The following is a 72,089-nucleotide window of genomic DNA, read 5'->3' on the forward strand; positions in this document are numbered from 1 at the left end:
CACTGTTCAAAGTACTTTACCTGTATGAACTCATTCATCTCCATAATAACTCAATGAGATAAATACCTTATTATCTCTAGTTTACAGCTGAGGGGACTGAGGCACAGAGATCTTAGATAATTCACCCAAAGTGACACAGAAAGAAAGAGGAAAAGCCAGGATGTGAGACCAGGTAGGCTGGCTTAAAGCCTGGGCTCTCCATCCTGGCCCAGAGGGAAGTTGAGGAAAAGTGGGTCTGTCTGGCAGACTAGATTGACATGACCTTTTTTATTATGTCCACTGTCACTTCGTCTCTTGAACTTTAATCTGTGTCTAGTGGATTCAGGTTATTAGTCAGATTAACATGCTCCCAGGGCATAAGGGCAGATGGGATGTGTTGGGTAGTGTGGAGGAGGAGGGAATCAAAGTCATACTGAAATGTAGTCTGAAATCCTGGGCAGCACTGGTGTTGATGGAGTCAGGTAAATCAAGAGTAGGTGAATTTGAGTGCAGTGGGGGAAATGCTGTTCCAATTTGGTATGGTGAAGGGACATGGAAGTGGGTGGGTTCAATGATGGTAATAACATCAACTATTATTTTGGAGCAGTGCTTCTGGATGTTTAGGGTACATCAGAATCCCCAGAGGGCATGGTAAACCCCAGACCTCTAGGCTTCCTCCTCAGAGTTCCTGATTCAGTGGGTCTGGGGTGGGGCCTGAGAATCTGCATTTCTAACAAGTTCCCAGGTGATGCTGATGCTATTGTTCGACAAACCACACTGTTTTAATGCTGTTTTAGAGCATCACCCTCTCTGCAAGGCACTTCCACATGCACAGTAGCATGAATTCTTCTTAAACACTCCCTCTACTATATTTTGTGACTTTAGTGTTCTGAAAAATACACATAACTCATTTCCTATTGTTTCTATCTGATATCCTTTACCTTAATCATCAAAACTCCTGGATATCTGTTGTATATCTGTGTCTTTGCATAAATTGTTCTTATTGTCTGTTACGCTTTCCACAACCCTGGTTCCAAATTTATCTAATTTCTTTTCTTCCTTAAAAATTTACCTCCCCTAGGGACTTCCCTGGTGGCATAGTAGTTAAGAATCTGCCTGCCAATGCAGGGGACATGGGTTCGAGCCCTGGTCCAGGAAGATCCCACATGCCATGGAGCAACTAAGCCCGTGTGCCACAACTACTGAGCCTGTGCTCTAGAGCCCACGAGCCACAACTACTGAGCTCACGTGCCTCAACTACTGAAGCCTGCATGCCTAGAGCCCATGCTCTGCACCAAGAGAAGCCACTGCAATGAGAAGCCTGTGCACCGCAATGAAGAGTAGCCCCCACGCACAGCAATGAAGACCCAACACAGCCAATAATAAATAATAACAAATAAATTAATTTAAAAAAATTTACCTCCCCTAGGAAGTTTCCTCTGGCCCCCCAACCCCAGTTTGATTTGATTGTCCCTCTTCTGTACTTCTATGACACTTTCTACCTTCCTCTTCTGAGCACAGTGCCTGGCATAAAGTAAATGCTCGATAAATATCTGATGAATTAAGTAAATGAATAAATCTCTCCCTCATCAGAACCACCATAACCTGCATCTCTTTCATGGTACATTCTAATGGAACACTGTAATCTTTAGAACAGGGATGGAAAATGTGCTTTATCTTAGACTCTAGCTCCTATCAATTTCTGTGCAGAGGATTTTTGAGGCCATATCTGGGCTCAGCAGAAAAGAACAATGGTTGATTAATATTGTCTGTCACAGATAAAGATGTGGGAAATGGGGGTAATGGTGCCATATATATGTCACTCCTACTCTACAGTGAATTGATTCTCCTCCCCTCCTGTCCATACTAAGGATGAAAAGTTCAAGCCTTAAGACACAACTGGGCCTAGCAAATTTTGCAGGGCTTTTGAGAAGGGAACACTGTAGTGCTGGGATAATCAGGGAGGGCTCTTTGTGGGGGAGGGGTGCCCTCAGTAAAGGGAGTTCTCAGTATTTGGGCTAGCTGCTCAGACACCGAAAACTGATTCTCTTCAGAAATCAGATTGGCTGAGGGAATTTAGAATGCATGGTTCCAATACAAGTGCCCAGCATATAACCCAAGCTTCTTTCCTGTTATTCAGATTTCCCAAGGTAGACAGCTCAGACTGGGAATCCTGGCCCTATGGATAGCTAACAGATCTTGACACCTTTGTGGACCAGGGCAGTTTCCAAATAAAAACCTGAATATCCTGACTGGTTGTCAAATTGAATTAGAGACTTTGGGTTCAGCTTGTTCCCCACTAGAGTTACTGCATATAGGAAATGTTCTGGTACCAAGGGGCCAGGGCGGGGCCAAAGGGGCAGAGTGGTGGACAGTTATAGCAAGACTGCTGGGGGTGACAGATGAGGGCTCAATTTCCTCTGAGGGTGTTTCTAATCCAACAAGTTTGCTTTTTATTCCTTTTAGGCCTCAATAAAACTTTTAAGTGGATCAGTACCCTTGTTAAACAAATATTTTCCACCTCTTGCCTAACTGAAGTCCCAATTATACTGTCTTCAAAATTTAATGGCAGGGCATTCAAGGCCCAAGACAAATTTAAGAAAGGGACTCTCCTTCCAGCCTCTAGATCATGGGATATGGGAATTGTTCTCCTGGACTCAGCCTTGAAATCTCTCTAACTTAGATCTTCCTCAACAGATGCTCCAGCAACCCCTGAAAGACACTACCTGCATGGGTCCTTTGGAAAGGCTTCTCTCATCCTTTATGATCCAGTTTCTGCTCCAGCCTAGATTAGTTCTAGCTGGGATATAAGGCACATGTCTAAACATCTGGGACATCTTTGGTATACTTTTGTTGTATGTCTTCAAATAAATATTATGTTAAGAGACACAGGCCTGTAGGACAATACTATCAAAATCCATACCATTTAAGGGTCATCGTGGGCCTCTGGGGTAACACCAAATGGAGGTAATATTGTGAATTCTTCCAAGAGGAAGTATTAATAAAGACTATTTCATGATTATAAACAATTGTTCAGCCTATGGAATTTACCAAAGAGGTTGGCTATTTGTCACTCAGGGATGTTGAGCTTCCTGAAAGAGAATGATACAAATAATAACATTCTAATAGATCAGTTTCATGGTCAAATAAGTTTGGGAAATTGTACATACCATGTTCCTTCTTGGGAGCCACAAGGCAGATATATCTATTAAAGACTCTGAGATTTTCTGCAGAAAGGAAAATGTATCCTTTTAACAGTTTGGATTGTTTTGTTTTTCTCTTAATTATTTAAGTAGACTGAAAGGTCCATTAGGGTAAGAATTATGAGTTTGAACCAATGCACATTATCACCCATCCCACACTCAAAATTCTAAGAGGTTAACCCCTGCAGTTCATGGCCTCCTTAGAGTGTCCAAGATACCTTTCTCTCCCAAACAGGTCCCTTTGTGGGAAAAGTCTTAAGACATAACTCCTTATTCTGTCCTGTGTTGGCCTCCTCCAGTGAACATCAGAGAGCAGCCAGGCTCTGTTTTTCAGGACTGAGAACTTTGTAAGAATAGCTATCTCAAGAAAAAGGTCAGTCAGGATGCCTGAAGAAGATGGGGTACCATAGTGACAAATAAGACTTTCTTCCTTTGAAAACTAATGGCATTTTCCCCCTGTAGGAAACCATTCAGTGTGTAGAGAAGGCGGCTCTGACTGAGGCTTTTTTTTTTTTAACATCTTTATTGGAGTATAATTGCTTTACAATGGTGTGTTAGTTTCTGTTTTATAACAAAGTGAATCAGTTATACATATACATATGTTTCCATATCTCTTCCCTCTTGCAGCTCCCTCCCACCCTCCCTATCCCACCCTTCTACCTGGTCACAAAGCACCGACCTAATCTCCCTGTGCTATGCGGTTGCTTCCCACTAGCTATCTATTTTATATTTGGTAGTGTATATATGTCCATGCCACTCTCTCACTTTGTCACAGCTTACCCTTCCCCCTCCCCATAACCTCAAGTCCATTCTCTAGTAGGTCTGTGTCTTTATTCCCGTCTTGCCACTAGGTTCTTCATGACCTTTTTTTTTTTCCCCTTAGATTCCATATATATGTGTTAGCATACTGTATTTGTTTTTCTCTATCTGAATTACTTCACTCTGTATGACAGACTCTTAACTCCATCCACCTCACTACAAATAACTCCATTTCATTTCTTTTTATGGCTAATATTCCATTGTATATATGTGCCACATCTTCTTTATCCATTCATCTGATGATGGACACTTAGGTTGCTTCCATGTCCTGGCTATTGTAAATAGAGCTGCAATGAACATTTTGGTACATGACTCTTTTTGAATTATGGTTTTCTCATGGTATATGCCCAGTATTGGGATTGCTGGGTCGTATGGTAGTTCTATTTGTAGTTTTTTAAGGAACCTCCATACTGTTCTCCATAGTGGCTATATCAATTTACATTCCCACCAACAGTGCAAGAGGGTTCCCTTTTCTCCACACCCTCTCCAGCATTTATTGTTTCTAGATTTTTTGATGATGGCCATTCTGACCGGTGTGAGATGATATCTCATTGTAGTTTTGATTTGCATTTCTCTAATGATTAATGATGTTGAGCATTCTTTCATGTGTTTCTTGGCCATCTGTATGTCTTCTTTGGAGAAATGTCTATTTAGGTCTTCTGCCCATTTTTGGATTGGGTTGTTTGTTTTTTTTGTTATTGAACTGCATGAGCTGCTTGTAAATTTTGGAGATTAATCCTTTGTCAGTTGCTTCATTAGCAAATATTTTCTCCCATTCTGAGGGTTGTCTTTTCCTCTTGTTTATGGTTTCCTTTGCTGTGCAAAAGCTTTTAAGTTTCATTAGGTCCCATTTGTTTTTGTTTTTTTTAATTTCCATTTCTCTAGGAGCTGGGTCAAAAAGGAACTTGCTGTGATTTATGTCATAGAGTGTTCTGCCTATGTTTTCCTCTAAGAGTTTGATAGTGTCTGGCCTTACATTTAGGTCTTTAATCCATTTTGAGTTTATTTTTGTGTATGGTGTTAGGGAGTGTTCTAATTTCATACTTTTACATGTACCTGTCCAGTTTTCCCAGCATCACTTATTGAAGAGGCTGTCTTTTCTCCACTGTATATGCTTGCCTCCTTTATCAAAGATAAGGTGACCATATGTGCGTGGGTTTATCTCCTGGCTTTCTATCCTGTTCCATTGATCTATTTTTCTGTTTTTGTGCCAGTACCATACTGTCTTGATTACTGTAGCTTTGTAGTATATTCTGAAGTCAGGGAGCCTGATTTCTCCAGCTCCATTTTTCGTTCTCAAGATTGCTTTGGCAATTCGGAGTCTTTTGTGTTTCCATAGAAGTTGTGAAATTTTTTGTTCTAGTTCTGTGAAAAATGCCAGTGGTAGTTTGATAGGGATTGCATTGAATCTGTAGATTGCTTTAGGTAGTAGAGTCATTTTCACAATGTTGATTCTTCCAATGCAAGAACATGGTATATCTCTCCATCTATTCTGACTGAGGCTTTTGTCAGCTATAGTCCTTTGGTCTTTGACTCTTGGTCAAAGTGTTAGACAATCCTGAGTGGTTTTTGGACAAAATACTATGAGAAATCAAGTAAACAGGTTGGGGGTTGGTGGACTTGGAACCACTGCTGCCCCAATGTAACTTGTGGCATCAGTTTCACTAAATGCACAGCTGAAAATTTGGAGCAGGAGTTTTGACACATTCACAGAAATCCTGTATCATTCATTTCTAATCCCAGTAGGGTCTTTTTTTTTTCTTCCAGAAACTGATAAATTGATAAGTTGTATGTGGAGATGCAAAGACCCTAGAATATTAAAGCAATCTTGGAAGAGAAGAACAAATTGGAGAACTTATACTACATGACTTCGAGACTAACTATGAAGCTACAGTAATCAAGAGTGTGTCATGCTGGCATAAGGATCAACAAAGAGATATATGGAACAGAAGAAAGAACTCAGAAATAGACCTCACTTATATAGTCATTTAATTTTCAACAAAGGCATGAAAACAATCTAATGGAGAATGGGAAAGTCTATTTCAAAAATAGTCCTGGAACAACATATGTATATGGAAAAAAAACCTCATTAACTCCTACCTCACACCATGCATAAAAATTGATTTGTTGTGAACCATAGACCAAAAATGGGAAAGCTAAAACTATGAAACTGGTTTTATCAGCTTCTTGGTAATTGTGTGACATTTTTTTGTATCAGGGATGAAACTTTGAATGTTGCCTCTGTAGGTTTAATCATTTCTCTACATTTAGAAAGAACCTTATTAGTTTCATCTTGAGAAGCATTATTTTACACTCTTTCTGGTTGGGGATGTGGGACTCATTTAATTTACTAAGGAGGTAACTGTACTGTATTTGAACATCCTTTCAAGGTTTAAATGTCTTTATGCTATTGTTCAGCTGAATGGCTTTGAGGAACTCAAACTGATAGACTGGAGTCAGAGAATAAATATAGAGAGTTGGAAATATTAAGGGCTCAAGGATGACCCTCAAGTTTCTAATTTGTTGACTGGGTGTATCGTGAAGCCACTGAGATAGAGAATTTAGAACAAGAAGCAATTTTGAGGTGGGGAAGACTGAGAGCCATTTAAAATCTGTACCCATGGGGCATACAAGTAGAAATGTTTAGGACTGTGAATCTGCTGTGAATTGATGAAGGTCAGGACTGGAGGGATGGATCTGGAAGTTATCAGCATATGGGTGGCAGTTAAAACTAGAAAAGTATAAGGTCATTGCAGGAGACAGAGAGCAGTGGGTCTGGATTGATCTTCAAGGGGAAAGCAGAGGAAAAGGGGGCCCCAACATAGAGAAGGAAGGGCCAGAAAGATACCAGAAGGGTGCAATGATATGGAAGGGAAGAGAATGGAGGTTTAAAGGAGGAAGGGGTGCTAAAGATGTAAAGAAATCTAGCAACATTAGGGTTGATCATAGTATAGAGGTAATGTGTGACTTTTGTGGAAGGATAGTAGGAGCAGGTTTGGTTCTGATTTCATAGATAAAGCAGTAACAAGTATTCTGGGAGGTGTAGATGAGTGGGAAAGGAGGGGAATTACAGAGCAGATAAAGGGCAATACGAAATAAACATTATTTTTAAAATGTCAGCTTGTTTAGAGTCTGAAAGGAAGTTGCCAGTAGAGAAAGACAAATGGAAAGTGTAAGGGAAAGAGCAATGAGTATATTGAGGGCCTGGCCTTGTACAGGGGGAAGGTAGATGACTGTGGAGGTAGAAAAGTGTGATGACATTTTTTCTCCATAAGGTAGAAGACAGGGTCATTTGCTGAGAGTGGGAAGTGGGGAAAGAGTTGAGTAGGGGTTTTGTGAGGAAAAAAATGTTAGAATACTTGGGGACAGTGGGAGATGAACTCTACTACCAAGGATTAATAACAGAATTGCTTAATTCAGGGCACCTGGGGACCAGCTAAGTTTGGAGAACCTGGATTTGTAATGACTGGTTTTCTCCAGAAACCCTTGGCATCATAGAAAAGTAGATAACGTAGATTGGAATCTGGATCTTGGATGAGTATTTTGTAGGAAAGGTGAAGCAGAGGATGAGTGTGCAAGGAAATTGAGGGTTCTGGTTAGAGAACAATCCAACAAAGTGTTCATTCTGGGGAAAGAAAAGAAAAAAGAAAAACGGCCAGGATGCAGAGATGTACTAGGTACATAGGGGAGGGTGTGTCAAGGGATGGGACCTTTATGAGGTGGAAAGAGAGGAGTGGTAAGATCCAGGAGTGGAGGACAGCCCACTAGTACCAGTTGAATGGGTTGTTGGACTAGAGCAAAGATTCAGGTCTTGGCTCTGGAAGTGAAAGGCTGAGATAGAGTAGAAGTGAGAGAGTGCAAGAACTGAGAGGTAAACACAAAGTATGAGGATGGGCCACTTTCCTACACATTAGTATCTTCCAAAACAATCTTAGGAAACTGCATGGAGAGGAAAAACCACAGACTGGAGGCCAAGTGGTCAGAGAATGAGGGCAGGGCCAGGAGGTGGGTAGATGAAATTAACCAGAGGAGCAACAGATAGTGATAGACTTGGGGGATGAAGGCATCAGAGGAGGTGTTTCCACTCAGTGATAGAGGAGTAAAGGAGGTCAGGAGAGTGACCCAGTGCTGTGTGGGTGTGGGAGAAAGAGAATCTCCCACTGAAGAGGACTGGGAAGGGACTGGTTTCCTCAGAGAGCATTCCTGCAGGTGGTTTAGAACATGGCGGGGGGGGGGGAGGATGTTGCTTACAATGGAAGGAAGGTTCCAGAGAGGCAATAGGGATGGGTGGTATGGTGAATCTATTGAGGGGATTTAGGGACAGAAAAAAGTAAGAGAGAATGAAGGAGCCTAGTCTAGGGCAGGGAGAGAGTTGCTCCTTTATGGATTCCAAATTTTACAGGGATGGGAGACATGATTGCAAATCCTCAAATGCCTTGACTCAGGCACAAGCTGGTTTAGTTCTAGATGTCCCTGAAGGCCCTAGAAATGGGTAGTTTAGGCTCAGAAGGGACTAGGGCCTCTCCAGTTGCTCAGAGCAGTGATCGGGAGAGAGATGTGCAGAGAAATAATGGAGGCTCTAACTTCTCTCATCTGTCATGGGTTTGAAATGCTCTCCCACATGTTCAGGACCAATGAACATTACGCTGTGAGATCTCAACTCCTAGAGAATGTCTCAGATAAAGAAAAGGGAGGTTTGGAGCCCTGGGGACAAAGATGGGCATACCAATAGCTTTGCTGAGGCTTCACCATGAGTTCATTCACCATAAGGCACAACACTTGGAACAAGTACCTGGGTTGGGTCTGATCTGTCTTTAAACCTGGATCCACCACCTGACCCCACAGGGAAATTTTTGACTCTTTGAGACTTATTTTGCCATGTGTATAAAATGGGGCTGTTTTCAGAGATAAGTAATGCATTTGTAGTTCCTAGCACGTGACAGGTGTAAAATTAAAGAATTCTGTTCCCTCATGCCGTTTCCTTGCTACCCAGATACAACTTGTCTCTGAAGCCCTAACCAATTACCTGGATCTACCCTGGATTATTTCCAAAAGGTCTCAGTTCACATCTCCGCCCACCCAGAAGGAAGCTTAGGAGGAAGAGTCTGCAGCTGATGCCTTCCAACCAAACTATTTCTTCCCTTTGTATTTCCTGCTCACTGGCCTCACTCAGGCCTGGGGAGATCCACATAGGTTTATGAACATTTGCACTTTACAGTATTGAGCTCACAGTAAAAATAGGACCTGAATTTCAGTGGTGGGATGTATAGTCTGTGGGTGGTAGGCTGCAAAAGAATTGTCCTGCCCATAGGATTTGTCTAAAACCCCAAGTGAGTTAATGGGTAAAAACTGTCGCTGAGGAAACTGTTTGGCCCAAGAAACATTAATCAGTTCACAGGAGCCTTGCTCCAGCATTGCCATGAGGACTGGGCAGGGGCTGATTCTAGTGGAGACTTTTAGGATTGGAAAGTAACCTGGTGCCAGGGGTGGGAATGATGTTTCCCAACAATTGGCTTTCTTGTCCCTGGGCAGGCAAAGGAGAAGTGAGGGGACTTTTTTCCCATGGAAACTACAGCCCAACGCAACGCCTAAAACTGAAAGCTCACCAAGATCAAATGAGGTTAAATATAGAGTGAAGTTCCAAGCTTATAATATAAAATTTTAGAAAATCTTACAAGAAGAAAATCAAACTCATTCATCAAGTCCCAGCAATTAAGACCAGGGCCCCTGGAGCTGGGAGGGGGCTCTGGAAGGCCAGAATCTAGATCTCATTGTCTTTGCAATATGGAGAGGTTGTGGGGAGTTGTCATTCCCCCAGGGAGGTCTGTCTGGACATGGAAAAAAGAGGTTTGGAGAAAGACAATATGAGGTCCATCCTTACCCTGTGAGGTGCTCACAGCCTCCCAAACCACACTTTGGGCTGCTCTTAGAGTCAGGATTGGGAGCAAGAGAGATAATGGTTCAGACTCTTGAGAGCCCAATTGCTGTCTTGTCCATAGTAGACACTATCAGATCATGGAAGATATGAACTTAGATAAGCTCCCCCAGAGAGATGGGTTGAAACAGGCCACCCTGCTCTTCCTATGTAGGACTTATAGACAGTTACAGGAAGACTGCTGTCCCAGATATCTCTGCTACCCAGTCTACCTAGGGCTGTATCACCTTGAGAAATTCATTCCTTTGGAGTCAGGCATGGTAGGTTGCATGTTAGGAGGAAACTCCACTCAGGAAAACTTTGCATGCATAAGTGGACCAGTAGTCTCCTTGCAGAGGAAGTGGTACTCAAGATGACATGAGTTTGAATAGCAGAGTGGGGCGGGGGTTATTAGTGGACATGAAAATATCTGGAGCATAGTGCCTGATTTATCATTGGCACTCCATGAATGTTGGTTGAATATGCATTGCAATTTGTCTAATAAAGGGTTTCCTTTCTTCTTTTCTTTTTTCTCATTTCCTATTCTTGGACTGTTCACATGAAATATTTAACTTGGATCTGCTCTTTACTCTGCTCAGGTCAGAATAAATTTACAGAAATGAATCACATGTACTCAAGTAGTTCTTGCTTAGTACAGTTGACCACTGGAAGAACTCATGAGCATAATTCAAGGTCACAATTAATTGCTTTCCTTTGTTTCCATCCAAGTCATAATGGCCTTTTTTCCTTGTTCCTAGAGAAAAAACTATCCTGGTGTCTCTCACTGATTCTGGCTTTTTATTCCTCTCTGGTCATTCATATTTTTGAATCTCAAATTCTAGGTGGCACCAAAGGGCCATCTTTACCATTTCATACTGCACATGACTTAAGACCCTCATGACTTTTTCCTGAAATCAAGTGTTTCCAAGAAGGCTTGGATAGAGAGAAGTGGGTTATGGGCAGGAGAGAGTTATGAGGCAGTGGCTGGGGAGCCATGTCACACTCAATAGATCATCTGTACTTTCACTGGTTGTAGGAGTGGAGTCACTGGGAGGGTCTGTCACACACCACATTGCACAGCTGGGATGGTTTATTTTTAGTGGTGAGAGAGAGGGATAAATTCCAAAGATAGAATTTGAGCCCACTCTTTGCAAGTTCAGACTTGGGGGTGGCTGGCAAAATGGGCTGGGGGTTCTGACCCAGAAAAAACAAGTCTAACTCAGGTTGAGGTCTGGGGGTGGCAACTGTTCACACCCTAATGCACATGGAATGAGCTCCATGGAATTCTGAATTTGGTTCTCACATATCTTCCAATAGGACTTACAGCAGGAAAGATCCATTTCCTTTCTTATTTGCTTTTTTCTTCCTTAACACCTAACCCCTTCTTCTCTCCAGGGACTTTGATAACTTTTCCCATCCCTCTCATCCCTAATGGCAACCTCTGTCTTCTCAGTGTGGGTGGAGTGAGTGGGGGGAACTTGGAACCAGCTACACATGATCAGAGTAGACAGCCCTTATGGAGTGTGGCTTTAAAATTACAAAAAGGCTATGTATTCCCCAAACTTGGCCTTGTACCGGCTGGCATGCTGCCCATAATCCCCACATAAGAATAAAGCATTTCCACAGAAAGCCAGTGTAAATGTGCAGATCTGAGACATGGAGATCAGTGCCTTACTGGGCAATTGTGGTGGGCCAAAACCTAGAGAATAAATCTTGGTTAGTCAAAGGTTTACTGTGCTGTGTGCCCTGTGTCCTGGGTCTGAAGCCTCTGTTAAGGGGTCTTGTGTCTCTGTCCCTGTTTCCTGCTCTCAAAAGAGGCTCTAACTCATTCACAGAGTGGGATAATGAATATGAGCCTCTCTCCCTGGGGACTTTGCATTTCAGCAGATGTTCTGTGACATATGAGATGCTCACATGCAGGGTGTTTGTGACCATCAAAGAAGCCAGGAAAGACTTTTTGGTGCTGTTGTTTGTGGGGGGATCCAGCCAGAGGGAGCCTGACTTCTTTACTTAGGTTTAAAGGTTGCCTCTTTTGGGACAGGCAGGATGGGCCTCTGGGAGACAGACCTTAACAGGACTCTGTCCAGTGTTTTTGTTTGTTTGTTTGTTTTTTTAATAGACTTTAATTTTTATAACAGCTTTAGGTTCCCAGTACAACTGAGTGGAAATTATGGAGCTCTCCCACTTACCTCCTGCTCCTATGTACAGCCTCCCCCAGTATCAAGTTCCCATATCAGAAAGGTACCTGCATATTACCTACATTGATGATGAACCTACATCGACACATTATTATCACCCAGAGTCCTTAGTTTCCATAGGGCTCATTCTTGTTTTACATTCTGTGAGTTTTGACAAATGTGTAAAGACATATATCCACCATAAATTATGGCATTATAGAGTAATTTCACAAGTCTTTGTGCTCCACCTATTCACCCCTCTCTCCCCTATAATCCTTGGCAACCACTGATTCTTTCACTGTCTCCATAGTTCTACTTTTCCTGGAAAATCATGTAGTTGGAATCATACTGTATGTAGCCTTTTCAGATATGCTCTGTCACTTAGTAATATACATTTAAGTTTCCTCCATGTCTTTTCATGTCTTGATATCTCATTCTTTTTAGCACTGAATAATATTCCATTGTTGGGATGTGCCACCGTTTAATTATTCATTCACCTACTGAAAGACATCTTGGTTTCTTCCAAGTTCTGGCAACTATGAATAAAGCTGCTATAAACATCTGTGTGCAGGTTTTTGTGTAGACTTAAGTTTTCACCTTTATTGGGTAAATACCAAGAAACCTGACTGCTGGAACATATGGGAAGAATATTACTTTTGTAAGAAACTGTCACACTGTCTTCCAAAATGGCTATACCATTCTGCATTCAACTGGCAGTGAATGAAAGTTTCCACTACTCTACATTCTTGCCAGCATTTGGTGTTGTCAGTGTTTTGGATTTTGGCCATTCTGATAGATGTGTAGTGGTATCTCATTGTTATTTTCATTTTTATTTTCCTGATGACATATGATATGGAGCATATTTTCATAAGCTTATTTTTCATCTGTATATCGTCTTTGGTGAGGTGTCTTTTTAAGTTCTTTGGACCTCTTTTTAATAAAGTGGTTTTCATATTGTTTAATCTTAAATGTCTTTTTTATATTTGGATAACAGTCCTTTATCAGATTTATTTGCAAATATTTTCTCTTAGTCTGTGGCTTGTCTTCTGATTATCTTGATTCTGTCTTTTGCAGACAGAAAATTTTAATTTTAATGAAATTTAGCTCATCATTTCTTTCTTTCATGGATCATGCCCTGGTGTTGTATCTAAAAAGTCATCACCAAACCTAAGGTCATCTAGATTATCTCCTATGTTATTTTCTAGGAGTTTTATAGTTTTGCATTTTATGTTTAGGTCCATGATCTATTTGAAGTTAATCTTTCTGAACAGCCTAAAGTCTGTGTCTACATTCATTTTTTTTGCATGTGGATGTCCAGTTGTTTCAGCACCCTTCATTGAAAAGACTATATTTGCTTCACTATAGAGTGAAAAAAACAGTCAAAAGCTGAGATATTTGTAACCCATCTAAGCTATAGAGGATTAGTATCTAAAATATATAAAGAATTTCTACAATCAATAAGAAGTAACATGTAACTCAGTAAGAAAGGTGGAGGGCAGCAAGAAAGAATAACAAGCAAACTTAAATGGTTCATAAACTAAAAGTAATATGTTGATCAAATGTTGGGTGGATAAAAGAGGTGGCAGTGTCAGTTAATAAACATAGTTCAAAGTTAATATATCAAGAATTTTAAAATAAGTTATTTTGATTTATAGAGTTTAGCTCCATAAGAACTGCAAACTTAAAAGATTTTGCTCCTGGGGAGTAGGACTGAAGGTCTAGTGAGGGAACTATTGATATATTCTTCTAAAATTGAAACCACAGAAATGCATCTCTGGGGGCTCTGAGACCTCTGGTTCTTTATGTCTCAGTGCAGAAAGAATTCAGTGAGAGGCAAAGTGGTAGATAAGATGTGATTTATTAGAATAGGACACTTGTGAGGCTTACACATGGGTGGGTGAGAGGGTGCCATGCCCCGAGAACTTAATGGGCTACAGTTTTATAATCAAAGGAAGATTGGGGAGGGGGAGAAGACCACCTTCTTCCTAATTCTTGAGTAAATATCAAACTTCCATCATCAGCGCCTCCTCCATGTCAGATTGGGGAGTTTTCTTGTCCCTATATGTTCAATCCAGGACTGTCATGGCACAATGGAAATGAGCAAAAAGGCAGTAACATATACTAAAAATGGTAAATCACCTCAAGTTTCAGTATAATGTCACCCTTTCATTATATTTTTGCTTTTAGTGTGCCCAGAGGAGCATGTCCTAGGAAATATTAACTTACTGAGCTCACTGGGCAAGATGTGGGTCTTATTCCACCATTGTTTTATTGGTTTGGGGACATGTTTCATGCTTTTGTTGCATGGTTTTGTTGCTAAGCTAAGGGGTGACAACCTATCACTAACTGCTTCCTGCTGAGATGGGACATAGACCTGGCTGGGGAAGGATTAAAACACCTGGCTGACTGTCCCTTCTCTGCTGGGAGAACTGTAAACCAATGTCACTTTGCTCAGCATCATCTTTTTAGCCTTCTTGCATGTTAAGCGTCGGAGGATGAGTCTACAAAAAGATATAAATTTTAAAAAATACAGTAATAAGCATTAGAAGAGTCATTTAAAAAGATTATAATCATGATTTTGGAGGTCCAAACAATTTTTCCAAAACAGTTTCCAAATCTGGAAGACGGTCACCTAAGGCCTCAATCTGTTTGTTTTTGGCTAGGCCTGGAATGTCAATGTTTCATCTTCAGGGTCTATTTAGTCTTTTGTCTCAGTTATAGATTTAATCTGTTCTTCTTTATTTTCTTTTTATATCTTTTGGTGATAAGGGTGGCTTCCTTGTCCCTCAAGAAACAGAGTGGCCCCTAATTTAGTTAATAAGTCCCTTCCATTAAAGAGAGAGGACAGTCAGGCACAAACAGGAAGGGATGTAGAAACAACTGGCCACTGATGTTGCACAAAATGGGTTCCAAGAAAGTGTGCCCCTGTCTCTTTCTTGACACTCCCATTACATATTCCTTATGGTTGTTAAGGCTTCCAATCCTTTGGGTTAAGACAGAAAATTTTGCACCAGTGTCTGTGACAAGTTCTATCAAATGGCCCACCACATCAATGACCACCTGAGGCTTGACATTAATTATGTATGTGGTATCTCTAGGCAGAGCCACTTTTGGCCAAGGGCCCCCTCAGTCTTCTGATTGTGAAATCATCAATAGCTGAGGGGCCACCGTCACTCTCTGGCATCTGGGGCATTCCCGCTGCCAATGTTAGCTGTTTGTAAAGGGTGCATCAATCACAACCTTTCCTCCAGTCTCCCTTTTGTCCACACAGGGTAAACTGGTTTTGTCTGGGTACCCATGGACCATGTGGTCCACCATGGCCAGAATGATCTGGAAAGCCTGGCCTCCCCTTGAGTGGTCTCTGGGGACAACGGCACTGCCATCATTTGGGCCTTTTGTATATTTTTCTTGGTGTGTTCAGCCTTTAGGGCCTTATCCTTATTATTGAAAACCAAATATGTCAATTGGAGCAAATCACTCATAGAGGTCTGAGGACCAGCAGTTACTTTTTGAATTTTGCGCCTGATTTCTGGGGCAGACTGGGCTATGAAATGCATAGCCAAAAGGGCTTGTCCCTTGGGGGAGGAGGGATACATATTTGTATACTTTCTAAAAGCTTCCACTAATTTCCCTTGAAAAACTGCAGGATTTTCATCTGGTCCCAGTTGGACTTTTTTTACTTTTTCATAATTGTTGGGTTTTAATCTAAATTTTTTCATAGACTTTATTAAACAATTAATCATATGGTCCCATCTATCCCTATCAATAGAATTTATCTGGTAATTCCACGGTGGATCTGCCTTGGGGACAGTGTTATTCCCCACCTGGTGTACAGTATGGCCCACTTGGGCTTGGGCTGCCACTTGATCAGCATGGATTCTGGCTACCAGTATTATATGCTATTCTTTTTCAGGGGTGCAGCAGTGGGATAAGATATGGAAATCCCCCCAGGTGAAATCAAAAGATCTCATCAACTGGGTAAACTCCTGTGAAAATTCAGAATCCTCAGGAAAACTTCCCAACTTATCCTCTGCCAGACTTCTATTGGACATTGAAAAGAGCACTTGAACTCTTATTGTTCCTTGATTTCCATCAGAAATTTCTCTCAGAGACAAAACCATAGGGGCAGTTGGTTGGTAACTTTCACTGCTGTGGGCTAGCTGGGCTGAAGATGGGTCCCTTGGGTAACTTGGGGTACAAAGGAGCTCCTGAATATAGCAGATGTCTCTCCTCACACTTTGGTGCATTTTCCCCTGGAGAGTAGACTCGGCTGGAGAAAGGGCTCCCGCCTGTGAGATAGCCCTTGTTGGAGCAGCCATTTCCATGGATACTGTGGCTTCCACTGGAGTAATAGTTAGCTATCCAAAGTTTTGTTCCCATGTCAAAATCCACCATGCAATTTAATCAAGATTTTTACTTACAAATTTAGATGTTATCCCTTCCAAAGTAGTCTCCCAACTAGGTGTTAATGCCCGCAAAATTGCTGCAAAGGAATAGCACAAAAGGTGTCCCAGTGGTGGTGACAATGAGTGGGAACTGGTCTGGCTGTAAGTTGAAAATAAAGGGTCAACACTTGTAAGGCTCGGAGGGAGGGGAAGACTGACATCAGGGCTCAGGAAGTCCTCCTTTGGGCACTTTTAGTAATTAGGGGAAAAGTATCTTAAGTCTTGGAATTTGATTCCCTTCAGTTTTCTTGGGCATGATGTACTTCAGAGTACCTGATAAGAGACCTTTTATCTAAGTTGGACACAGTCCTTTAAATGATTTTTTTTCTAATATGTATAATCCTCTGGTTATAGATTATGGGCATCTAATTTTCATTCAAAGATAGATTACAGTGATCAGCTTTAGAAACAAGCTTAGAATATCTTCTTAATAATTCAATTAAGTTTTAATAGCTTCATTATCTTTTTTAATAATATAACATAACAACAAAGAGCTATTTGAAAACTGAGTTTTAAACAACAAATATGGACCTCAAGTGGCAAAACTAAGACTTAATGTCTATTAAAACATAATTTTGAGAAAAGGTGGAGTCAAGATGGTGACATGGGAAGACAGAGTTCACATCTCCCCACAACTCGGGCACCTGCCGGACGCTGGTGGGAGACCTCAAAGCCCAAGGAGATGGGAGGAACCCCCAAGCAAACCGGTAGGATGTGGGGGGACTGGGAGTGGAGGAGAAGTGGGGGCCGGACAGGACCGGCACCCCTGAGGGGTGGCTGGGGTGGGAGGGGTTTCCATGCCTGGAGGGACCTTTGGGGGTTTGGATCAGGGGAGAGTGCACTGAGAGTTTCCCCTGTCCAATTGGCCTGGGAAGGCTGCCTGGCTCTCAGGCCAGGTCCTGTACCCTCAGAGGCCCCCTCTGGGTGGTGTTGGTCCTGGAAGCATAGGAGGGAGGCCAGGGGAGAACAGGAGAGGCAGGTGGGAGGGGCCCTCCGGGACCAGAGGAGCAGGAGTGGAGCAGAGGGCATTTGCTCAACCCACTCAGGCCCGGGAAGCCTGCTGGGCTCCCAGGCCGGGTCCTGCACCCTCTGAGACCAGAGACACGCCTGGGGCCCTTCTGTTCCATTGAGCCTAAGCCTAACCCCTCCCCCCAAGGGCCTTTTCCAGCCCTGTGGGTGCTAAGCATAGTCCCCACCCACTGCCCAAACCCTGCTCCTGCCTAGGTCCCACCCTACACAGCCAAGGCCTTTTCCACCTTTCTTTTTTTTTCTCCTTTTTTTTACACTTGTGGTTCTGTTTTACCTTCCAGTTGTTGTTTCATCTATATTTTTATTTTTATATTCTTTCTAACATATCTGTTAGTTTCCTAGTCTAAATTTATTTCTTGCTCTTTGTTATTATTCTCCTTTTTTTTTTTTTGCCACCCCATGCAGCTTGTGGGATCTTGGTTCATGACCCAGGGGTCGGGCTGAAGCTCCTGCAGTGAGAGCTCTTAGTCTGAACCACTGGACTAACAGAGAACCTCAGACCCCAGGGAATATTAACCAGAGTGAGGTCACCTGGAGGTCCTCATCTCAGCACCAAGACCCAGCTCTACACAACAGCCAACAAACTCACATGTTGAAAGCCTCAGGGCAAACAAACAGTAAGACAGGAACACAACCCCACCCATCAAAAAAAAAATGACATGACAAAAAAGAGTCACAAATGAAGGAGCAAAGTAAAAACCTACAAGACCAGATAAATGAAGAGGAAATAGGCAACCTACCTGAAAAACAATTCAAAGTAATGATAGTAAAAATGATGCAGAATCTTGGAAATAGAATGGAGGCATGGATTGAGAAAATACAAGAAATGTTTAACAAAGATCTAGAAGAACTAAAGAACAAACAAACAGAGATGAACAACACAATAACTGAAATGAAAAATAAGCTACAAGGAATCAATAAGAGAATAACTGAGGCAGAAGAATCAACAAATAAGCTGGAAGACAGAATGGAGGAAATAACTGCCGAGGAGCAGAATAAAGAAAAAAGAATGAAAAGAATTGAAGACAACCTCAGAGACCTCTGGGACAACACTAAACACACCAACATTCGAATTATAGGGGTCCCAGAAGAAGAAGAGAAAAAGAAAGGGTTTGAGAAAATATTTGAAGAGATTATGGTTGAAAACTTCCTTAACATGGGAAAAGAAATAGCCACCCAAGTCCAGGAAGCACAGAGAGTCTCATACAGGATAAATCCTAGGAGAAACACACCAAGACACATATTAATCAAACTGACAAAAATTAAATTCAAAGGAAAAATGTTAAAACCTGCAAGGGAAAAGCAAAAAATAACATACAAAGGAATCCCCATAAGGTTATCAGCTGATTTTTCAGCATAAACTCTGCAGGCCAGGAGGGAGTGGCAGGATATATTTAAAGTGATGAAAGAGAAAAACCTACAACCAAGGTTACCCTACCTAGCAAGGATCTCATTCAGATTCGATAGAGAACCCAAAAGCTTTACAGACAAGCAAAAGCTAAGAGAATTCAGCACCACCAAACCAGCTTTACAACAAATGTTAAAGGAACTTCTCTAGGCGGGAAAAACAGGAGAAGAAAAAGACCCACAAAAACAAACTGAAAACAATTAAGAAAATGGTAATAGGAACATACATATCGTTAATAACTTTGAATGTAAATGGATTAAATGTTCCAACCAAAAGACACAGACTGGCTGAATGGATACAAAAACAAGACCCATATATATGCTGTCTACAAGAGACCCACTTCAGACCTAGGGACACATACAGACTGAAAGTGAAGGGATAGAAAAAGATATTCCATGCAAATGGAAATCAAAAGACAGCTGGAGTAGCAATACTCATATCAGATAAAATGACTTTAAAATAAAGACTGTTACAAGACGTAAGGAAGGACACTACATAATGATCAAGGGATCAATCCAAGAAGAAGATAACCATTTAAATGTTTATGCAGCAAATGTAGGAGCACCTCAATACATAAGGCAAATGCTAACAACCATGAAAGGGGAAATCGACAGTAACACAATAACAGTAGGGGACTTTAGCACCCCAATTACACCAATGGACAGATCTTCCAAACAGAATATAAATAAGGAAACACAAGTGTTAAATGACACAATAGACCAGATAGATTTATTTGATATTTATAGGACATTCCACCCGAAAGTGGCAGAATACACTTTCTTCTCAAGTGCTCATGGAACATTCTCCAGGATAGATCACATCTTGGGTCACAAATCAAGCCTTGGAAAATTTAAGAAAATTGACATCGTATCAAACATCTTTTCTGACCACAATGCTATGAGATTGGAAGTTGATTACAGGGAAAAAAAAACTGTAAAAGGCACAAATACTTGGAGGCTAAACAGTGCACTACTAAATAAGCCAGAGATCACTGAAGAAATCAAGGAAGAAACTTAAAAAATACATAGACACAAATGACAACAAAAACACAATGACCCAAAACCTATGGGACTCAGCAAAATCAGTTCTAAGAGGGAAGTTTATAGCAATTCAATCTCACCTGAAGAAACAAGAAAAATCTCAAATAAACAATCTAACCCTACACCTAAAGCAACTAGAAAAAGAACAAAGAAAACCCAAACTCAGTAGAAGGAAAGAAATCATAAAGATCAGAGCAGAAATAAATGAAATAGAAATGAAGAAAACAATAGCAAAGATCAATAAAAATAAAGTTGGTTCTTTGAGAAGATAAAGAAAATTGATAAACCCTTAGCCAGACTCATCAAGAAAAAAAGGGAGAGGATGCAAATCAATAAAATTTGAAATGAAAAAGGAGAAATCACAACTGAAGTCACAGAAATACAAAGGATTATAAGAGACTACTAAAAACAACTATATGCCAAAAAATTGGACAATCACGAAGAAATGGACAAATTCATGGAAAGGTAGAATTTTCCAAGACTGAACCAGGAAGAATTAGAAAATATAAAGAGACCTACCACAAGTAATGAAATTGAAACTGTAATTAAAATCTTCCAACAAAGAAACTTCTAGCACCAGATGGCTTCACAGGTGAATTCTATCAAATATTTAGAGAAGAGCTAACACTGATCCTTCTCAAACTCTTCCAAAAAATTGCAGGGGGAGGAACACTCCCAAATTCATTCTACGAAACCACCATCATCCTGATACCAAAACCAGAAAAAGATATCACAAAAAAAGAAAATTGCAGACCAATATCACTGATGAACATAGATGCAAAAATCCTGAACAAAATACTAGCAAACAGAATCCAACAACATATTAAAAGGATCAGACACAATGATCAAGTGGGATTTATCCCAGGAATGCAAGGATTCTTCAATTTATGCAAATCAATTGATGTGTTACAACATATTAACAAATTAAGGAGTAAAAACCGTATGATCATCTCAGTAGATGCAGAAAATATTCTGACAAAATTCAAAACCCATTTATGAAAAAAACTCTCCAGAAAATGGGCATAGAGAGAACGTACCTCAACATAATAAAGGCCTTATATGACAAACCAACAGCAAACATCATACTCAATGGTGAAAAACTGAAAACACTTCCACTAAGATCAGGAACAAGACAAGGATGTCCACTCTCGCCACTCTTATTCAACATAGTTTTGGAAGTCCTAGCCTTGGAAATCAGAGAAGAAAAAGAAATAAAAGGGATATAAATTGGAAAAGAAGAAGTAAAACTGGCATTGTTTGCAGATGACATGATAGTATACATAGAAAATCCTAAAGATGTCACCAGAAAACTACTAGAACTAATCAATGAATTTGGTAGGGTTGCAGGATACGAAATTAATGCACAGAAATCTCTTGCATTCCTATACACTAACAATGAAAAATTAGAAAGAGAAATTCAGGAAACAATCCCATTTACCATCACAACAGAAAGAATAAAATACCGAGGAATAAACCTACCTAAGGAGGCAAAAGACTTGTACTCAGACAACTATAAAACACTAATGAAAGAAATCAAAGATGACAAAAACAGATGGAGAAATATACCATGTTCTTCGATTGGAAGAATCAATATTGTGAAAATGCCTATACTACCCAAAGCAACCTACAGATTCAATACAATCCCTATTAAACTACCAATTGCATTCTTCACAGAATTAGAACAAAAAATTTTACAATTGGTATGGAAACACAAAGACCCCAAATAGCCAAAGCAATCTTGAGAAAGAAAAATGGAGTTGGAGGAATCAGACTCCCCAATTCAAATTATACTACAAAGCTACAGTAATCAAGACAGTATGGTACTGGCACAAAAATAGAAATATAGATCAATGGAACAGGATACAAAGCCCAGAGATAAACCCACACTCCTCTGGTCACGTAATTTATGACAAAGGAGGCAAGAACATACAATGGAGAAAAGACAGCCTCTTCAATAAGTGGTGCTGGGAAAACTGGACAGCTACATGTAAAAGAATGAATTAGAACACTACCTAACACCATACACAAAAATAAATTCCAAATGTATTCAAGGCTTAAATGTAAGACTGGACACTATAAAACTCTTAGAGGACAACATAGGAAAAGCACTCTTTGACATAAACCACAGCAAGATAATTTTTGACCCACCTCCTAGAGTAATGAAAATAAAAACAGAAATAAACAAATGGTACCTAATTAAACTCAAAAGCTTTTGCACAGCATAGGAAACCATAAACAAGACAAAAAGACAACCCTCAGAGTGGGAGAAAATATTTGCAAATGAAACAATGGACAAGGATTAATCTCCAAAATATACAAACAGCTCATGGAGCTCAGTTTCAAAAATACAAACAACCAAATTAAAAAATGGGTGGAAAACCTAAATAGACATTTCACCAAAGAAGACATACAAATGGCCAAGAGGCACATGAAAAGCTGCTCAACCTCCCTACTTATTAGACACACAAAACTACATTGAGGTATCACCTCACACCAGTCAGAATGGCCTTCATCAAAAAATATACAAACAATAAATACTGGAGAGGGTGTGGTGAAAAGGGAACCCTCCTTCACTGTTTGTGGGAATTTAAACTGATACAACCACTATGGAGAACAGTATGGAGGTTCCTTAAAAAACTAAAAATGAGCTATCATACGACCCAGCAATCCCACTACTGGGCATATACCCTGAGGAAACCATAATTCAAAAAGAGACATGTATCACAATGTTCATTGTAGCACTATTTACAATAGCCAGGACATGGAAGCAACCAAAATGTCCATTGACAGATGAATGGATAAAGAAGATGTGGCACATATATTACAATGGAATATTACTCAGCCATAAAAAGAAACAAAATTGAGTTATTTGTAATGAGGTGGATGGACATAGAGTCTGTCATACAGAGTGAAGTAAGTCAGAAAGAGAAAAACAAATACCATATGTTAACACATATATATGGGGGAAAACAGGTACTGATGAGCTTAGTGGCAGGACAGGAATAAAGACATAGACATAGAGAATGGACTTGAGGACACGGGGGCAGGGACGGGGGCAGCTGGGGCAAAGTGAGAGTAGCATCGACACATACACGCTACCAAATGTAAAATAGATAGCTAGTGGGAAACAGCAGCATAGCACAGGGAGATCAGCTTGGTGTTTTGCGATGATCTAGAGGGCTGGGATAGAGAGGGTGGGAGGGAGATGCAAGAGGGAGGGGATATGGGGATATATGTATGCATATGGCTGATTCACTTTGTTGTACTACAGAAACTAACACAGCATTGTGAAGCAATTATACTCCAATAAAGATGTATTTTTTTTAAAAGCCACAAAAAATATAATTTCTTTTTCTCTAAAATTACCCTGATTTTTACCAACTGTAGCCAAATTAAGATTAATTTGTTTATAAAATAAGTCTGGTTAATTGGTCAAATTAGCTCATATAATTTGTCTAGTAAAGTGGGTGCCTTGATCACTAAACATTGCAGAAAGTATAACCCAAGTGAAAAACACATTTCAAAACTATTTTTTTCACTGTGAGGGCATCAGCCTTGTAGCCAAGAAAGGCTTTAGACCATTAAATAAAAGATGGGCTTTGCCAGGGCACCAGGAAAAGCCAAGCTGCTGTTTTGGATTTCTCATAGCCCTGACTGTTTAATTTGTAGCTATTGTTTATCAATCTTCGTTTCTCTCATTTCAGAGCAGACTATTGCCATGCTACAAGGACATCAGAATGGCAGAAGTCTGACAATGAGGGGTTAATTTTCTTGCTGACAAATTTTACAACAGATATAATATGAACTTATTGACTTTTAGTAAACTCAAGTACAATAAAATATCATAATTAATGTTGATGACTCTAAAGACATGTCTGTATTAATTAATAAACTTAAACAACAAACTTTAGCTTTAATACAAGGTATTAATTTAATATTAAATATTTTTCAGATCACATGAACTTGAAATCCATTTAGCTTAGTTTCTCTTATATTTAGAAATATTTAATTTGTTAGTGCTTACTTTTTTAAAAGCCAATTAAATAGAGCTTATTTATAAATTAACCCCAGCAATACTATCTAAAGACAAAAACACATAAGACTTACATATATCCAGAGAGTCAGCAATCTCATAGTTCCATTTTAAAACTTATTCATTAAACAAGCATTGCAATGCAAAACTTATCAGTTTATAAATAACAGTTGGAATAGTTAAGTTTACAGACTTGTGTTTTAACAGGAATAGACATAGAATAGAGGAGGAAAATCTCAGAATTAAGAAGAAGAGTATAGATTGTTAAATCCTGTCAGAAGCAAGTAAAATTTCTTCCTTTTCACATACCATTGCCTTTGTCTCCTGCACCAGCAAAAAGATCCCTTCCTTGTCTCTAAACATTCATACAACATTTCTATGGTAACCCAAGCTGATTGCCACCATTCCTCTGGCTCCCTGTCTTTATACATCCATACAATCATTCCACTGGTCTGTACCTAGGTATACAATCAGAGCCCCAAAGCATTCGAGGTTGATCGGCCTGCTTAAAGGGGCAGACATTGGCAGAGTGTCCTCCCCGGTACTCCTGGCTCATAGTGTCCCACGACCCCTCTAGGACCCAACCCCTGTCCTTCTTATCTTACCACTATCCCTTCATGGTTGCCAGCTGAAACAACAGAAAAGCATCTCTGGGGCTCTGAGGAGCTACAGTTCTTTATGTCTCAGCACAGAAAGAATTCAGTGAGAGGCAAAGTGATAGATAAGAAGTGATTTATTAGAATAGGACGTTTGTGAGGCTTACACGTGGGTGGGTGAGAGGGTGCCACACACCAAGAACTTAGCGGGCTACAGTTTTATAATCAAAGGAAAAGTGGGGAGGAGGAGAGGACCACCTTCTTCCTCATTCTTGAGTAGACATCAAGCTTGCATCATCAGCTCCTCCTCCACGTCAGGCAGGGGGGTTTTCTTGTCCCTACAGGGTCAAGACAGGACTGTCATGGCACGATGGAAATGAGCAAAAATGTAGTAACATATGTTAAAAATGGTAAATCATCTCAAGTTTCAGTATAATGTCACCCTTTCCTTATATTTTTGTTTTTATTGTGCCTAGAGGAGCATGTCCTAGGAATCATTAACTTACTGAGATCACTGGGCAGGATGTGGGTCTTATTCCACTGTTGTTTTATTGGTTTGGGGGCATGTTTCATGCTCGTGTTGCATGGTTTTGTTGCTAAGCAAGACTGCTTGGTTTTGTGGTTAAGTAAGCTTGCTTTCATTAACTTACAAGGGTCTCCCATGCTTTTTCCTGAACTTATAATCCTCTAATAAGGTTAACTATTTAATTACCTACTTTGTCCCTTTACTCTGTGCCTATCAAAATTATGTGCATATCTTATTTAAAAATCAAAGAAAATGTAATAAAAACATTTCATAAAAGCAAACTGTTAAATACTCCATAGAAAATTTGCCAAAAATAGGCAGCATCTACAAACAAATATATCTACAAAACATTACCAAGGGATATAAAAAGAAAAATTTAATAAAGGAAGAGATATATAATGTTCCAGGATAGGAAGATAATGTTATAAGAATGCCAGTTCTCCCCAGAATTAACCTATAAATTTAACATCTCTCCAATCAAAAAAAATTTTTTGCTTTAGACCTCAGTAAAATGATCTAAAGTTTTTTAGAGGAATATTTGAAAAGAATAGCCAGGAAAAAAAATAGTTATGAAGATTTCATTTAACCTACAAATTAAGGCAACATAAAAAAAATCAGTAATTTAAATACTTTGCTCTTGGTGTAATGATAGTTGGAAAGATCAATGAGGCAGAATAAAATGATCAGTTGAACTCATCAGAGAGCATAAAACAGGACAGTCACAGTTGTGGGGGAAAACATATAGTTTTGGGACCTGGGTTTATTTGGAAGCAATGTTGAAGTTTCGAGTTATGCAGTATATTATTAAGTGAAAATAAAGTTATGAAAAATCTGCAAAATATAATCTTATTTTTGTAAGAACAATTAAAGTTAAAGTTGTGTACACACACACACAAAGATGTTAGGGATAAAAACAAATACAGTAACACTGGTTATCTCTGGTAGTTGGCCATAAGTGTTTTTTATTTTCTACTCTGTATCAGTATTTTCTAATTTTTTTGAGAAAAACTCTATTTTTAAGAAATTGGCTATTTATTTTAGGAAGTATAAAGTTGGCCTAAACATTTCTATCATATATAAAGACTTTTAAAAAACATTCCAAATCTCTGGAATTCCATCACTCATATTTCTTTTCCATTTGTATGATAAAGATAAAATTGTGGTCCCCAAATTTATTTAAATATTCCTTAAAAAATATTTGCACTGTATTATTTTAAGGAATTAACAATAAAAACAGATGAATTTCCATGAAAAACATTAATAGATAATGCTTTAGTTAGAAATGTATTTATTCAAAACAGCCCGTTCCTCAACCATGTCAGACCAACCAGTGTTACTACCTCTGGCTACACATACATTTTCTTTCCACATTTTTTTCTTTAAAAAATTGCTCCATGGTTTTAGAGAGTGATTCTTTTGAGCTGAAATTTTCCATGCTTGGTTCTCCATTAAAGGTGATATCATTTGGGAAAGATCGAAAAAGTGTATAGTGTTTAGTCACTTTTGCACTTATGAGGATGAAGAAAAAACACTCTCTCTATTTGAAAACCAATTTTAAAGGCTTTTCTTCTTACCTAACAGTAAATCTAAGTGGCTTGTTTTGGGAGGTTTAAAATTTGCATCCCAACAGTCCCCAAACAGCAATTTTATCTTTAGAACCAGCCTGTTGTTGAACTCAATGTTCTGCTTTCCTCTTTCCTTCCTTCTTGCAGTTTTTTAAAAAGAGAGAATAGAGTACGGTAGGTGGTATGCAGGCCTGAAGTTAGAAGCTGGGTCTGAGTTGGCATGCTAAAATGTACTACTGCCTGACCTTGCCCGTGCCATTCAAAGTCTGGTGTGTCTGGTGATAACCCTGCCAGCTATGGTGAGCATCACAGGAGGTGTACCTAGTAAAGCTGGCTGGAGTTGGCCAAGCACCATGAAATGCAAGTAAGTCTCACTGAGAGGCAAACAAATCCAAAAGAGTGTTTTGGTCTCTGTGTTAGCAGTATTTACCTTGCATTATGAAAAACAAAAGACAAACCAATAAAATGAACCCCTTGGAGATATAGCACAGTGAGCATGACATTGGAGGTTGCTCTCAATGGGCAGTTCTCCAAATTTTTGACCATAGTTCACTTAGACTGAGTTGCAATCCCAGGGCTGTTGTGTATAGTCACACAGGTTGTTCACTGTACAATTCCAAGTTGTTCCTTTCACAGGTCCCTTGGCCAATTTATCTCTCCGAATCCCACTCGTCAGTGGAGGACTCTACCAAACACTGCAGAGGAAAAAACCACCTAAAGTTGTAATGTGAACTTATTTTTGTGATACGTTATAAAATTATGCTTTAGGCACTTAAAAATAACTGAGTAATTTTATTACACATACCTTGAGATTTTGTTGCAAGTTACTCAAATAACACAAATTTATGAGAAGTCCATCTAATAAAGTGACACTGAGAAAGAAAATTCAAGGGAAATTACACACACATCTGTTTTAGTAATAAGAAAATGGATGATTTTATACAAGTTAATACATATCTTCAGCTCTGATTATGAAAAATGTAGGCTAAAAGCATTATTGATAAAAATATTAACAAAGCAACACAAAAACACATAGATAATTAAATAAAACCAAGAAAAATGTATAACTCAAAGCAAGAAGTCCCTTAATATGAAGCAACAACCAACTCAAGACAATAATAATAAGCAAATATTTATATAGTGCCCACTAGTTTCCAGGCACTAGTCTCAATATTTTACATGTATTAGCTCATTTTTTTGTAACATATTTAAACTCATGACAAAATTCTATAAGTATTATTTTCTCTATTTTACAGACAAGACACTGAGAAGTTAAACCATAACATTAATGGCTTTAATTAATAGCCACTCTGTACCCATGCCCTTTGCCCTGTAACTTTGTAGTCTCCACCCATTCTGAATACTGGGGCTTGTCTCATGTCTTGCTTTGGCCAATAAACAGGAAGTGAGAACAAGCCCGAGTTAGCATACTGGAAGATAAAGGAGGTAAAAGAGAGCTGAGGCACCCCAACAACCAGGCAGCCAAGCCAAATCTGAAGCAGAGTCACCTAGCTCTTAATCATGCCTAATACTAAACTGCAGAGAACAAAGATTGTTTCTGATGTACACATGGGCAGAACTTTTAAACTATTAATGTGTTAGCCATATTTCAGAGAACACCAAATTCCTCAGAACACTCTAGTATGACACCAGATTACTAGTAGGTGGATTGCTGCTGTTGACTGAAAAAAAAAAAAAAGCACAACCTAAAAGTTAAGAATTATGTTTTATTTGGCAGATTTTCTAAGGACTTCAAGCCTGGAAGATAGCTTCTCAGAATAGCTCTGAGGGATTGCTTCAAAGAGGTAAGTGAGGAACCAGGATATATAGGGGTTTTTGCTACAAAGACCGGGTAGTTAGAACATCAAAAGATTACTGTTAAATAAAGAAAACCAGATATCTCAAGTTAATGAATTTAGCACTTTTGTGTCTACAGAAAGAAGCAAGAATCTGGTCTCATAGAAATCATCCCTTTGATTTGCACCTTAGACATCTAGGGCCAGTATCCTGTTCTTTTCCATTCTGAGCCCCCTCAGGGTGCACCCCTGGGGATGGCTGCAGTAGCTTGATGGCTGCAGCTATGGCAGTCAACATTTTTTTATTCATACTGGTAATTAGCCCTTATTAATACATAAAAATATTTTAAATTGTACATCCATTGCTGAAGAAATGACTTGTCTTTCAGGTTGTTGAAACTGACCAACCAAAGACTACCAGGAATGTACCTGGTCAAATGAATTTAGGTATATTTAGCTTGTTGCAGCCAGGGAGAGAGCACACAATGGAATCCATGAGATGCCTTGTTAAGAGGCATTTATTCTAGGTTTTGGACTTGTACTGAGTGATTCTTAGGAGGGTTGAAGGAAGTTGGGTGTTAGGTTTGGACTGAGTGTGTCCGGAAGTGAAGACCAGTTCTTGGGCCAGTACTTTTGGAAAGTATGGGTAATTTGGTGATTGGGTATCTTGGTAATTTTTATTTGGTAAGTAGAAGAATTGAAGCAGTGCTAGAGAGCTGTCATTGGTAAAGCAACAGCAATTACTCCTATCAGCAAGAAAAGAAAAATGTTTATTTTTGTGGCATGTGGTATGGCTTTGTCTCCGCCTTGTTTCAGGCATGGTCTCAGAGTGGCCTTGTCTGATTATTGTTTATAGTCTGTGAAAGTTGTTTATATTCATTTGGGAACACTTTGCTTCAGCTTAGCTGTTAGCTGCTAGCTGCCAGCTGTCAAAATAATTTTTTACTTTCTGGGAAATAATTTTGAGACCACTGGGAGAGGAAGTGCCCTGAAAGCAGTTCATGTTGGGGTATGTGGGTTATATGTAGGTATTGCCTTAGAGGTCCAGAGAACTAGATGGTGAAAATATAAGGGTAAGTGGCTGTGGGAGAGGGAAGTACATGGGGAGGGGGGAAGCTGCTAAAAATGGAGAATTAGACTAGGAGCCTACATAACAACCATAACCCTAGCTGTGATTCTGAGAGGGGAATTAACTACCCCCCAAAATGAGTAGTTAGAAACATGCAGACTGCCTGTGGAAAAGATGAAATCAAGCCAGCCAGGAAAGGGGGAAAGAGAGGGCCTATGGAAAAAGTAGAGCCAAACTAAGAAATGGGACCAGCATATCCAGAAGAGGCAGAAGACAAGGCTAACTCTGAAAATAATCACCAGCAGTGTCTTGAAGAAACTTTCCAGAAACTGTGTGGTATTCTTGAAAGCAAGTGCCAGGGAACAAAAATCCTGATGAGATTACAGATAATTATGCAAAGACACCCAGGGATGAGAACAGCAGAAATGTACAAGATTGCAAAAGATTTAAATCCTTTAAAGGACTTAAATAACTTTACAAATGTTGAACTTAAAATCACATTAAAAGGCAGTAAAGAGCTTACTTAATGATGTAGAGACATGAATAAATGACACACTGTGCAAATCTGAGAATACAGAAAAAAGACAAATGACATGAAAATGATAGAGAGAATATAACACAAACAGAGGATGGAGAATGGAAAACTTAAACATGGGGAAATCTTAAAGGAAAGATCAAAACAAATGAGTTACAAATTTTCCCTCATTTTTATCTTTATGAAATTAAGATGCATCTCATATCTTATAATTTGCCTGCCATTCCCCACCACCACCCAAAACACTTGTTTTTTCCGTGGTGTACATTTTCAACTGATGTCAGTTTAGAATCAAGGAAATATGTCAATGGAAAAAAATTTCCTTAGCTAAAGACAGATCCAAGATTGAAAATGCTCACTTGAGTTCCAAGGAGTATAAGTGGGAAAAACCCAAAATTAAAGATTTCTTGGCAAAAACTTCTAACTCTTAGAGAAAAAAAAAATCCTACAAGCATCCAGTCCTAAATATCAAATTACCCACAAAAGAGCAAATGCTAGGCTCCCTTACTGCTGCTCCCCAACACCAAAGGTTGAAAGGTCACATGTAACTGAGCAGGACCCTGTGGGACCTTCCCAGTGCAGGTCCTTTCCCCATACCCTCTGCTTTAGCTCCTCTCTGAAGTACCTAGATAACAGTATCTAAGGCATATTCCTGAGTTGTTTTACGGTTGTGAAAACCTCCCATCAAATGGAAGATGTTAACTACTTGATGAGCATGAGCACGTAGCCCTCAGACCTACTGGTGCCTAAGGATTAATAAAGTTAACCCCTGTGACACTTTCTTGTTACTGTCAACAAAAAAGAGAATTGTGCAGGAGCTGATCACATACCCTGCGACACACCCTCCCTCATCTGGCCTTTAAAAATGCTTTGCTGAATCCCTTCAGGGAGTTTGGGGTCTTTGGGGGCATGAGTCACCTGTCTCCTTTCATGGCCCTGCAATAAACCTTTCTCTGCTCCAAACTCTGATGTTTTGGTTTGTCTGGCCTCACTGTGTGTTGGGCGCACAAACTTGGGCTAACACACAGAGGCTGAAATTTGTGGCCCAGGAATTTTTTACTCAGCAAGTTGTTCATATGTAATAACTATAAAAAGACATTGCTGGGCTATAGGTGTATCAGTCAGGGTTCTCCAGAGAGCAGAAAAAGAGAGAGAGAGGGAGAGAGAGAGCCCTATTTTAAGAAATTGGCCCATGCAATTGTGAAGCCTGGCAAGAGTGCAATCTGTCAAACAGGCTGGCAACTTGGGAACTCAGGCAGGATTTCTATGTTAGTCTTGAGGCAGAATTCCTTCTTTTTGGAGAAGCCTGAGTTTTAGTTCTTAAGGACTTCAACTGTTTGGATGAGGCCCACTCACATTATGGAACTGAGCAGGACTGTATGAGGCCTTCCCAGAATTGACCCCACCCATGTCCTCTGCCTGCCTTTTCTCTGTAGAAAAACTTTAGTCAAAGAATAAATGTAATCAGAGAAATGAGAAAATGAAGAAAGAGAGGAAAACAGTCAAGCAAGACAAAATAATAATACTTTAGCCATTAAACAAAGTCAAGGACCTTTAGTTCTTCATAAAGGACTATAGATAATATTCTGAGGCCATGTCCTTTGAGCTGTTTTGCAGATACTGAAACCTCCACCATGTGGAAGAAGTTAATTGTATGCTTCCCACAAACACATAGACCCCCAGACCAGTTGGAACCAGAAGGTTGATAATGCTGACTCCCGATTACTATACTTCGCCAACATCCAATCAGAAGAATGTCCACACATCCCACAAACCCCATCCTTCACCCTGTCTTTAAAAACCTTTACCTGAAAGTCTTCAGGGAGTTCGGGTCTTTTAAGCTCTAGCTGCCCTGGACGCCTTGCTTGGTGCCGTGCAATAAATGCTGCACTTTCCTTCACCACAACCCAGTGTCAGTAGATTGGCTTTACTGCGTGCAGAAAAGTGGACCCAAGTTTGGTTCTGTAACAATTTCAGCTGTTTGTAAATATTAATTACATCTACAAAATGCCATCAAAGCAACATCTAGACTAGTATTTGACCAAACAACTGGGCACCATAGCTTAGCCAAGTTGACATAACATTAACAACCACACAAGGATTCACAAAATATATCAGCCTCTCTAAAACAAATGTCTTAAAAGTATTTTCTAAATACAAAACATAAATTTGAGAAAACCATGGTAAAAAGACATAGAAATCAGTTAAAGTAAAAGCCTGAAAAATGTACGTCTGTTTCTAGAGTTGAATGAAAAAGCCAAAAATATTCTTGAAATGAAAGGGCTCTAATATTAAAAATAGTGTAGGAACTACAATTTAGATGTAAATCCAAGATTATGTTAACAGAGAAAAAGGAGGAAAAAGAAAATGAAGGGCTCATCTAAGGTTGAGAACATAAAAACGTACCAATATATAAGCTTGAGTTTGAGATTTGTTGGGAAAACATACTTTAAATAATTATTTCAAAATTCTAAATTAACAAATAGAATTTTTAAAATGATAAATTATCTTCCAAATTAGTGATGAAAGTATAATCTTGCCCGAGTAGATTGTGCATACCTGTCACTGTTACTATCATTTGAGCCCTATGTCCCTGCATCAGTAATTCACACCTGGTAAGAACTAAGCCATGTTTCTCAATCCCTGACTGCACATTAGAATCACCTGGAGAGTTGTACACATCCTGATGCCCAAGTGGCACCCCATACCAACTGCATCAGAATCTCTTGAGATGGGGCCCAGTCACCAGCAGTTTTCATAACTACCCAAGTGATTCCAAATTTGTTCAGTCAGGTTTAAAACACCCTTGGCCTTGGCCCTTTCTTATGTTTTTTGGAGAGGGGCATTCTACTTTAACATAAAATTTATGCAGTTGCTTGCCCCTCTACTATTCCTTTGTGTCACCTTTTCAGTTATCCTTGATTATTTGGTTACAATCTACAGCTCCCTACTCACAGTACAGTCCAAGGACCAGAAGCCTCAACATATCTTGGGAGCTTGTTGAGAATACACTTGTTTCATGGCCCTGCCTTCCTAAGTGGCCTTCTTGATTCCTAATCTTCCCTTCTTCAATCAACTAACAGAATACTCTTTCCAAAACACAAATCTGATCATGCCATAACTCTCTCTATAAAGAATCAGAAACTCAATCTGCCCTCTATACTAAAATCTAAGATACTAAAAATGGAATTCAGAATTCTCTAAGGATGGTCCTTTTTACCTTGCCCTATACTTCCTTCTCAGCCTCATTTTCTCAGGAAATGAGGCTGAGAAGAAAGTGTTAGCCATTAAACAAAGTCAAGGACCTCCTAACTCCAGGCCATTAACCATTCACCAAATAGGATAAGCCCTTTCACACTTCAGATCTTGGGATAATATTTTCCTTAGCTGAGAATGCCTCTTGCAACATTTTCTCATTAACTCTTAGTCTTTCTTCGAGGTTCAATTTAGATGCCACCTCTGCTATGAAGACTTTACCAATCTCTCAGTCAAAAGGAATTTCTTTTTTGTTCTTTCTTATAGCCCTGTTACATTCAATCTTATGTGTTGACCTGTCTGTCTTTTCACCTAGATTGTTAATTCTTTGAGGGAAGTAATAATTCCCTTTAGCCCCTGTTCTGCCAGTGAGTGCTTATAAAACAAATGTTGTGGGTCACATTTCAAATGTCTGTAGGTGAATTCTTTTATCGGGGTCAACCCACCTCACATTCCATGAGCACTTCAGAGTGCAAGACAAGCCCACACTATTTCAACTTGAGTGAGTATTTACTGCCAAAAGTCTCTAACTTTGGCTTATTAAACAACTCCTTGATATTTTATAGAATTTCCATGCTCTCTCATCATCTTCATCTTTTATTCCACACTGGTGGAGTGCTTGCTCTGTCCTGACATTTTCTTCACTTCACCCACATTGACACTTCCTTTCTGGGGGCCCAGTTTGTCTAAGATGGATTCAAGGAATGGATCAACTTTCTAAGGATGATGACTTAACTTCTTATAAATCTAAGGACAATATTGGAAGCTCAAATTAAATGTCTAAACAACTGCCCAGGAATGTTTGCTTGGGGAGTGGGTGTGGGATATCGGTGTCAACTGATTAAAACACTCAAGTCTTTTGGCAGTTTCCAAAGAGAATGTGGTTGTCCACGTGCCTGCATGTAATTTAACAGCAGAGCAAGGCTATCTCTACTCAGGAATCATGCTAATCAAACAGTCACAGATTCCTGCAAGAGCATCTGTAGCCCAGGGCTCTGACAAGCTAGCACACAACCCAAGCAGTCCAACTGTGACTGCCAGGTGCCTAATGCTTGGACTAAACACACTAAAAGTTGACAGAGGTGATTCTGGAGGTTACAAAGTCCTAGATAAAAGCTATCTACAAGGACAATATATTTTTCCCAAATGTTTTTGCCTTTCTGCATAACCTGATACAAATATTCTACTCACATCATGCTCTCTCCATCTTGTAGACAACTTGTTTACTATTGTGGTATAATAATATTATTTTATTTGTACAGAGGCCCCAGGCCAAGTTCCCAAGCACTAGAAACCAGACTCTATGCTTGTCCTCTTGATCAAGCCCCCACTCTGTATTCCATCAAACAGAGAGAATAAACCAAGACAGAGGAAGAGATGAGATCTGAGAAACAGAGATTCCAACACAAGAGAAGGGCAAAGCGAATTTGAAAATGACAGTAATGAGAAGTCTCAGTATTACAGCTGCTCTTCAGGCTTAATGTGTTACCAACTCAGAGAAGAGGAGAATGGGGGTTGCAGAGGACACATCTCCAAGAAAGAAATAGAAACCATATATTACTTAGTGTGACTGGTTTTTTGGAAAATCATACTGAGAAGCTACTTGAAGATGTAGGGAGAGTTAACAAAAGGTGAAAAGAAGTCTAAGCAAATTAGAAACAAGGCAATCTTTAACTTCAGGAAAAATGAAAAGTAAGGAAAAAAAAAACCACCCATTGTAGTAAGCTACAATGCTCAATTGTGAATAATATTTGTATAAGCATAACAATGTGAACATAGAATTGTATTTAGACCAAAATAGTAATATTATATTAATAAAAGCTAACATTAGGAGATTTTAATTCAATGTTTTTGGTCCAAGACAAATCAAGTGAACAAAAATTTACTAAAGATAAACAAAATAAACAATAATGTAAATATAGATGGAACTCTGTACCCTAGAGTGAATATATATTCTTCACAAGTCCACGTGATCATTCATGATAATTGGCCACATATTAGCTCGCAAGAAAAGCTCAATAAATTCTAAGAACCAGAAACAATACTGACAACATTCTTTGATCACATTGCAATAAAACTAGATATTAATAACATCAGGATAAAAACCCTGAGAATTAAAAAAAAATCCTATTTTAAACTCTTGCTACTCAAATAGTAGTCTGTAGACAAAAACATCTGCATCCCTTTGGGCTTGTTAGAGATAAAGATTCTCAGATGTCCCAGACCTACTGAGTCAGCATCTGCATTTTACAAAATACACAGGAGACTTGCAAGTGTATTAATGTTTATCTATTGCTATGGACTGAATGTTTGTGTTCCCTCAAAATTCATATGTTAAAATCTAAAAATCTGTGTAATGGTACTTGAAAGTGGGGCCTTTGAGAAGTAATTAGGTCATGGGGGTAAAGCTCTCACAAATGGGATTGGTGCCCTTTTAAGAAGAGGCCAGACCTAGCTCACCTTCTTTCTGCCATGTAAGTATACAAGAAGAAGTCAGCCGTCTGCAAACCAGAAGGGAGTCCTCACCAATCCAACCATGCTGGTACCCTGGTCTCAGACTTCCTGCCTCCAGAACTGTGAGAAATACATTTCTGTTGTTGATAAGCCACTCAGCTTATGATATTTTGTTTTAGCAGCCTGAGTTAAGACACCCATTGTTTCCAGAAAATAATGATAATTAAAATAAACACCAGAACTATGGTTCCAAAATAGAGCAGAGCTCAAGAAAAATTTTAGTCTTAAATGTTTATATTAATAAAAGCAAAACAAAGAAAATCAATGCATTAAATATCCAACTCAAAAAAATTAGGGAAATATACAATATAAACTAAAAGAAAAAGAAAACACAAAATAAACTAAAAGAAGGAAGACTTCATAATGATAAAAGCAGAAATGAATAAGTTAGAAAAACAGAATTCACTAATTAAAATCTATTACTCTTAAAAGAAAAAAATTTAATAAAATAGATTGACAAATAGAAAATGTAATCAAGCAAAAAGAGAAGAAACACAAACACAAAGTAAGAAAAGGTATAAAACAAATAACATCAGCAACGAAGTAAAATTTTTAAATTAGACTTATTTGCACAATTCTATGCTAGTAGCTTGGATTTTTGAATATGCAAATGTAAATGAAATTTTAAAACTTGATGAAATAAATAATTTTCATGGAAAATATAATTCACTAAACCTAATACCAGAAGAATCACAAGTATCATATAGGTGAAAACTATATGTACCAATTTCTATTAAAGAAATAGAGAAAGCTTTAAATGAATAAGCCTCCATCAACTCATAGAACATACACACAGGCCCAGATAGTTTCACATAAGAATTCTACCAAGTTTCTGAAAAATAGATCATTAGAATGCTATTTTAACTAGCCTGGGCTTTAAAAAAATAATAAAAAGTTCCAAATTATTTTTTAAATGAGTGTAACATTGACACCAAAACATGGAAAAATTGCACAAAAAAACAGTATGCATTAATCTCACTTACAAATATATATTAAAGTTTTAAATATAACAACAATTAGAACCAAGCAGTTCATTAAGAGAATAGGAGCATGACCAAGAAGGATTCGTTCCAGAAATGCAAGGATGGTTTAGTGTTAGGAAAGGCAGTAATATTAATAGATTTTAGGAGAAAAAATCTTTAACATATTGATGCTGAAAAGGCATTTGACCCATTCTAAAAATCATTTTATAAAGGAATTAATAAATACAAAAATTAGGAACACAATAAGGATGCCCACTTTCATTTAACATTGCACTGGAGGTATTAGCTACTCTTATTGGACAAAAGAAAAATATTCAAGTAGAAACACTGGAAAAGAGAAGGTAAATTATCACTCTTTGTGGATGGTATGACTCTTACCTGGGAAATCTAAAAGAATTAACTAAAAACCTCAATGAACAAAAAGAGACTAAAGTAAATAAATATGCTATAAAAATTAATATGTAAAAATCCATAGTTTTCATATATAACAACAGCAATGAATTAGAAAATACGACAGAGATGATTTTGTTTATAATAACAGCAGAAGACATAAATATCTAAATATAAACTTAACAAGAAATAAGTAAAACTTTATGTGGAAAAGTTTAAAATGCTCCTGAGGGCTTCCCTGGTGGTGCAGTGGTTGGGAGTCTGCCTGCCAATGCAGGGGACACGGGTTCGAGCCCTGGTCTGGGAGGATCCCGCATGCCGCGGAGCGGCTGGGCCCGTGAGCCACAGCTACTGAGCCTGCGCGTCTGGAGCCTGTGCTCCGCAACAAGAGAGGCCGCGACAGTGAGAGGCCCGTGCACCGCGATGAGGAGTGGCCCCCGCTCGCCGCAACTGGAGAGAGCCCTTGCACAGAAACGAAGGCCCAACACGGCAAAATAAAATAAATAAATTTATAAAATGCTCCTGAAATACCCAAAATAGACACAGATTCTCTATTCTAAGAATCTATTGGTTTAAATAATTGACTACCCAATGTCTATGATTATCTAATCACTCCCTTTCAGGATGGGCATGTGACCAAAGCTGGCCAATGAGATGTGAAACAATATCTGCTGGTATGGCAAAAGTTTCTCACTCTTTAAAGGAGACGCAAGGAAGATGCAGGTTCTTCCTTTCTCCAGATCTTATCATGTCCAGATGCTTGAAACTGATGATGTTGCTTTGCAGCTACACTAGGGCCAGGCTAAGTGCAAAGCCAGCACAGCCAGGATGCCAAGGGGAGTTCTGGTATGAACTAGGCTCCTTGATGACACTTGAAGCATGGGTTATGCTGTACTTGGAGCCAACACCTGTGGACTTCCTGTTATATAAGTCAATAAATGTCCTTATGTTTTAGTCCATTTAAAGCAGGTTTTTCTGTTACTTGCTGCCAAAGAATTCTCGCTGGCACAATCTGTGAACTCCTTTCCCAGAACAAAACTTTCAGAATTACTATTGTTTTATAATGGTTTAATATTATAGTGAGCTTGTCTGGGGTTGAGGGGATAATCTTTTAAAAACTTTCTTAATTTTCTCAAGTGATTTAATAAGATAATTCCTATTGAGTCAATTAATTGTAGCCATCTAAATTCTTAATAAAATTTCCATTTCAATGATTTTCCAAATTTATTAGAAATCAAGTATGCATTTTATTATAAGTTTTGTAACTTCTATATAAATTCTATCCCTTTTTTTTCTTTTTTCTTTTGATTTTGGGACTTTATTATTAGATTTTCCAGCAGCTGGCCCCTTTTATTGATTCTTTGTAAAAACACTTTCCTGGGATTCACTATCTCTTCATGCCATTGTTTTCCTGCTGCTGGTTTATTTATTTTTTAATTTTATGATTTTTAATTTACTTCTTTTTAATTCCTTGGATACTTTTTTCTTTTTATCATTTTTTTCTACTTGAAATAATTTATTTTCTTGCTTTCACTTTTAGAAATATATTTAGCATTACAAATTACTTGAGAACAACTTTATGCATATCCCATAATTTTAAATATAAATTATCCTGATTCTCATTATTTTTCAATTAGCTGTTTTCATACCCTTGATTTTTTCCTTAGTCAAATAATTATTCAAGGGAATTCCCTGGTGGTCCAGTGGTTAGGACTCTGCACTCTCACTGCAGAGGGCCTGGTTTCAATCCTTGGTTGGGGAACTAAGATCCCCCACGCTGTGTGGCATGGCCAAAAAAAAAAAAAAAGTATTCAAAAGAGTGTGCATAAAAGTAGTTTTATCTTTTGCTATTAGTTTCTAGTTATGTTATAATTTTGCTTAAGAATATAGATTGCATATATTCATCTTTCTGACATAATGTTTGTTATTTGCTTGTGCTATTTCAGATTTTTTAATTAAAAAAAACTCTGTGGTCATTTAGCAAAAAGATGCATTTTACAATGTAAATAGTATATATATATATATATATATACATATAATAAAACAAATGGTAATTTTATAATACAAATTTTGAAATAGTCCTGAATTCTACTTTACTATTCATATTGTTCCAATCATTTACACCATAATGCCATATTTTATGAGGGCAAATACAACAGTTTGAAGAACTGCTGCTGGAAATTTTAGGGGTAGAATGTACAACTAAGCATAAGAGTACTGCCCAGGACCATGGATTTGTTGCAATAGGAATCTGCAGGGGGGAGGAGGCTGCTTGTGAATGTCAAAAGAACAGAAAATACTATAACTGTAGTAGGGTTGACTGTCCTGCTGAGAGCTCTACATGGTGTCTGGCATCTAGGAGCTACCTAAAAATTGTTTCCTCCATGAAGGTGTAGACTTTCCCCCCCCAGAATGTTTGGTTGCATACAGGCCATGCCAAAGGTAGTATAGTTAGTTAGCTCTGGGGGGTGGGGGTTGGGGAGGAAGACTGGATAAGAAGAGATGGCCCCAGGGGCTATCTTGAATTATAATCATCCCTAGGTAGCCAAAGCATCTCCAGGGCGATTGGTTCTAGGCCCTCAGCAGATACCAAAAGCCATGGTTGCTAAAGTCTCTAGCATTTGCATATAACCTATGGATACCCTCCCATATATTTTACTTTTTATTTTTTTTTGAATTTTATTTTATTTATACAGCAGGTTCTTATTACTTATCTATTTTATACATATTAGTGTATATATGTCAATCCGAATCTCCCAATTCATCCCACCACCACCCCCCGCTTTCCCCCCTTGGTGTCCATAGGTTTGTTCTCTACATCTGTGTCTCTATTTCTGCCTTGCAAACCGATTCATCTGTATCATTTTTCCAGATTCCACATATATGTGTTAATATACTATATTTGTTTTTGTCTTTCTGACTTACTTCACTCTGTATGACAGTCTCCAAGTCCATCCACATCTCTACAAATGACCTAATTTCGTTCCTTTTTATGGCTGAGTAATATTCCATTGTATATATGTACCACAACTTCTTTATCCATTCATCTGTTGATGGGCATTTAAGTTGCTTCCATGACCTGGCTATTGTAAATAGTGCTGCAGTGAACATTGGGGTGCATGCGTCTTTTTGAATTATGGTTTTCTCTGGGTATATGCCCAGTAGTGGGATTGCTGGGTCATATGATAGTTCTATTTTTAGGTTTCTAAGGAACCTCCATACTGTTCTCCATAGTGGCTGTATCATTTACATTCCCACCAACAGTGCAACAGGGTTTCCTTTTCTCCACACTCTCTCCAGCATTTGTTGTTTGTAGATTTTCTGATGATGGCCATTCTAACACGTGTGAGGTGATACCTCATTGTAGTTTTGATTTGCATTTCTCTAATAATTAGTGATGTTGAGCAGCTTTTCATGTACTTTTTGGACATCTGTATGTCTTTGGAGAAATGTCTATTGAGGTCTTCTGCCCATTTTTGGATTGGGTTGTTTGTTTTTTTAATATTGAACTGCATGAACTGTTTATATATTTTGGAGATTAATCCTTTGTCTGTTGATTCATTTGTAAATAGTTTCTCCCATTCTGAGGGCTGTCTTTTCATCTTCTTTATGGTTTCCTTTGCTGTGCAAAAGCTTTTAAGTTTCATTAGATCCCATTTGTTTATTTGGGTTTTATTTCCATTACTCTAGGAGGTGGGTCAAAAAAGATCTTGCTGTGATTTATGTCAAAGAGTGTTCTTCCTATGTTTTCCTCTAAGAGTTTTATAGTGTCCAGTCTTACATTTAGATCTCTAATCCATTTTGAGTTTATTTTTCTTTATGGTGTTCGGGAATGTTCTAATTTCATTCTTTTACATATAGCTGTCCAGTTTTCCCAGCACCACTTATTGAAGAGACTGTCTTTTCTCCATTATATATTCTTGCCTCCTTTGTCATAGGTTAATGGATCATAAGTGCATGGGCTTATTTCTGGGCTTTCTATCCTGTTCCATTGATCTATGTTTCTGTTTTTGTCCCAGTACCACCATACTGTTTTGATTACTGTAGCTTTGTAGTATAGTCTGAAGTTAGGGCACATGATTCCTCCAGCTCCGTTCTTTCTGAAGACTGTTTTGGCTATTGGGGGTCTTTTGTGTTTCCATACAAATTAAAAAATTTTTGTTCTAGCTCTGTGAAAAATGCCATTGGTAACTTGATGAGGATTGCATTGAATCTGTAGATTGTCTTGAGTAGTATGGTCATTTTGACAATATTCTTACAGTAGAGAACACAATGTATCTTTCCATCTCTTCGTGTCATCTTCAATTTTCTCTCATCAGTGTCTCATAGTTTTCAGAATGCAGGTCTTTTGCCTCCTTAGGTAGGTTCATTTCTAGGTATTTTATTCTTTTTATGTGATGGTAAATGGGATTGTTTCATTAATTTCTCTTTCTGATACTTCATTGTTAGTGTATAGAAATGCAAGTGATTTCTGTGTATTGATTTTGTATCCTGCAACTTTACCAAATTCATTGATGAGATCTAGTAGTTTACTGGTGGCATCTTTAAGATTATCTATGTACAGTATCATGTCATCTGCAAAGAGTGACAGTTTTACTTCTTCCTTTCCAATTTGGATTTCTTGTATTTCTTTTTCTTCTCTGATTGCTATGGCTAGAACTTCCAAAACCATGTTGAATAAAAGTGGCAAGAGTGGTCATCCTTGTCTTGTTCCTGATCTTAGAAAAAATGCTTTCATCTTTTCAGTGTTGACTTTGATGTTAGCTGTGGGTTTGTCATATATGGCCTTTATTATGTTGAGTTATGTTCCCCCATGACCACTTTCTGGAGAGTTTTGATCATAAATTGATGTTGAATTTTATCAAAAGCTTTTCCTGCATCTATTGAGATGATCATATCGTTTTTATTCTTCAATTTGTTGATGTGGTGTATCACACTGATTGATTTGTAGATATTGAGAAATCATTCATCCCAGGATAAATCCCACTTGATCATGGTGTATGATCCTTTTAATGTACTGTTGGATTTGGTTTTCTAGTATTTTGTTGAAAATTTTTGCTCTGCATTCATCAGTGATTTTGGCCTGTAATTTCATTTTTTTAGTGATATCTTCCTCTGATTTTGTATCAGGGTGATGCTGGCCTCGTAGAATGAGTTCAGAAGTGTTCCTTCCTCTGTAATTTATTTGGAAGAGTTTCAGAAGGATAGATGTTAACTCTTTTCTAAACATGTGATAGAATTCACCTGTGAAGCCATCTGATCTTGGACTTTTGTTTGTTGGGAGATTTTAAATTACTGATTCAATTTCGTTACTGGTAATTGGTCTGTTCATATTTTCTACTTGTCCCTAGTTCAGTTTTGGGACACTGTACCCTTCTAAGAATTTGTTTCTTCTAGATTGTCCATTTGATTGGCGTAACTTATCCTTTTTCATTTCTGATTTTATTGATTTTGGTCCTCTCCCTTTTTTTCTTGATGAGTCTGGCTGAAGGTTTATGAATTTTGTTTTCTTTTCAGAGAATCAGCTTTTAGTTTCATTGATATATATATATTTTTAGTCTTTAATATTTCTGCTCTGATCTTTATGATTTCTTTCCTTCTACTAACTTTGGGCTTCATTTGTTTCTCTTTCTCTAGTTGCTTTAGGTGTAAGTTTAGGTTGTTTATTTGAGATTTTTCTTATTTCCTGAGGTAAGCTTGTATTGCTATAAAGTTCCCTCTTAGAACTGCTTTTTCTGGATCCCATAGGTTTTGGACAATCATATTTTTGTTTTCATTTGTCTCTAGGTATTTTTTGATTTCCTCTTTGCCTTCTTCAGTGATCTATTGGTTGTTTAGTAGCATATTGTTTAGCCTCCACGTGTTTGTGTTTTTTGCAGTTATTTTCTTGTAGTTGATTTCTAATCTCATAGTGTTGTGGTTAGAAAAAATGCTTGGTATGATTTAAATTTTCTTAAATTTACTGAGGCTTGTTTTGTGACCTAGCAAGTAATCTATCCTGGAGAATATTTCATGTGCACTTGAAAAGAATGTGTATTCTGTTGCTTTTGAATAGAGTGCTCTATAAATATTGATTAACTCCACCTATCTTAATGTGTCATTTAAGGACTGTGTTTCCTTCTTGATTTTCTGTCTGGATGATCTGTCCATTGATGTAAGCGGGGTGTTAAAATCCCCTTCTATTATTGTGTTACTGTCAATTTCTCCTTTTATGTCTGTTAATATTTTCTGATATATTGTGGTGCTCCTCTGTTGGATGCATATATATTTACAATTGTTATATCTTCTTCTTCAATTGATTCCTTGATCATTATGTAGTGTCCTTCTTTGTCTCTTGTCACAGTCTATATTTTAAAGTCTTTATTTTAAAGGGCAGAGTTGGTTCCTAGAGTCTGGTTGCAGGGTCGAGGGATCCCGGATCTTGTTTCAGATCATTGGGAGGTCATGGTTCCTGATACAGTTAGGTATGGCACCCAGGGTGTCAGGAAGTTTGTGTTGGCCTGCTAGTAGGCAGGCTAGACCCAGCTGGTCCCAGGGTAGGGTCTGAGCTGTACTGTGGGATCATAATTTTGTTGCTTCTGGTGTCTGCACCTGGTTGGTGAGGCTACAGGCTTGTGCAGGCTTCCTGGCAGGAGTGTCTGGTGCCTGTCCACTGGTGGGTGGAGCTGGGTCTTGGCCTCTGGTTGGCTGGGCTGTGTCTAGGGGCATGTCCAGACGTGGCTGTGGACTCTTTAGACTTTAGGCAGCCTGTCATCTGATGAGTGGCACTGTGTCCTTGCCCAGTTAGTTGTTTGACCTGAGGCATCCTAGCACTGGAGCCTACAGGCTATTGTATGGGGCCAGGTCTTGGTACTACTGATCCAAGATGTCAGCCTCCAGCAGTGATCATGCAGCTGAATGTTCCCCAATATGTCTGCTACCAGTTTCTATGTCCATAGGGTGAGCTACAGTCACCATCCCCCATCCCCCACCTCTCCAGGAGACTCTTTAAGACCAGCAGATAGATCTGGCCCAGGCTCCTATTAAATTACTGCTTTTGCCCTGGGTCCAGTGCACATGAAATTCTGTGTGTTCTCTTTAAGAGTGAAATCTCTATTTCTACCAGTCTTGTGGGGCTCCTGCAATTACGTATTGCTGGTCTTCAAAGCCAAATGCTCTGGGGGCTCATCTTCCCAATACTGGAACCCTGGACTGGAGAGGCTGATGTGGGGTTCAGAACTCTCACTCCTTTGGGAGAAACTCTGTAATATAATTATTCTCCAGTTTGTGGGTTGCCTACCAAGAAGGTATTAATTTTGATTACATCGTGAGTCCAACCTTCCTACTCATTTCACTGTGGTTCCTTCTTTATATCTTTAGTTGTAGATTTTTTTTGGTAGGTTCAGTCTTTTTCATCAATGGTTATTCTGCAGATAGTTGTGAGTTTTGGTGTGCTGATGAGAGGAGGTGAGCTCAGAGTCATTCTACTCTGCTATCTTGCCTGCTCCCCTATTACTCTTATTTTTAGTGCACTGTCACAACTGTGAAGTGAGTTCAGTCATGAACACAGTCAAGATGGTCTCAACAACACTTTGCTTTCTCGAGGTGTGTCCTTGAAAATGGCCTCCTCTCCTCTCTTTCTTCCCCAAGTATTTCACATTTGATCATATCCCCCTGTTGGTTAGAGTAAAACACAAACCCCTCATCATGATTTCTTTACTTGCCCTTTCCTCTGACCAATCCATTCCTCTGATCTTCTGGGCTAATTCTTACGCTCTAACAGGTCTCTGCTTAACTCTCATTTTCTCAGAAAGAACTTCCACTACCACCACTCCCCTGAGTCTAAATTAAGTCTCCTTTTTTTCTTTCCCATAATGCCTTGTTCTCTAAAACTATAGCAATTACTTCCATTTTAAAATGTGTATTTTAAGTGTATGTATGTATAAAAATATGTATGTAATTTGTTTAATGTCTGCAGAGGTCACTCATCTGGAAACTCTGCAGGCAGAGCCATGCCTGTGTTTTCAACCCTACATTGTGCCCACATCTATCTCTGTGCCTGGGGCATAGTAGATGCTCAGTAAATAGTGAACTAGGTAGCTTGATCTCACCTTCCTTTTTTTTTTTTATTTTTAATGTGTACTGAAGGGTCAAGTTTTTTAATAGGAGTAATACTTTTTTTTAAAAAAAACTTTGGGTTTATTTATTTATTTATTTATTTATGGCTGTGTTGGGTCTTAGTTTCTGTGTGAGGGCTTTCTCTAGTTGCGGCAAGTGGGGGCCACTCTTCATCGTGGTGCACGGGCCTTTCATTATCGCGACCTCTCTTGTTGCGGAGCACAGGCTCCAGACGCGCAGGCTCAGTAATTGTGGCTCACGGGCCTAGTTGCTCCGCGGCATGTGGGATCTTCCCAGACCAGGGCTCGAACCCGTGTCCCCTGCATTGACAGGCAGATTCTCAACCACTGCACCACCAGGGAAGCCTGACCTCACCTTCTTGACTGTTACTTTCTCTAAGCTTAAACTTTTGTTCTAGAATATGATAGAATCCCTGGCAATAAGGGACATATAACTTAAGGAGTCTGGCTTCTTGTTAAAAACCTATGTGTGATTTTTCAGGCCCAGCCATAAACAATGACAAAGGCTTTCCTTGGTGTGCCTTACAGGGAAAGCTGCCCTCCCCATACCAGCCTGACTGGAAGTCTCTGAGGGGAGTTGAGTCAAGGTCTCACATCCCCTGGCCAGCCACTCTCCTTCATATATTTGCATTCTTAGCTCAGGCACCTTCATTCCTAGGTCTCTTTATCTGAGGCCTTGGACAGAGGTCTTCTTCAGGCACCTCTGCTGAGCCTCCATATGGAGGAGGAGGGGAACCTCAAAGAGGCTTTACCCACTCTCAGTCCCAGGTACTTTTCCATTCCTAGCCTTTCCCTTTCACCCTCCCTCCCCATACAAGGGTCCATAAAACTGCCAGAGCCTTTTATTCAGGATCAGTGGTGAGATGACCCCTAACATTTGTGTTGATTCACCAGCACACCATTCCAGGAGGGAAAGTGAATCAAGGGGAGTCAGTGCTTTATCCAGTTTAAGCCTCTTCTTACTACTATCACATTCACTTTTTCATTCTCAGCTTGTTGTTTTAACAGGCTAGTCTGAGACCTGACAGCTCAGCTTGCTCTCCCCCAGTTCAGCTGAGATCCTGACATAACAGAGTCCTGTCCTTGTCATGGCCCTGAAAAAATCTGAACAGTGAATCAGCCCAGACTTTAACACTCTCTCCCACCATGCTTCCTGCACACTGGCCTGCTATCAATTCCTTGAGCATATCAGGCACACTGTGCCCTAGGGCCTTTGCCCCGAGTGCACTTCCTGGCATCCTCACCCTGTATACTTAACCCCTTATCATCTTCCAGGTCTCAGCTCATGTCACACTGCAGGAAAGCCTTCCTGACTCCAGGTAGCCCATGCCAGTCTTTCATCATATGCTTTCATAGCACTCTGTTTCTTTCCTTCAAAGCTCCTATCTTGGCTCATAATTATAGATTTATCTGTGAAGTTTCACTTCATTTCTATCTCTCTGGCAGCTGGGAAAGAGATTATGAACACTTTTAGATCCCCAGTGCCTGGCACAGTCCCTGTTTCCTGGTTGATATTAGTACCCCAGTAAGTATTTGTTTAATGAATGAATGGTCAATATTAGTCTACCCGATTTTAAGGCACAAGTTCAGGCAGTTAAGCTTAATCATGGAATGCTAAGAACAAAACCATAGGACACAAGAACAAAACATACTCCACAGGAAATGAAGGGGATCCATTGGAAGTCAAGATTGCTCTGGACAGCACAACACCCAGAGTTAGGGGTAGGATGTACAGTCAGTTATTCAAGTGTCAGCAGTGACCAGTGATGGCACAAGATGGAGCCATAGCACTTCTGCACAGCAAGACCAAAAAGACCAGGTGATTTGTAGAAAGAGCATGGCTCAGAGGCAGTTCCATCTTCTCCATCTGTTCCTAGTGACCTTGGATACCTCAAGTCACCTTCCATGTCACAACCTTTCCAACTGGATTTCTCAAAGGACCATTCTGAAGATCAAGCAAAATCTGCATTTAAGGTATTCCTAAAACCATCATCACTCAGTCAAAGAAACTGAGAATGAGTTCAGTTTGACCTTCAGACCTGTGGATCCGCAAGAAAAACATAATATGACTGTTTGAATCACACCAATCAGCCAAAGGAAGAGGTGAAAATTCACTTATACCCAGTGGTTCTTGTGATGACTTATCCCAAGATAGCTCCTTTGAGTTTTCAACCAAATTGACTGGTTGTTTGGAGTCCACATCAAACCAACCCCAGATGCCTATAAATAATACCCAGAGCTCAATTATTGTCTTTTCCCTACCTGGTACCTGTGGTTTGTCAAGTTTCTCCTTGCCAATGAGCCCTATCAATTGGCCACCACTTGCCAACACCTCAGCTATGATGTTCAGTTTGATCATCCTTTGCCTAAAGAGGCAGGTGGGAGCCTCGTGCTTACTCTGGCCCTGAGGCAACTGGTAATCAATGTGTCTGGATTGATTAGAATCAGATCAAAGTAAGAGTGTGTGTATGCCTTTGGGTTAGATTTTGTTTGTTTTTAAAAAGGAATGTGAGAAAGTGACAAAGAACTCTATTAAAAAAAACTTCTCCTAAAGGGGCACCTCAAATCTAGCTCTCACAGCAAAGGAAAATGACACTGAATGTAGCATTTGTTCCCACCAATTTTATCCTCTGATGAGCAAGGCATAAAAATGCCACCTTCTCTTCCATTTCTATGAGTGTGGTATTTCCACATGGAAGAATTTGCCCCCCTCTTTCTCTGTCCTTCTGGGTGGAATGAAAACAATCTCCACTTTTCTCTCATGCCCTTGAATCACTTCCCTGATGCAATGTAGATGTGTTGGTTTTACCAAAAAAGGGAGGGGGATTGTTAGGTGAGGGTGTCAAACACTTGATCTAAGGAAACACAACCTGAAATGCTGAGGCTGAAGAGGAAGCAAGGGCTAGTGGGACTCTCTTGCTGAAAGCTCTTGGAGCCAAAGTGCACCTGACCATGGGATGGCTGGCTTCAGGGTGCTGATGTCATATGTCAAGCAAAGAACACAGTGTGGAGACAAATCAAATGCCCAGAGCAGGGTCAGAAGTATAGACATCTGGCCTGAAGAGGAAACGCTTGCAAGCATCAGGCAAGACCAAGACAGTCTTGGGTTTGGCTCCAGGGGAAGAAAGGAAAAGCCCCAAAGAGGGGGCTCAAGACTGGGAAGGATTTCAGGGGCCAGACAAGGGGGAGAATCCTGGTGTCTAAGTAATGTCACAGCAGCTCTGTCAACATCTGGCATGCAGTGTGGGTTTAATGCAAGCATTTATTCAACTTCAATCTGTGTGTCGAGTGACTGCTCTCAGGCTGCAGGGCAAGGTGCCCAGCTATGTCCCAGAGGGAAAAGGGGGCTGCTCCAAGGATAGGGCTTCTGAGCAGGTCCTGGGGCCCCTTGAGGGTCAGTTAAGTGGGATCCATAGCTAGCCTCACTTCCTAAACCCCTCCTCATTCCAGAGTTTTCCCTGTTTCTCTGGTGTGGGCCAGGTGGTCTCTCTCTCCTCTGCCCCAACCCCTAAACTCTCTCATCTCCAACCACAGGACATCATGGGCATTTTATAAATTTTAATAACATGCATCTTCTTGGGTTAGGGATGTCACAAAGGAAGAGAACTACACTGAAGCCACTGAGCCTAGCTCATGAACAAATGAATGGCGAGACAATTATTCAGCTCATTCCAATTTTGTGCCCACCAGGTATGACAACTCCCATAGTTCTTCAGTCCTCTTTATCCCGTTTTAAATGAGAAGATCCTGGTTATAATCCTACTAGGAAAAAAATTATCTCCCTGAATTAAACTTTAAATTGCTTTACTTTTTTTCCAAAAAAGTAAAGTAAAAAAAAAAAAAAAAAAAAAAAACCCACTTATTTTTGCCTTATTTGTTTTCTGAGTATAGCTAGCTGGTTCTTTTGTTATTTTATATCCTCTCTTTCTTTCTGGTTTGTGCCCCCTAGCTCAGTGCTTCTCCAACCTTGAAGTGCACATGAATCATCTCAGGATCATGTTAGAAAGCAGATTCTGATTCAGTAGGTCTAGGGTGGAACCTGAGACTCTTACATTTCTAAGAAGTGCCCCAGTGAGGTCAATGCTGCTGATCGGAGACTGATAGAGAGGCTGTGGTTCACACTTAGGCATAGGAAGGTAAACGTAGGTACCACACTATAACAAGATGGTCTAGTTCTTTTACATCCTGTTAGTGCTTGAAGCTCTGTATTTAGCTAGCTCTGAATGAAGTAGTCAACTAATGCACACTGTTTTTTTTTAAAAAAAAAAATTAAGTTCTTTTAATACTGTTTAATAATACTAGGTAAATAAAAAAGTGGCAGGTTTATCAAACGCCTCATCCTCTCCAGTTGTCCACTCTGGCCTTTCTTAGAATGTTTATCCCTGTACCTAGCCCTCCCAATATCTACTTTGGGGTCACATGCCTGCTACATCTAAGCAGTGTTTATTTGTAGAACTTCTTTCAGAACCTATTGTCAAGAGGCCAAAATCAAGTTTTAACACTTATGGACTGTGTGATCCTGAGCAGGATGCTTAGTTCTCTGAACATCTGTTTGCCCATGGACCAAGGAAGAAAATTAAACCTACACTACACAATGGCTGTGATATTTAAGTGAGATCCTGGCACATGGAAGGTTGCACCATAAATGTCAGTTATTAATGCTAATAACTTATATATATATATATGTATATATGTTTCATAAATAATTATTTAAATGTTGTTACTGTGATTTTCTTTTGTTTTTTATTTAACACTGGGTAAAAATCAGAGATTCATTATAATTTTAAAGACCTTATAATTCTTTTTTTAAAATTTCTTAATTTTTTTATAGAACAGGTTCTTATTAGTCATCAATTTTACACACATCAGTGTATATATGTCAATCCCAATCTCCCAATTCATCACACCACCACCCACACCCCCCCGTGGCTTTCCCCCCTTGGTGTCCATACGTTTGTTCTCTACATCTGTGTCTAAATTTCTGCCCTGCAAACCGGTTCATCTGTACCATTTTTCTAGGTTCCACATATATGTGTTAATATACGATATTTGTTTTTCTCTTTCTGACTTACTTCACTCTGTATGACAGTCTCTAGATCCATCCACGTCTCTACAAATGACGTAATTTCGTTCCTTTTTATGGCTGAGTAATATTCCATTGTATATATGTGCCACATCTTCTTTATCCATTCGTCTATCGATGGGCATTTAGGTTGCTTCCATGACGTGGTTATTGTACATAGTGCTGCAATGAACATTTGGGTGCATGTGTCTTTTGAATTGTGCTTTTCTCTGGGTATATGCCTGGTAGTGGGATTGCTGGATCATATGGTAATTCTATTTTTAGTTTTTTAAGGAACCTCCATACTGTTCTCCAGAGTGGCTGTATCAGTCTACATTCCCACCAACAGTGCAAGAGGGTTCCCTTTTCTCCACACCCTCTCCAGCATTTGTTGTTTGTAGATTTTCTGATGAAGCCCATTCTAACGTGTGTGAGGTGATACCTCATTGTAGTTTTGATTTGCGTTTCTCTAATGATTAGTGATGTTGAGCATCTTATCATGTGTTTGTTGGCAATCTGTATATCTTCTCTGGAGAAATGTCTATTTAGGTCTTCTGCCCATTTTTGGATTGGGTTGTTTGTTTTCTGGATATTGAGCTGCATGAGCTGCTTATATATTTTAGAGATTAATCCTTTGTCAGTTGCTTCATTTGCAAATATTTTCTCCTATTCTGAGGGTTGTCTTATCATCTTGTTTGTGGTTTCCTTTGCTGTGCAAAAGCTTTTAAGTTTCATTAGGTCCCATTTGTTTATTTTTGTTTTTATTTCCATTTCCCTAGGAGGTGGGTCAAAAAGGATCTTGCTGTGATTTATGTCATAGAGTCTTCTGCCTATGTTTTCCTCTAAGAGTTTTATAGTGTCTGGCATTACATTTACGTCTTTAACCAATTTTGAGTTTATTTTTGTGTATGGTGTTAGGGAGTGCTCTAATTACATTCTTTTACATGTAGCTGTCCAGTTTTCCCAGCACCACTTATTGAAGAGGCTGTCTTTTCTCCATTGTATATTCTTGCCTCCTGTATCAAAGATAAGGTGACCATATGTGCGTGGGTTTATCTCTGGGCTTTCTATCCTGTTCCATTGATCTATATTTCTGTTTTGGTGCCACTACCATACTGTCTTGATTACTGTAGCTTTGTAGTATAGTCTGAAGTTAGGGAGCCTGATTCCTCCGGCTCCGTTTTTCATTCTCAAGATTGCTTTGGCTATTCGGGGTCTTTTGTGTTTCCATAGAAATTGTGAAATATTTTGTTCTACTTCTGTGAAAAATGCCAGTGGTAGTTTCATAAGGATTGCATTGAATCTGTAGATTGCTTTGGGTAGTATAGTCATTTTCACAATGTTGATTCTTCTAATGCAAGAACATGGTAATTCTCTCCATCTGTTTGTGTTATCTTTAATTTGTTTCATCAGTGTCTTATAGTTTTCTGCATACAGGTCTTTTGTCTCCTTAGGTAGGTTTAATCCTAGGCATTTTATTATTATTATTTTTTTGCTCCATTGGTAAATGGGAGTATTTCCTTAATTTCTTTTTCAGATTTTTCATCATTAGTATATGGGAAAGTAAGATATTTCTGTGCATTAATTTTGTATCCTGCTACTTGACCAAATTCATTGATTAGCTCTAGTAGTTTTCTGGTAGCTTCTTGAGGATTCTCTATGTATAGTACTATGTCATCTGCAAACAGTGACAGCTTTACTTCTTCTTTTCTGATTTGGATTCCTTTTTTTTTCTTTTTCTTCTCTGATTGCTGTGGCTAAAACTTCCAAAACTATGTTGAATAATAGTGGTGAGAGTGAACAACATTGTCTTGTTCCTGATCATCGAGGAAATTGTTTCAGATTTTGACCATTGAGAATGATGTTGTCTGTGGGTTTGTCATATATGGCCTTTATCATGTTGAGGTAAGTTCCCTCTATGCCTACTTTCTGGAGGGGTTTTATCTTAAATGGGTGTTGAATTTTGTCAAAAGATTTTTCTGCATGTATTGAGATAATCATATGGTTTTTCTCCTTCAATTTTTTAATATGGTATATCACATTTATTGATTTGTATATATTGAAGAATCCTTGTATTCCTGGGATAAACCCCATTTGATCATGGTGTATGATCCTTTTAATGTGCTGTTGGATTCCGTTTGCTAGTATTTTGTTGAGGATTTTTGCATCTATGTTCATCAGCGATATTGGCCTGTACTTTTCTTTGTGACATCTTTATCTGGTTTTGGTATCAGGATGATGGTAGCCTCGTAGAATGAGTTTGGGAGTGTTCCTCCATCTGCTATATTTGGAAGAGTTTGAGAAAGATAGGCATTAGCTGTTGTCTAAATGTTTGATAGAATTTGCCTGTGAAGCCATCTGGTCATGAGCTTTTGTTTGTTGGAAGATTTTTAATCACAGTTTCAATTTCAGTGCTTGTGATTGGTCTGTTCATATTTTCTATTTCTTCCTGGTTCAGTTTCGGAAGGTTGTGCATTTCTAAGAATTTGTGCATTCCTTCCAGGTTGTCCATTTTATTGGCATATAGTTGCTTGTTGTAAGATCTCATGATCCTTTGTATTTCTGCCATGTCAGTTGTTACTTCTCCTTTTTAATTTCTAATTCTATTGATTTGAGTCTTCTCCCTTTTTTTCTTGATGAGTCTGGCTAATGCTTTATCAATTTTTTTTAATCTTCTCAAATAACCAGCTTTTAGTTTTATTGATCTTTGCTACTGTTTCCTTCATTTCTTTTTCATTTATTTCTGATCTGCTCTTTATGATTTCTTTCCTCCTGCTAACTTTGGGGGTTTTTTGTCCTTGTTTCTCTAAGTGCTTTAGGTGTAAGGTTAGGTTGTTTATTTGAGATATTTCTTGTTTCTTGAGGTAGGATTGTATTGCTATAAACTTCCCTCTTAGAACTGCTTTTGCTGCATCCCATATGTTTTTGGTTGTTGTGTTTCCATTGTCATTTGTTTCTAGGTATTTTTTGATTTCCTCTTTGCTTTCTTCAGTGAGATCTTGGTTATTAAGTATTGTATTGTTTAGCCTCCACATGTTTGTATTTTTTACAGATATTTTCCTGTAATTGATATCTTGTCTCATAGCACCATGGTCAGAAAAGATACCTGATATGATTTCAAATTTCTTAAATTTACTGAGGCTTGATTTGTGACCCAATATATGATCCATCCTGGAGAATGTTCCATGAGCACTTGAGAAGAGAGTTAATTCTGTTGTTGTGGGATGGAATGTCCTATAAGTATCAATTAAGTCCATCTTGTTTAATATATCATTTAAAGCTTGTGTTTCCTTATTTATTTTCATTTTGGATGATCTGTCCATTGGTGAAAGTGGGGTGTTAAAGTCCCCTACTATGATTGTGTTATTGTCGATTTCCCCTTTTATGGCTGTTAGCATTTGCCTTGTGTATTGAGGTGCTCCTATGTTGGGTGCATAAATATTTACAATTGTTATATCTTCTTCTTGGATTGCTCCCTTGATTACTATGTACTGCCTTTTTTTGTCTCTTGTAATAGTCTTTGTTTTAAAGTCTATTTTGTCTGATATGAGAACTGCTACTGAAACTTTCCTTTGACTTCCGTTTGCATGGAATATCTTTTTCCATCCCCTCACTTTCAGTCTGTATGTGTCCCTAGGTCTGAAGTGGGTCTCTTGTGCACAGCATATATACGGGTCTTGTTTTGTATCCATTCAGCCAGTCTATGTCTTTTGGTTGGAGCATTTAATCCATTTACATTTAAGGTAGTTATTGATATGTATGTTCCTATTACCATTTTCTTCATTCTTTTGGGTTTGTGATTGTAGGTCTTTTTCTTGTCTTGTGTTTCCTGCCTAGAGAAGTTCCTTTAGCATTTGTTGTAAAGCTGGTGTGGTTTGTAAATCTGTAAAGGTTTTAATTTCTCTGTCAGATCAGAATGAGATCTTTGCTGGGTAGAGTAATCTTGGTTGTACATTTTTCCCTTTTATCACTTTAAATATGTCCTGCCACTTCCTTCTGGCTTGCAAAGTTTGTGCTGCAAGATCAGCTGTTAACCTTATGGGGATTCCCTTGTATGTTATTTGTTGATTTTCCCTTGCTGATTTTAATATTTTTTCTTTGTATTTAATTTTTGATAGTTTGTTTAATATGTGTCTTGGCCTGTTTCTCCTTGGATTTATCCTGTTTGGGACTCTCTGTGCTTCCTGGACTTGATTAACTGTTTCCTTTTGCATATTAGGTAAATTTTCAACTATAATCTCTTCAAATATTTTCTCAGTCCCTTCCTTTTTCTCTTCTTCTTCTGGGACCCCTATAATTCAAATGTTGGTGTGTTTAATGTTGTCCCAGAGTTCTCTGAACCTGTCTTCAATTCTTTTTATTCTTTTTTTTTATTCTGCTCTGCAGTAGTTGTTTCCACTATTTTATCTTCCAGGTCACTTATCCGTTCTTCTGCCTCAGTTATTCTGCTATTGATTCCTTATAGAGAATTTTTAATTTCATTTATTGTGTTGTTCATCATTGTTTGTTTGCTCTTTAGTTCTTCTAGGTCCTTGTTAAACGTTTCTTGTATTTTCTCTATTCTATTTCCAAGATTTTTAATCATCTTTACTACCATTATTCTGAATTCTTTTTCAAGTAGACTGCCTATTTCCTCTTCATTTGTCTGGTCTCATGGGTTTTTACCTTGCTCCTTCATCTGCTGTGTGTTTCTCTGTCTTCTCATTTTGCTTAACTTACTGTGTTTGGGGTCTCCTTTTTGCAGACTGCACGTTGGTAGTTCCTGTTGTTTTTGGTGTATGCCCCAGTGGCTAAGGTTGGTTCAGTGGGTTGTGTAGGCTTCCTGGTGGACGGGTCTGTTGCCTGTGTTCTGGTGGATGAGGCTGGATCTTGTCTTTCTGGTGGGCAGGACTGTGTCAGGTGGTGTGTTTTGGGATACCTATGAACTTATTTTGTTTTTAGGCAGCCTCTCTGCTAATGGGTGGAGTTGTGTTCCTGTCTTGCTAGTTGTTTGGCATAGGTTGTCCAGCACTGTAGCTTGCTGGTCGTTGAGTTGAGCTGTGTCTTAACGTTGAGATGGAGGTCTCTGGGAGAGCTTTCACCATTTGATAATATGTGGAGTTGGGAGGTCTCCAGTGGACCAATGTCCTGAACTCGGCTCTCCCACCTCAGAGGTACAGGCCTGAGACCTGGCCGTAGTACCAAGACCCTGTCAGCCACATGGCTTTTGGGAAGTCTGAGGTCTTCTGCCAGTGTTCAGTAGGTGTTCTGTAAGAGTTCTTCCACATGTAGATGTATTTCTGATGTATTTGTGGGGAGGAACGTGATCTCCACATCTTACTCCTCTGCCATCTTGAAGGTCTCCCTTCCTTACCTCTTTGAATGAAGAGGTCCTCATTTATATCTGAGAGGCTATCTCTCAGGCTAACATCCCCAGTAAGGTCCCTGAATAAAACTTAACTTGCAACTTTTAGGTTGTGCATATTTTTTCCCAGTCCACACAAGTAAATCTTTCTAAGGCTGCTACAATCTACATGCCATAATAAGCAATGTCATTCCCTTTTTCTGGATTCCTGGCAGCAGCCACTCCCAAAGTCCCTCTGTCCCACTAACCCTCCTTTTCTCCCTGGCCCTTAATCTCTACAGCCTCATCAGTGTCTGACATCTGTTATCAAAATTCTATGTTGCACAGATCTTTATACACCTATGAGCAGGGTGAACACACATTGCAGTTTGCCTAGGACAGTGCTGGTTTCAGTATGTTGTTCCAAGATAGTAATTAACAGTGCCCCCTTTTTTCTCAAAAGCATCCCAGTTTGAACTGCATATTACATGCTGACCCATTTATAGAGGAAGAGTAGTCTATGTCCTTAATTTTCATAAAGAATTGTAAATACAGTAAGTCCCCTACATATGAACGAGTTCCATCCTGAGAGTATGTTCATAGGTCCAATTTGTTCATAAGTCCAACAAAGTTGGCCTAGGTACCCAGCTAACACAATCAGGTATAGAGTACTGTACTGTAGTAGGTTTATAATGCTTTTCACACAAACAATATGTAAACAAGAAACAAACACAAAAAATAAGTAAACAGGTTTAATCTTACAGTGCAGTACCTTGAAAAGTACAGTAGTACAGTAAAACAGTTGGTATACGGGGGCTGGCATCGAGTGAACAGGCAAGAAGAGTTACTGACTGGAGGAGGGAGAGGAGGTGGGAGATGGTAGAGCTGAAGGATCATCAGCAGTAGGAGACGGAGGGCAAGCTGCAATTTCACTCACGCCTGACGTTGATGGCACAGGTTCTGGTTCCTTGCTGGATTCGATTCTATCTACCCTCTTGAAAAAAATGATCCAGTGACATCTGGTTAGTAGCTCTTTTCTCATCATAGATGACCTGGTAGCACTGGATTGCATTCTGAATGGCTGCTGCAACTTTTGTGTACATACCATTCTATGTTCTGGTCTTGTTTTTTAAAAAAGAATTAAGGTATAAGAGAATTCTTCATCATTAAAAGTCTAAGGTGAGAAAACAAAAAGATCAAAGGAAGTGTGTTAAGACTTGGTGGACTGTGTAATTCCAAGACACTCATGAGATACAGATTTCTGATCCTGGCTTTTAGGAACCAAAAAAATTGACTTATTTTTGAGCTTCCAGGAAGTGGTAGGAAGAAGGAGAGTTACAGTCTCTTCTTTTCTAGGATGTTTCCTGATGCAGATGCTCCAGCTCTGATTTGAGAGAGATTTAAGTTGGATCCACGCCTCCACAAGGGAAAGCCTCAGTCTTTCTAGAACTGTCTTTTGGTTTTGACTAGATTTTCAGGGCAGAATGATGCTGCCATTACAGGCCAAAGAAAAACATCCTGACTCTTTCAAGTGTTTCCAGTTTGAGTTGCACATCAGTTCTACTCTGTTTTGTTTCTGGCACCTCCAGAGCCCAAGTTCTCACGTGGGGTTCAGATTGCTCTGTGTAGACCATTGCATAAACTGTCTTTGCCCTTGTTGGAGTGTTGGGTCTCAAACCTCTTCTCTACATCCATGTTCCACAATGTCCCTCAAGAGACTCTGTGATAGAAACCTAACTTTTGGAGACTGACAATGCATAATTACTTACAAAAAGTTCCTGAAAGAACTGCAACCAACAGACATGTTTAACTGCTTAGCCCAATGTTTCCCATATTTTCTGACCATGGATTCCTCCCTCCCCCATTTTTTTCTATAATACCTAATAACCCCAATACTATATTTGGGGAAATTCTTCCCAAAGTTCTCTCTCTTCTATTAAATTTTGTTAAAATAAATTCACTATCCAGCTGCTAAGGCAGTTTCTAGCCTCTGAAGAAACCAGGGATCTCTTAACACTTTAGTCTAAGCCAGTATTAACTGGGAGAAACCACGTGGCCTGGCTCTGGACACCATCTTTGCCTGGAATCTATCGGTGTCCCAGCAGCTGTCTCCAACAGCCAGATTGCCCTTTTAGTCCTTTTTCTGTCATGAAAATTTTGGGTTGGTGTTACGATGAGATCTAAGACAGAAAAATTACTCCTCCAGAGTGGAGTAGGCACTTGGGACCTGGTGGAGACACTAAATGGTTGTGAAAATAGAGAATAATTTATAGAGTAAAGGTAGTCCAGGACAATAGGAAAGAAACCCATAACCCTAATACAGTGGCAAGTAAACACTTTTCACTTTCAAAAGTTGTTATTACTTACATCTTAGACATGTAACTATGGCAATGAGTAGTATTTGGCACTTCCATTTCAGAAAACAGATTTTGGCAATAGGGTTCCAATAACCCAAAGGAATGGAGAGAATGTGGACCCTGAGAAATAGAAGGTCACAAGGAAGGAGATAAGAAGAGAACAAACCCTGCAGCAAAGTAGCTGGAGGTTGAACTTCTGAATCATTGAGCTAGTGTTAGTGCTATAAGGTTCTCTAAATCCTACTAGAATGGGAAAAAGACTGGCCCAGGGTCTGAGGCATGGCTGAGCCTAAAAGGGAGCCAGTGGCTTCATCTGTGAGAATCAAAATTTTGCAGTGGCATAAAGAGATTACAACTTTAAAGCCCATACCTCTGCAAGACACCAAAATCCTGTTTCCCCTCTGAGAGACATACTCTCAGTTTATTCCCAATAGTAAGAAGGGGGTCATCCTTCACTCTGCAGGGAGATGTAATTTACCTATTTCCATAATAATGCTGCATAAAAAACAGCCATGCAACCTCCATGGCATTCCACAATAAGCATTTATGGTCTCACTCATGGGTCTGGGACTGGCTGGCTGTCAGCCTGTATAAGTTAGCCTTGGCTAGGACAGCTGGGAGAAATATCTCTGCTCTGTGCAAGGCTTCTTGAGGTCTAGGTTTGAAATGGTCACATTGTCATTTCTGCAACACTCTATTGGCCAAGGCAAGTCACCTGGTTGAGCTCAGATCCAAATGATGAGGAAATAGATTTCACCTGTTTAGTGAGAGAAACTGAAAATTTATATGGCAAAATGAATACCTCTGGGGAGAGGTGAAGAATGGAGGCCATTAATGAATTACATTATCACAAGGGTAATGTCCTCAGTACTCCTTTACTCATTCTGATCCCCATTTAAAAAAATTAACCAGAGTCTTCATTCTACAACTAGATATAAAGGTAAATATTTAAATACTTGAATGACTCTATTTACCTGTTTGACCATAAATAATTCAGAGCTAGGTATAACTGAGGTAACTATGAAATAAATGCTTTAGGAGAAACATTCTGTCAGGTACGGGTTTCTCATTTGTCCTTCAGACCCATCCAGGGAACCAGAGGGGAAAGGGTGGTGCTTTTCTTCAGCACATACCCAAATGATGCTTACATTATGAGAAGCACAGTTATGGGAGGTTGCTGGAGCCCTGAGAGTGATCTCCATTTCCTCTGAGAGAGGGTAAGGCACTGCCCAGATCCACTTTGCAGAAATGGCAGGATCACTCTCATGCCTTTTCAAGAGATGCTAGTAACACTTCAAAGGAAGTTAGAGTGCAGCAATCACTGGTAATAGGGAGGATGCAGGGAGAAGCTCTGCTCTAGCTGCAGAAACTATGAAAAGTTACCACTCACACCCCAGGGGAGGAAACCCAAGAATGAGAATATCTGGGAACCACTGGGAAGCAAAATAAAAGTGTTATCACACTGTACCAGTGGTCTACAAAAAGGGGCAGAGTGAGGAATTCCAGATGAGAGAAACACTAGGGAAGGCTTGCAATAGTGACAGCCTGCTCTTGCCACCCATAGATGTTTCTCCAGGAACTGACTTGAGGTATTGTGAATGAAAAATATCACCTTCCATATCAGTAAACAAAGGATGATGCAGCCATCAAGTCATCTTATTACAGCCTCTGCAATGATGAGCGTTGAGGGAACTCAGGGTGGATACATAATACCTGCCATCTAGCGGTCAGCTGTTGCAGCCACCCCCCAATGGTGCACTCTGAGGAGACTCCGGATGATAAAACACAGGATACTGGCCCCAGATAGCTGAGGTTCATATCAAAGGAATGATTTCAGTGAGCCCAGACTCTTGCATCTTCCCATACATAGAAAAGTGCTAAATTCCTCAACTTGAGATATCTGGTTTTCTTTAATTAACAGTAAACTTTGATGTTCTGACTACCTGGTCTTTGTTACAAAAATTCCTATATACTCTGGCTCTCCTCCTTGCCTCTTCGGAGCAGTCGCTCAGAGTTTTCTGAAATGCTGTGTCCCAGGCTTAAGTCCACCAAATAAAATATAATTGTTAAATTTTAGGTTGTGCATTTTTTTTCAGTCGACAGTACAAAGACATGTACACAGCCCATGCTAATAAACAGATTTAGCGCTGGAACATTTATCTTCTAAGCCTCTCTTTATTTATATGGTAATTTACTAAACAGGAAAATAAACATGCTCCTTGAAGAACGCCTGGATTTTTCTATCATACATTATATGTACCTCTATTTAAACTTACTGGGAGAGTGACATCAGCAACATTGCAGAGTGAAAAGCTACCTTTCTCTATCTCCCTCAATCTATAACCAGTAAAACATCCACAACTCAACAGAGATACTTCTGCCCAACACACCAGGATGCTGGAGAATTCCACACATCTATACTTCTAAAGGTGGGTGGACTGGAACACATAGAGGAGGCAGAATGGAAAGAAGAGCAGACTGGTGTCTGAAATCCTGGCCCTCTGACACGTGCAGCTGAGCCTGCAGCTTCAGAGAACCCAGTGGCAGCAGAAGAGTTGGGGCACGTGACTCCAGCCTCCTAATGGCAGGGGTGCCCATGGCCAAAACTAACTGGGCAGCAGTGGCAGTGGGGCTTGGGACTCCATCCCACCAGTCACTGAGGTGTCCACGACCCTGGCCTTCACTCCCACGCCCCTCATCTGCCGTGGCAGAACCCACAAACCTTAGAACACAACACAGTAGCTGCATCTGCACAGCTCTGGTTGCCCCACCCCCACCCTCCTCCAATGGTGGGGGAGCCTGTGACTCAGGGGATCCTGGGTGAGAGGGAAAAGCCCACCATCCTGGTGATGACAGTGGCTCTGGCAGAAGAAAGGCACCAACAACCCCAGAGGCACAAGAGGTAATCAGCAAGACATGAAGGCATGGAGCCACACACTTCTTACAGAGGTGGTGGAGGTTGAAGAAAATGCCAACCCTTAAATATAAGAAGAGGGAACACAGGTAAGAGAAACCAAAAACTTGTGTTATAGCGCCACCTACTTGAAAAATAAAGAAAAGATTCTATCTACTAACCTGTCGTTAATTTTTATTAAAATATAGTTATTTTAAATGTTGTGTTAGTTTCAGGTGTACAGTAAAATGATTCAGTTGTATATATGTATATATATCAATATATGGAGGGAGTGTTAAAAATGTATATAAATTCATTTTTTACACTCTCCCTTTATAGGTTATTACAGGATATTGAGTATAGTTCCCTGTGCTATACAGTAGGTCCTTGTTTTTTACCTATTTTATATATAGTAGTGTATATATTTTAATAACAAACTCTCCTTCTCCCCTTCTGTAACTGTAAGTTTGTTTTCTATGTCTGTGAGTCTGTTTATGTTTTGGAAATAAGTTCATTTGCATCCTTTTTCTTAAATTCCATGTATAAGCAATATGATATTTGTCTTTATTTCTGGCTTACTACACTTAGTATAATAATCTCTAAGCCCATCCATGTTGCTGCAAATGGGCTTATTTCATTCTTTTTTTATGACTGACTAATAGTTCATTGTATATATATACACCACATCTTCTTTATTCATTCATCTGTTGATGGACTCTTAGGTTGCTTTCATGTCTTGGCTATTGTAAATAGTGCTGCAATGAACATTGGGGTGCATGTATCTTTTCAAAGTATGGTTTCTCCAGATATATGCCCAGGAGTGGGACTGCTGGATCATATGATATCTCTATTTTTAGTGTTTTAAGGAACCTCCAAACTGTTCTCCTTAGTGACTGTACCAATTTACATTCCCACCAACAGTGTAAGGAGGGTTCCCTTTTCTCCACACCCTCTCCAGCATTTATTATTTGTCGACTTTTTAATGATGGCCATTCTGACCAGTGTGAGGTGATACCTCGTTGTAGTTTTGATTACATTTCTCTACTGATTAGCAATGTTGAGGATATTTTCATGTGCCTATGGGCTATCTGTATGTCTTTTTTGGAGAAATGTCATTTTAGATCTTCTGCCCAGTTTTTGATTGGGTTGTTTGTTTGATATTGGGCTGCATGAGCTGTTTGTATATTTTGGAGATTAATCCCTTGTCAGTCACATCATTTGCAAATATTTTCTCCCTGTCCATAGGTTGTCTGTTCATTTTGTTTATGGTTTCATTTGCTGTGCAAAAACTTTTAAGTTCAGTTAGGTCCCATTTGTTTATATTTGCTTTTATTCCCCCCCCCCAAAAAAAAAACCCTGCAATTTATCTCAAAGAGTGTTCTGCCTATGTTTTCCTCTAGGAGTTTTACATTTAGTCTTACATTTAGGACTTTAATCCATTTTGAGTTTATTTTTGTGTATGGTGTTAGAGAATGTTCTAATTTCGTTCTTTTAAACATAGCTGTCCATTTTTCCCAGCACCACTTATTGAAGAGACTGTCTTTTCTCCATTGTATATTCTTGCCTCCTTTTTCATAGATTAATTGACCATATGTGCATGGGTTTATTTCTGAGCTTTCTATCCTGTTCCATTGATCTATATTTCTGTTTTTGTGCCAGTACCATACTGTTTTGATTACTATAGTGTTGTAGTACAGTGTGAAGTCAGGGAGCCTGATTCCTCCAGATCCATTTTTCTCTCTCAAGACTGCTTTGACTATTCACGGTCTTTTATGTTTCCATACAAATTTTAAAATTTTATTGTTCTAGTTTTGTGAAAAATGCCATTGGTAATTTGATAGAAATTGCATTGAATCTGTAGATTGCCTTGGGTAGCATAGTCATCTTGAAAATATTGATTCTTCCAATGCAAGACCATGGTATATCTCTCCATCTGTTTTTGTCATCTTTGATTTCTTTCATCAGTATCTTATAGTTTTCAGAGTAAAGGTCTTTTGCCTCCTTAGGTAGATTTATTCCTAGATATTTTATTCTTTTTGATGCAATGGTAAATGGGATTACTTCCTTAATTTCTCTTTCTGACCTTTCATTGTTAGTATATAGAAATGCAAGAGATTTGTATGTATTAATTTTGTATGTTGCAGGTTTACCAAAGTCATTGATGAGCTCTAGTACTTTTCTGGTAGCATCTTTAGGATTTCCTATGTATAGTATCATGTCATCTGCAAACAGTGACAGTTTTACTTCTTTTCCAGTTTGGATTCCTTTTATTTCTTTTTCTTCTCTGATTGCTGTGGCTAGGACTTCCAAAACTATGTTGAATAAAAGAGGAGAGAGTGGACATCCTTGTCTTTTTCCTGATCTTACAGGAAAGGCTTTCAGCTTTTCACTGTTGATTATGATGTTAGCCGTGGGTTTGTCCTATTTGGCCTTTACTATGTTGAGGTATGTTTCTTCTATGACCACTTTCTGGAAAGTTTTGATCATAAATGGATGTTGAATTTTATCAAAAGTTTTCCTACATCTGTTGAGATGATTATATGATTTTTACTCTTCAATTTGTTAATGTGGTGTATTAACACTGATTGATTTGCAGATATTGAGAAATTCTTGCATCCCTGGGATAAATCGCACTTCATCATGGTACATGATTTTTTAATGTATTGTTGGATTTGGTTTGCTGGTATTTTGTTTAAGATTTTTGCATCTATGTTCATCAGTGAGATTGGCCTGTGATTTTCTTTTTTTGAGGAATCTTTGTTGGTTTTGGTGTCAGGGTAATGGTGGTCTCATAAAATGAGTTTGAAGTGTTCCTTCCTCTGCAATTTTTTGGAATAGTTTCAGAAGGATAGGTGTTAACTCTTTTCTAAACGTGTGATAGAATCCACCTGTGAAGCCATCTGGTCCTGGACTTTAGTTTACTGGGAGTTTTTAAATCACAGTTTCAATTTCATTACTTGTAATTGGTCTGTTCATATCTTCTATTTAGTCTGTTCATATTTTCTATTTACTCCTGGTTTAGTCTTGGGAGTTTGTACCTTCCTAAGAACTTGTCCATTTCTTCTAAGTTGTCCATTTTGTTGGCATATAATTGTTTGTAGTAGTCTCTTATCATCCCTTGTACTTCAGTGGTGTCGGTTGTAACTTCTTCTTTTTCAGTCCTTGATTTGGGCCCTCTCTTTCTTTTTCTTGAAGAGTCTGGCTAAAGGTTTATCAATTTTGTTTATCTTTTCAAAGAACTGGCTTTTTGATGATAACCATTCTGGCAGGTGTGAGGTGATATCTCTCTGTGGTTTTGATTTGCATTTCCCTGAAGATCAGCAATGTTGAGCATCTTTTTCATGTGCCTGTTGGCCATCTGCAAGAAATAAGTTAATTTTAAAATGAGGAAATTCTACAAGAGCTATCTGACTCTTTTAAGAAGGACAATATTAGGGTAATGGGTAACCCAGAAGGAAAAGAGAGGGAGAAGAGGAAAGAGAGTTTATTTTGAAGTCTACTACCTGACAACTTCCCAAACCTGGGGAAGGAACTGGATGTATAAGTCCATAAAGCTGGTAGAAGATCTCAATGCATAAATACCTTCTCCAAGACACATAATATTAAAATTGTCAAAAGTTGATGACAAAGAAAGAATTTTAAAGGCAGCCAGGGAATAAAGAATTATAAAGTACAAAGGAACCCCATTAGACTATCAGCATACTTCTCAGCAGAAACCCTACAAGCCAGGAGGGAGGGGAATGACATTCTCAAAATACTGAAAGATTAAAAACGGCCACCCAAGAATACTCTATCCAGCAAAGTTATTATTCAAATATGAAGGTGAAGTAAAGACTTTCCCAGACAAATTAAAGCTAAGGGAGTTCATCAACACTTGACCAGCCTCACAAGAAATATTGGAAGAAACTCTTCTACTGGAAACAAACAACAAAAAAAATACATAAAACTTTGAACTAGGTGATAAATAGAACCAGAAAATTGCAACTCTTTGTCAGGATAGGTTTTTAAACACTTTATTATAGCATAAAGGTTAAAGGAGAAAAAAAGAAAGCAGAAAAATAACTATAGCTATTTCAGTTTGGTAACAAACTCACAAAATAAATACAGGATAATTTGATGCAGAGAAAACATAAAAGGGGAAGAGGAAAAGAACAGAATTCATATAGGTAAGTGAAGATAAGATGCTATCAGCAGAAAAGGGACTATTTTATCTATGATACTTTTTATACATCTCATTTATATCTCAGGGTGACCACAAAACATAAACATAGAGCTGAAACATGAAACAAAAGAAAACAACAAAAAAAGAGATAAATATCATAGAAAACCACCCAACCAAAATGACAGGCAGAAACACAAGGGCAATGGAGATATAAAGCAAATAGAAAACAAAAAATAAAATGGCTGTACTTAATCTTCCTCTATCAATAATCACCGTAAATATAAATGGATTGAATTCACCAATCAAAAGACAAAGAGTGACTGGATGGATTAAAAAACAAGACCCAACTTTATGCTGCCTTCAGGAGACACACCTCAGCTCTGAAGACAAACATAGACTAAAAGTGAAGGGATGTAAAATGATACTCTGACCAAATGGCAGCCAAAAGAAAGTGAGTGTAGCATACTCAAGTCAGACAAAATAGACGTTAAGCCATTAAAGTAATGAGACAAAAATGGACAGTATATAATAATAAAGGGGACAATTTATCAAGAAGACATAACAATGATTAATATATATGCACCTAACATAAGAGCACCAAAACATATAGAACAATTATTAAAGACCTAAAGGGAGAAATTGACAGCAACATAATAATAGTAAGAGATTTTAACACTTCACTTACATCAATGGATAGATCATCCAGATAGAAAGTCAAGAAGGAAACAGTAGCCTTAAATGAAACATTAGACCAAGTTGATTTGATAGTCAGAACATTCCATCCAAATGCAGCAGAATACACATGAAACTTTCTCAAGGATAGACCATATGTTGGGATGAAAAATCAAATGTCAATAAATTTAAGGAGACTGAAATCATATCAAGAATCTTTTCCTACCACAGTTGTATGAAATTGGAAATCAACTATAAGAAGAAAACTGGAAAAATCTCACATATATGGAGACTGAAAAACATGTTACTGAACATCTATTGGGTCAATGAAGAAATAAAAGGGGAAATAAAAAATTACCTGAAGGCAAATGGAAATGAAAATATGACATACCAACCTATAGGATATAGCAAAAGCTGTACTAAGATGGAAGTTTATTGCAATACAGGCCTACCTCAAGAAACAAGAAAAATCTCAAATAAACAACCTAACATTACATCTAAAGAAACTAGAAAAAGGAGAACAAACAAAGCCCAAAATTAGTAGAAGGAAGGAAGTAATAAAGATTAGAATAGAAATAAATGACATAAAAACTAAAAAGACAATAGAAAAGATCAATGAAACTAAGAGCTGGTTCTTTAAAAAGATAAATAAAATTGACTAGACTCACTAAGGAAAAAAAAAAAAAAAGAGAGAGAAGGCCCTGATAAATAAAATCAGAAATGAAAGTGGAAAAGTGACAATGGATAACTCAGAAATATGAAGAATTATAAGAGAATATTATGAACAGCTATATGCCAACAAATTGGACAACCCAGAAGAAATGGACAAGTTCTTAGGATCATACAAAATTCTAAGACTGAATCTTGAAGTAATAGAAAATCTCAATAGACCAATCACTAGTACAAAGATTGAAACAGTAATCAAAAAGCTTCCCCCAAACAAAAGTCCAGAATGAGATGACTTCACAGGTGAATTCTACTAAACATTCAAAGAAGAGTTTGCACCTGTCTTTCTCAAACTATTCCAAAAAATTGAAGAGGAAGGAATACTTAACTCATTTTACAAGGCCAATGTCACCCTGTACCAAAACTAGACAAAGACAGCAACAAAAAAAGAAAATTACAGGTTACTCTCACAGATGAACATAGATTCAAAATTCCTAAACAAAATATTAGCAAACCAAATTTAACAATACATCAAAAGTGTCATACACCATGATGGAGTGAGATTGATTCCAGAGATGCAAGAATGGTTTACCTGCAAATCAATCAATGTGATACACCACATTAACAAAATGAAAGATGAAAATCATGTGATCATCTCAGTAGATGTGAAAAAAACATTTGACAAGATTCACACAAATTTATGATAAAAACTCTCAATAAAGTGGATATACAAGTGGTCTACCTCTACATAATGAAAGCCATATATGACAAACCCCCAGCTAACATCATACTCAATGGTGAAATATTAAAAGCTATTCCCCTAAGGTCAGGAAAAAGACAAGGATACCCCTTCTCACTACTATTATTCAACATAGTATTGGAAGTCCCAGCCAGAGCAATTAGGCAGGAAAAAGTTAAAAGTCATCCAAATTGGAAAGGAAGGAGTAAAGCTGTCACTATTTGCAGATGACATATATTATATATATACAAAATCCTAAAGACTCCACCAAAAAGACTGTTAGAAATAATAAATGAATACAATAAAGTTGCACGATACAAAATCAATATACAAAATCTGTTGCATTTCTATATGCTAAAAGTGAGCTAGCAGAAAAAGAAATTAAGAAAACAATCCCATTTACAACTGCAAAATAAAAAAGAGCAAAATAAGTAGGAAGTAAATTTAACCAAGGAGGTGAAAGACATACACTGAAAGCTATGAGACATTGTTGAAAGAAATTGAAGAAGACACTAATAAGTGGAAAGATATTCCATGCTCATGGACTGGAAGAATTAACATTGTCAGGATGTCCATATTGCCTAAAGCAATCTACAGATTCAATGGAATCCTTATCAAAATCTCAAGGAAATTTTTCACAGAAATAGAACAAAAAATTCTAAAAGATATGGGACCAAAAAAGATCTTAAATAGCCAAAGCAATCCTGAGAAAAAAGACAAAGGCTGGAGGTATCACACTCCCTGAATTTAAACTATATTACAAAACTGTGCTAATCAAAACACATGGTATTGGCAGAAAAACAGATACATAGATCAATGGAACAGAATTGACAGCCCAGAAATAAACCTATATGTGGGAAACTAATTTACAACAAAGAAGCAAAGAACATATAATGGAGAAATGATACTCTTTACAAGAAATGGTGTTGGGGAAACTTGACAGCCACATACAAAAAAATGAAACTAGGTAACCATCTCACACCATACACAAGAATTAACTCAAAATGGATTAAAGACTTGAATATAAGACCTGAAACCATAAAACTCCTAGAAGAAATAGCAGTGGGTCTTATCAATATCTTTATAGATATGTCTCCTGAGGCAAGGGAAACAAAAACAAGAATAAACAATGGGAGTGCACCAAACTAAAAAGCTTCTGCACAACAAAGGAAGCCATCAATAAAACGAAAAGACAACCTGCTAAATGGGAAAATATATTTGTAAATGATGTATCTGATAAGGGGTTGATATCCAAAATACCTAAAGAATTCATACAACTCAACAACTACAACAAAACAAATAGCCTGATTAAAAAATGGACAGAGGGCACTTAATAGACACTTTTCCAAAGAAGACATTCAGATAGCCAAAAGGCACATGAAAAAATGTCCAACATCACTAATTATTAGGAAAATTCAAATTAAAACAACAATGAGCTATCACCTTGCACCTGTCAGAATAGCTATTATCAAAAAGACAAGAAATAGCAAGTGTTGGCGAGAACGTGGAGAAAAGGTAACCCTCATACACTTTTTGTGGGAATGTAAGTTGATGCATCCACTACGGAAAACAGTCTGGAGATTCCTCAAAAAGTTAAAAATAAGACTACCATATGATCCAGCAATTCCACTTCTGGCTATTTATCTGAAGAATATGAAAACACTAATTTGAAAAGATATATGCACCCCTATGTTCATCACAAGCATTATTTACAATAGCCAAGATTTGGAAACAACCTAAGTGCCCATCAATGGATGAACGGATAAAGAAGATGTGATATATACACACAATGGATTAATACTCGTCATAAAAAAAAAAAAAGATGAAATTTTGCCATTTGCAACAATATGGATGGACCTTGAGGGTATTATGCTAAGTAAAATAAATCAGATGGAGAAAGACAAATACCTTACAGTTTCACGCACATGTAGAATAAAAAAACATTAAAAAACATTAAAAAAACCCAAAATAAATGACCAAACCAAACCAAACAAATACAAGCACATATAAGAGAACAAAGTAGTGGTTACCAGAGGGATGGGGGGTAGGGTGAAATGGGTAAAAGGGATCAATTGTGATGGATAGAAACTAAAGTTTTGGTGGTGAGCATGCTGTAGGATATACTGAAGTAGAAATATAATGTTGTGCACATGAAATTTCCTATAATATTATGTCAATGTTACTTTAATTAAAATAAATAAATAAATAGATGATGATAGAAAAAATGAATGAATGAATAAATAAGTGATCTCTATGAAAAAAAATACCTGTTAGGTTTTCAATGCTTGCAACTGATGGCACTCATTCTCATTTTAGCAGGTCTTATTGAGTATCAAAATGTAAAATTCTCACTGGGCATTTGGAAATAAAATTCTCTATCAAAATATGTGGTTTGGGACACATCAGTGAAAGCAACACTTATATCCATAGAGAGGATAAAACTCTCGGGACATAGGGATAGTGTTAGTCACTAAAAGGAGCCAGTGTTTCTCCAAGATGACTCAGTAGAGGTGGAATACATGTCTCCAGGCAAGCCAAGAAAGGTTTATTGTAGAGCAGTGCTGTTCCATAGAACTTTCTGCAGTATGGAAATATTCTATACCTGTGCTGTCCAATACGGTAGTCACTAGCCACATGTTACTATTGAGCACTAGAAATGTAGCTTGTGCAACCAAGGAACTAGATTATTAACATTACATACTTTTTTCTCAATTAACTTAAATAACCACCAGTGGCTACTGGCTACCATATTGGACAGTGCACATTTCAAAGACTTTGCTTTCTCTACTGAATTACATTTTGTTATGTTGCGTTCACCAGTGTTTCCTGTGTCCATTTAAGCTGCTTGAAATGCTTGGCTGTGCTCCTCTTCCCCTTTGGCACAAGCTCTGGAATGCAGGGTAGATGGATTAGTTGTCCTTTTGGATGGAGACGCCTGAGCGGGTGAACTTCAGCATGGGAAAATCTGTGACTAAGTATATGGGTGCCTGAAGTCCAAGGTAGTTGGACCCCTGGTACAGAGGAAAAAGAGAAGCTGAAAAGGAAGATTTCTAGACTTTTGAAGTCTGCTTTCACTGGAATGTGAAAACAAGACAGACAGGAAAACAAGTTGGTCTTTTGAGGAAGGAGGCATTCATAAATGTGTTATCTTTGCAGCCAGAAGAGAGGAAAGGGGGAGGTGAAGAGCAAGAGCAATCAGAAGTGCTATGCAAGGCCTTTCAAAACCAAAACAGAGTGGGTCAGAAAACTGTTGTCTCTCATGACTTTCTACTCTAACAGAAGTGACCTTCTAGCTTCAAGAAGATTTTTGTGCAATCGTATATCGTGTGCTTTTGATTATCAAAACAAAACAGTAGAATTGTGGGAAAAACTTGGCCCCTGCCTGAGGGGAATTCTAGGGTTGTTGAGCCTATATCTCCAATGAGGACATGGCCAGGAGCCACATATGAAGACACTGTTGGGGAGAGGTCACTGTAGTGACAATTCCTATCACTCAATAAATATCCGAGGAGTTGACACATATAGGAATGGGAGACACTGGGGGAAGGAAACTGACAAATGCAGTAAAACAAGATCTTTCAGATGGTTCCCTCATGTTGTGGTGGTTTCTTGGTGTTATCCAAAGAAGTCTAATCAGTACCCTGCTGAGGATCCATTTGGGTGACAGCTGGTGGCCTGGGGGGAGGAAGGGGCAGTTTTGTGTTATGTCAACTTGGCTACACTGGAGCTGCTTCCCAGAATGCTCTTCTCTGCATGATTCTGGGCTAGAGGTGGCTGAAAGAGAAGCTTGTATGAGATGTGGAAGGAAGTAGTAAATCAGCAGCCTTTATTATCTGAAAGCCGTTGATGCTGAAAGCTTGGCATCTCTGTACACCGGGTGCCAAATCAAATCTTGGAGACAAGTTTTGGGTGAAGTAGAAAAGGATAGCTTTATTACTTTGCCAGGCCAAGGGGGACACAGTAGGCTCCTGCCTCGAAAATCTATGTGTCCCAACCCCAGAGGATTTGATGAAGGGTTTTATAACAATGGTTCAAGGGTGGGGTCTCTGAGAACATAGCGTGTGAGCAGGGCCTGCACTCCTTTAATCTCATCTCAGGTGGTTGGTCTCCTAATCTTGATGAGCTTCTCTTGTCCCTTTAATCTTGCCTCAGGTGCTTTCTTGGATGCTCCTCCCTTGATTAGTAACTGTTCAAATTCGTCCTTTGGAACTCAGGGAAGGTCATGGAGGCTGGAGTCTTGCTGCAAGAAATGGGGGACAAAAAAGGCCTCTGGGCCCAGGAGCCCCACAGGGCCACACTCAGTTTCACCATCGTGGTCAAATATAGTTACAGAGACAGACAAAATGTTATAGACATGTTCTACCTTGTCTGAACTCTCCCCTACTCAGCTTCCAGCTCTTTTCCCCAACTCTGGCCCTGCTGACCAATAGCAGTCCTGGACTTCCCCTTACCTACCCACCCCATGCTTGACTAGAATCTCAGAGGCGGTAACTATCAGAGGCAGCAGTCATCCATAGACTCTCCACCTCCTCTTTTCAACCCCACTCTGGCAGCTGGCATGCCAGCCTGGCTTCCTGTTTAGTCCTCCCTCTCCAGTGCCCCAAGAGGCCTGGTGAAAGACATTTCTCTGATTTTCCAACTCCCCTTCCTGGACCTTTACTTCCCAAGCTCCTCCCACCTTTATGTAGGTTTAATTCCAACATAAATTCCTTAATTCATAATACTCATAGTGGTTCTGCTTCCCTGATTGGATCCTGACTGAGACTACATACACACACTAGATGATAGATAGATGTTAGATAGATTGTTGATAGATAGATAG

Source organism: Eschrichtius robustus, chromosome 16 (assembly GCF_028021215.1).
Source record: "Eschrichtius robustus isolate mEscRob2 chromosome 16, mEscRob2.pri, whole genome shotgun sequence".
Taxonomy (NCBI): Eukaryota; Metazoa; Chordata; class Mammalia; order Artiodactyla; family Eschrichtiidae; genus Eschrichtius; species Eschrichtius robustus.